General features: G+C 42.2%; 2 protein-coding genes across 5 annotated transcripts; both read right to left on the bottom strand.

Annotated features, from left to right (window-relative positions):
• Positions 1 to 13,459: 13,459 nt before the first annotated feature.
• Positions 13,460 to 30,431, bottom strand: PHYH (phytanoyl-CoA 2-hydroxylase). Its single transcript, XM_070428350.1, has 9 exons — positions 30,325 to 30,431; positions 27,915 to 27,970; positions 26,289 to 26,399; positions 25,498 to 25,666; positions 22,075 to 22,156; positions 20,300 to 20,481; positions 18,125 to 18,274; positions 15,658 to 15,792; positions 13,460 to 13,783 (listed from the first exon to the last, which is right to left on the bottom strand). The coding sequence occupies exons 1-9, from the start codon at positions 30,397 to 30,399 to the stop codon at positions 13,730 to 13,732; spliced, it is 1,014 nt and encodes a 337-aa protein (XP_070284451.1). The 5' UTR covers positions 30,400 to 30,431; the 3' UTR covers positions 13,460 to 13,729.
• A 7,681-nt stretch (positions 30,432 to 38,112) lies between these two features.
• Positions 38,113 to 68,038, bottom strand: SEPHS1 (selenophosphate synthetase 1). Of its 4 annotated transcripts, none has more exons than XM_070428338.1 (9): positions 67,788 to 68,038; positions 64,641 to 64,910; positions 57,560 to 57,663; positions 56,085 to 56,192; positions 54,975 to 55,129; positions 53,034 to 53,124; positions 50,669 to 50,768; positions 43,249 to 43,461; positions 38,113 to 40,046 (listed from the first exon to the last, which is right to left on the bottom strand). In XM_070428338.1, exons 2-9 carry the CDS (start codon positions 64,831 to 64,833, stop codon positions 39,832 to 39,834), a joined length of 1,179 nt encoding a protein of 392 aa, XP_070284439.1. In that variant the 5' UTR covers positions 64,834 to 64,910; positions 67,788 to 68,038; the 3' UTR covers positions 38,113 to 39,831. The 4 variants fall into 4 exon arrangements, with proteins under 4 accessions (XP_070284439.1, XP_070284442.1, XP_070284434.1 ...); XM_070428341.1 differs by lacking the exon at positions 67,788 to 68,038 and adding an exon at positions 66,992 to 67,256; XM_070428333.1 differs by lacking the exon at positions 67,788 to 68,038 and adding an exon at positions 66,996 to 67,256.
• Between the last annotated feature and the right edge of the window lie 4,051 nt (positions 68,039 to 72,089).

Raw genomic sequence — 72,089 nt, 5'->3', positions numbered from 1 at the left:
GTTCGCTGTAGGTTTGTCATATGAAGCACTAACATTTTTAAGTAGAGTTGCTACATTGCTCTTTTAGGTGTCTCCAATGGAATCCAAATATAGTAGTGATTTTATAGCCGCCTTTATTCATTAAAAAAAAAAAAACCCCACATGAACGGCCCTAGCTGGTGTAGCTCTGTAGTTAGAGTTTCAGCCTGGGCACTGAAGGGTGGCAGGTTTGATTTCCAGTCAAAGGAACATATCTAGGTTGAAGGTTTGATCCCTGGCCCCTGTCAAGCGTGTGCAGGAGGCAACCAATCTGTATATCTCTTTCACATCAATGTTTCTCTCCCCCTTTCTCTCTCTCTCTTTCTCTCTCTCTCTCTCTTCCTCCCCCTCCTTCCTCTCTTCCACTCTCTCTAAAAATCAATGGAAAAAATATCCTCAGGTGAGGATTAACAATAACAACAAAAACCCACACATGAACATGCTTTTTTTTAACAATTGGAAATGTGACATATTTTTTTCTCTTTGTCATTTAACTCTTATTTCCAGTCCACTGGGATGAAATGGAAAGTGCCAAGGCCCTAGGGTCTTTCCATTCCACTTTTTCACAAACTATTTTTCTAATGCAATATATCTTTAAGCTTGTAACTTTTTTTATCACCCTATCATGCTTTTTCTGCCAGTTTATATTGTTTCTGAAACCATAATCCCTAGTGTTAATTTTTTTCTTCAGGATTAAATTATTACAATTAATATTAGTGCATAACTGAGCAAACAACATGATTATCTAATAAATGATAAACAACAAATCATTATAGATGTTTAATAGCCATTAAACATCTCTTCATGAAATGAGTGTGGTTTTTTTGCAAATTAATTTATATATGTGGATAACTATTATTATTGTTAGACTGAGACAAGGTTCAGCAATAATATTCTTCCTATTTTTAATTTTTATGAATAGAAGAGCTGGTGAAGCTTTTTCTCATAAATAAATAGATAAAGCAAGAAGTTTTATTATAGCAGTGTCACTCAATTCTTTGAAAGTTTTCTGAATTACATGCCAAAAATCATATAGCAATCTGCCATCAAATATTGTTTGTTGCCTAGCCAGTGTGGCTCAGTAGTTAAGTGTAAACCCAGGAACCAAGAGAACTCTATTTGATTCCTGGTCAGGGCACATGCCCAGGTTGCAGGCTCGATCCCTGGAGAGGAGCATGCAGGAGGCAGCCGATCAATGATGTTTCTCTCTCATCGATATTTCTGTCTCTCTATCCTTCTCTCTCTCTAAAAATCAATAAAAAATATTTTTTAAAAATATTGTTTGTAAGGAGCTATCAACTGATAGGTCTATTAAATCTTTTTTCAATTCTGATGAAAGCTAAGAATTTGGAAACCACTAGAGTTAGAAAAGGATTTGTTATCTGCCATCAAAGTTGGTATTTTGTGGAAGAGCCGGTATTTTGTGGAAGAGCCACACTGAAGAGGCCAAAGAGCTGCATGTGGCTCACGAGCCATGGTTTGCCGAGCCGCAGTTTGCCAACCACTGGGTTAGAACATTCAAAAAGAAGATGAGTTGGTGGCAGAAGGAACCACATACACGTGACACTCATTATCAGTGGAATCTCTAAGGTTTTGAAAGCTCTTCTTTTAAAGAATCCCAATGCGGCTTTGCTGGGGTCTCTCAGGTGAATTTGGCAGAGGGAAACGGGAGTACCCCCAAGGAACCAGGGGTCACCTGAACTCCTCCTTCTCCCTCATCATTGTATCTAACTTCTATCATTTCCATGTCTTAAATACCATTCACTTTTGTATGAACGCATTTGCTTATAGGCTATCATTTCAAACCCTCTGTTGCTTGTTTTCCTGCCACTAGTCTCATTCTCCTCTATCCTGTGAACTATTGTCAGATTTCATCTTTCTACAGTGCAAGTTTGATCATACCACACCACCACCTAAAACCCTCCAGGGATGCACAGCACAGTGATGGCAGCTGCCACCCCATTCTCTACCAACAGAGCCAAGATTTGTCCAGTTCTCTGTCAGCTCTGGGTTTCAGAGAGCCCTGTACTCCATATGCAGGGTCTTGATTAGTCAACCAATCAAGTAAACCTCCTTGCTAAACATTGACTTAGGAAAGGGAGTGTGAACTTTAGGGGAGAGAGAAAGCTGGAGTGGGGGAGATCCTGGGAAAGGATCTTAGTTTTTTAAAAAGAGACACAAGGATAGGATTCTAATCCTCAAAAGGAGACATACACAAAAAGAGATAATTATTTTCTGCCTCTGGATGTTGCTGTGTGAGGATGCAGTTCCTGAGGTCACTGCTGCCGTTTTGTGATCATGAGAAGAGTGAACAAGATGAAGAGGATGGAATAGGAAATAGGTGAAAATGACACTGAGCATAGTATGCCTCTCCTGTGGGCTTCCAGTTATATGAGTTAATCCATTTTGTTTATTAGTTTAATCTCCAGAATTGACTTTTTCTGTGACTTGCCACCTGCGTTGACAAAAAAACAAACAAAAAGCATCCTGAGTGACTTTCCCCTGAATATTGAATAAATTCCAGATTATTTTGCGTGGCATAGAAAGATTTTCATGCCCTAACCAGTTTGGCTCAGTGGATAAAGCGTCAGCCTGCAGACTCAGGGGTCCCAGGTTCGATTCCGGTCAGGGGCATGTACCTTGGTTGCGGGCACATCCCCAGTGGGGGGTGTGCAGGAGGCAGCTGATCGATGTTTCTCTCTCATCGATGTTTCTAACTCTCTATCCCTCCCCCTTCCTCTCTGTAAAGAATCAATAAAATATATTTTTTAAAAAAGATTTTCATTACCTGTCCTCGTTTACCTCTCCACCCCCATCTCCTCTGTCTTCCCTCTGAGTTCTGGTATATCACACCCTTGTCATGCCATGTGGGCTCTCCCTTTCTTCACATTCTCTCTCTGGTGAACAACTTTGTCCTCATTGCTCACCTGGCAATGTCTTTCTAATTCTTCAAGATTACTCTCAAGCGCTTCCCTCTCTTCATTTGGTCCGTTTCCTAACCTCTCCGGGTAGGAGAGACCTCTTCCTTGTGTCCCCACTTCCCCGTCTCTCCCCTTTGCCCTCACTTTCCTTTTGCTCTCCTTCAATTTTAGGGCCTTCCTTACCCCATGCATTTAGATTTTTACACGATTTCCTTCCCTCCCCAACCCCTTTCTCAAGCAAACTCTGCTCCTTGAGAGCAAAAGACCAGTTCCTTACTTGGTTCTATTGCCCCCAGGGGTCACGACAGCACCTGGCCATGGTCCCTTCTGTGGAAGGGATTTATGTGGAGAGCTTGGATGAAAGCTGAGAGAAGCAGGAACAGCGGTCAGGTCAATCTGAGGGACTGAGACCTGGAATGTTGATATATGGTGTGAGTGTGTGTGTGTGTGTGTACATACACGCACATTGACTGGTGTCCGCGTTCCTCTGTTGAGGGAATTTATGAAAGAGTGTCTGTGTGAACAGGACAGGTGTTAACAAGTGGTGAATGTGGGCTTGTGTGAGTGAAGTCTTCTGTGAAGGGATGTATGAAAGGGAGTTTGTGTGACTGGGAGAGCCTGTGAGACCAGAGTGAAATTCTGAAATGTGAAAGAAAGATATATAAAATTTTCAGATTACTCAAAATTTTGGTCAGCCTAATATTTTTTCCTAAAGCTGTCTTTGCCATCTATTAAGTCCTAGTTTCCAACCCTCTAGCTATTTTCATTCCCACTCACCCTACCCAAGTTTTTCTACATCTCTTTCAAGTGACCTGAATTTAATGAGATAAGTGTCTTGATAATGAGCAGATCATCATCTATTATACAATATCTATAAAACCCTGGTGTTAATTAATTTATTTTTAATTATGACAAGTGAATGGAAACAATTTGAAAGCTTCCAGACCATTGTATGATGGAAGAAATGTGGGTGTTTTGTGTTGTTTTTTTGTGTGTGTTTTGTTTTGGAGGAAGATGCCTGATTCCTTGAGAGCAATGAGGGACCAACACGAAATTATGACCATGGGTCATCCTAACTGAAGCTGCTCTGAGGCACCTCTCTTCCTTGTAAGGTTCTAGTAACATCCTAGGCATAGTTGTTACTGGTCTGGGAGTGGTTTTCTTTGTTTTTATTGGTAACATAGACCTCATTTTTAAGATCCTCTTTACCAAGTGAAGTCTGAATAGGCTCTTTAATAAACAATAAGAACAGAAAAGAAATATACCCAAACTCTTTAAAAAAAATTTTTTTAATTGATTTCAGAGAGAAAAGGAGAGGGAGAGAGATAGAAAGAGCAATGATGAGAGAGAATCATTGATTGGCTGCCTCCTGCACGCCCCCTACTGGGGATAGAGCCTGCAACCCGAGCATGTGTGCTCGTGACTGGAATGGAAACCGGGACCCTTCAGTCTGAGAACAATGCTCTATCCATTGAGCCAAACCGGCTAGAGCCCCAACACTCTTATCTAATCTTTAAGGTCATCCCATGAAGGCCTGCCTTATAAATGAAGAAGCTGAGGTCTAAAGATATTAAGTGACTTGCACAAAAAGCAAACAATGGAGCTGGGATTTCATCTCTGGCCTCTATGAGGAGGATTCTTTTTTTTTTTTTTTAAATAAGTCTTTATTGTTCAGATTATTACAGTTGTTCCTCTTTTTTCTCCCCATAGGTCTCCTCCACCCGGTTCGCACCCCACCCCATGCCCTTACCCCTACCCCATTGTCCTTGTCTATAGGTGTTCGATTTTTGTCCAGTCTCTTCTGCCCCCCCCCACACCCTCTTCCCTCCAAGAATTGTCAGTCCACTCCCTTTCTATGCCCCTGATTCTTTTATATTCACCAGTTTATTCTGTTCAACACATTTTTTATTCACTTGATTTTTAGATTCACTTGTTGATAGATATGTATTTGTTGTCACTTTGTTGTTCATAATTTTTATCTTTACCTTTTTCTTCTTCTTCCTCTTCTTAAAGAATACCCTTTAGCCCTAACCGGTTTGGCTCAGTGGATAGAGCGTCGGCCTGTGGACTGAAGGGTCTCAGGTTCGATTCTGGTCAAGGGCATGTACCTTGGTTGCGGGCACATTCCCAATGGGGGGTGTGCAGGAGGCAGCTGATCAATGTTTCTCTCTCATCGATGTTTCTAACTCTCTATTCCTCTCCCTTCCTCTCTGTAAAAAATCAATAAAATATTTTTTTTAAAAAAAAGAATACCCTTCAACATTTCATATAATACTGGTTTGGCGGTGATGAACTCCTTTAGCTTGTTCTTATCTGTGAAGCTTTTTATTTGACCTTCAATTCTAAATGATAGCTTTGCTAGGTAGAGTAATCTTGGTTGTAGATTCTTGCTATTCATCACTTTGAATATTTCTTGCCATTCCCTTCTGGCCTGCAAAGTTTCTGTTGAGAAATCAGCTGACAGTCGTGTGGGTACTCCCTTGTAGGTAATTGACTTTCTTTCTCTTGCTGCTTTTAGGATTCTCTCTTTGTCTTTTGCCCTTGGCATTTTAATTATGATGTGTCTTGGTGTGGTCCTCTTTGGATTCCTTTTGTTTGGGGTTCTCTGTGCTTCCTGGACTTGTAAATCTATTTCTTTCACCAGGGAGGGGAAGTTTTCTGTCATTATTTCTTCAAATAGGTTTTCAATATCTTGCTGTCTCTCTTCTTCTGGCACCCCTATAATTCAGATGTTGGTACGCTTGAAGGTGTCCCAGAGGCTCCTTACACTATCTTCATATTTTTGGATTCTTTTTTCTTTTTGCTTTTCCAGTTGGGTGTTTTTTGCTTCTTCGTATTTCAAATCTTTGACTTGATTCTTGGGACCCTCTATCTGCTGTTGGATCTATATATATTATTCTTTATTTCAGTCAGTGTATGCTTAATTTCTAATTGGCCCTTTTTCATATTCTTGAGGGTCTCACTAAATTTCTCGGAGGTTTCTAGAAGATTCTTGAGTAACATTATAACCGTGGTTTTGAACTTTATATCCAGTAGTTTGCTTTTCTCTATTTCTTTCATTTGTGACCTGTTTCTTTGTCTCCGCAATTTGGCTGCTTCCCTGTGTTGATAGAGTGGCTTTGTGTGCTAGGTGTCCTATAGGGCCCAGTGGCTCAGCCTTCCCAGCCACCTGAGGTGGACGCCTTGGTGCACCCCTTTGTGGACTGTGTGCACAGTCTTGTTGTAGTTAAGCCTTGATTGCTGTTGGTATCACTGGGAGGAATTGACCTTCAGACCAATTGGCTGTGAGGACCAGTTGTGTCTACAATGGGAGAACTGCTGTGCTGGAAACACCCTTATGGGTCAGGACTTGCTTCAGTGGGGCTTTGGTGCTCACTTGGTCTGTCCCTTGAGTGTGTCTCTTATGGATCTGAAGAGTTGTAATCTGGTGTGGTCTCACTTTGGACACTGGGTACACTGGCTCTTGGATCTCCAAGGAGGTGCTATGTCAGACACCGCCTTAGGCCACCCAGCAGGAGCAACAGAGAGATCTGCAGATTCCTCCTCTTTGTTTGGGGTTTGGAGGTGCCCAGATAAGTTGCAGCTGTGAAGCAATGCAGGCTGCTGACAAGCCTTAGGCCTTCTTTTGGAAGCTTTGGCACTCTTTGACCCAGCTGCAGTTTGTTAGATTAGGTTAGGCCCGTGGTCAGCAAACTGCAGCTCACAAGCCACATGCGGCTCTTTGGCCCCTTCAGTGTGGCTCTTCCTAAGCCTTAGGAGTACCCTAATTTGTTAATAACAATGTACCTACCTATATAGTTTAGGTTTAAAAAATTAGGCTCTCAAAAGAAATTTCAATTGTTGTACTGTTGACATTTGGCTCTGTTGACTAATGAGTTTGCCGACCACTGGGTTAGGCAAAAGGCCAGGCCATTCATATGCAAAAGCTTCTGCTCACAGCTTGGATGGGGTTGTAAATTGGGTGGGGTGTCGTCTCAGAGAATCACAGGGTGGTGCAAACAGCTATGGTTGCAGGTCGGCCCTGCCCCAGATAGATCCCTGAGTCTCTGTGTCCCGCAGCCCCATGCAGGAACAATGAATGCTGCAAGCACCTCTAAGAGAAAGTCGCCCTCAAGTTCTGGCCCGATGCCAGACAGTCCAGTTTCTCCCTGTATGAGTGTGTGTTTCCAGAGTCTCGCCCGGAACTGGAGTTCAGAGGAGTCGGGAGCTTGTATCTCCCTCCCGATTGAAAAAGACCACAGCGTACCCAGTTGCCAGCCTGTTTTGCCTGCCTCCGTACCTCTGCTCTTCCGCACCTCTGCACCTCCTGCCAGTCTAGATGCACTTTTCTCTTTCCCTCTAGTTGTCAGACTTCCACACAGCCAGCCTTCCCGTGGTTCTAGATGATATCCATTTTGTCTTTTAGTTGTAGTTTTGATGTGGTTGTGGGAGGCAGCAAGTACAGGCATTTACCTATGCCTCCTCTGATGAGGAGGATTCTTAAGGGAGCACCATAGGAGAACTGGTCCTGTTTTGTTTTTGTTTCTTTGGCTCTCTCACTGGTCTTGGAAATGCCCACAGACCAGCATAGGCAAGTTTAGGACCAAGAGGAGATTGCTCAGGGATCTGGTGAGGAGAAAGATGTTTCCTCAGAGGCGAGCCGCCGTCTGCCGTGACCAGACCCCCAGGGCCGAGTCAGGAAGCCCAGAAGCCAGTGCTGACCTGTGTGCAGGAAGGACTGACCTAACTGTTGGAGCTGACCCAGTTAGTCAGGGGCCCAGACAAAGGTGGGCTGGACTCCTTCTGTGCCCCTTTCGAAGTGGGGAGCAGCCTTTTCCATCAGGTTGCCAAAGTTGAGTGTATACTTCTTCCAAACATCTTATGAAATTAAGATGTGTTTTCTTTATCAAAGATTAAATTATTTTTGTTTTATTTCTTTTAAATTTGGTAAAATACCCACGACATAAAAGTTACCATCTTAACTATTTTTTAAGTCTACGGTTCAATGGCATTAAGTACTTTCACCTTGTTGTGAACCATCCATCTCCAGAACTCTTTCTCATCTTCCCAAACTGAAACTCTGCGCCCATTAAACACTCATTTCCCATCCTCCTCCACCCAGCCTCTGGCAACCACCATTCTGCTTTCTATCCTATAAATTTGGTTACTCTGGGTACCTCAAACAGATAGAATCATACAATATCTGTCCTTTTCTGACTGGAGTATTAGCATAATGTCCTCACAGTTCATCCACACTGTAGCATGAGTTGGCATTTTCTTCCTTTTTAAGGCTGAATAATATTCCACTGTATGTATAGGCCACATTTACTGTATCCACTCATCCTTTGATGAACTCTGGGGTTGCTTTCACCTTTTCGCTACTGTAAGTAATGCTGCTATGAACCTACTGTACAAATATCTATTTGAGATCATTTTCAATTATTTTAGGTAACTACCCAGAAGAATTGCTGAGTGGATCATTGTATTTATTTTCCCATTTCCCTTTAACCCAAGGATATGTTCATTGATTAGAAATGAGAGAGAGAGAGAGAGAGAGAGAGAGAGAGAGATGAAAGAGAAACATCAATCAACTGCCTTCCATATGACCCCTGACCAGGGTGTAGGGCAGTGATGGCAAACCTTTTGAGCTTGGCGTGTCAGCATTTTGAAAAACCCTAACTTAACTTTTGGTGCCGTGTCACATATAGAAATTTTTTGATATTTGCAACCATAGTAAAACAAAGATTTATACTTTTGATATTTATTTTATATATTTAAATGCCATTTAACAAAGAAAAATCAACAAAAAAATGAGTTCGAGTGTCACTTCTGACACGCGTGTCATAGGTTCGCCATCACTGCTGTAGGGAGTGTGTGTGTGTGTGGGGGGGGGGGGGGTACCCAACCCGCAACCCAGGTATGTGCCCTGAGCAGGAATTGAACCTGCAGCCTTTTAATGCACAGAACGACACTCCAGCCAACCGAGCCACCAGGCCAGGGCTGTATCAGTGTATTTTTAATAGAGATGTGTTGCCTAATGAACAGACTGTCCTGTACTTTCTCTGATCAGCTCTCTTCCCTGCCCTTCCCTCACCTAACACACCTTCCCCGCCCCTCCCCCCCCCCCACCTTCATCTCCCACACACTTGATTGGGACTACTTGCTGTTGCTGGCATTATTTAAGGGAGAAGCTTACAATGTTAAAAAATAATCAGATCGGGGCAGGGCACCTGACCTGAAATGAGCCAGTGAGCCCCTTCCCTAAGAAACCGAATTGAAACTGAGAGGTTTCCACAGTCTGACTGCTCTGTGGGAAAGGGGAGATTCAAATTCAGAACTGTTGGCAGAAGCCAGTCTCCACCGTATCTGGGAGTCAGAAGAAGCTGATCTGAGAGAGAACAAAGCAGCTGCACAGAGAGGAGCAGAATTAGGAGCGGGAGAGGGGAGTCCTGGGTTCCCTAAAGCCCTTGTGTCCTGTTCAGCCGGCCTGCAGTCCAACTCTCTTAGAGTCATGGACTGGCCCGGTCTCCTTGTTGTGTAGGTCCATTGTGCTCAGGCTGGTTCCTACACCCAAGGTCCTAGCCAGTGCACAGGCGCACTCAACTCAAACAGGCATGCCCAACTTAAATAGGCTTTTCACTTAACGACTTGTTTCTGTAGTAGTATCTACTATTTTCATTAGGACAAAAACCAAAAAACAACTTTCAAAACCCTTTGCTTAGCCTAATGAACTACATTGTGTTTTTACTAATTAGGGTAATTTGCATGAACTTTTCAAAATTAATTTTTAAATACAGTAATACATATACAAATACTTTCTTTTTTTAAAATATATTTTTATTTTTAATGTTGTCAGAGAGGAAGGTAGAGGGAGAGAGAAATAGAAACATCAATGATGAAAAAGAATCATTGATTGGTTGCCTCCTGCATGCCTCCTACTGGGGATCAAGCCCGCAGCCTTGGGATGTGCCCTTGACCAGATTCAAACCTGGGACCGCTCTATCCACTGAGCAAAACCGGCTAGGGCTGAATACATTCTTTATAGAAATGAAAAGATCATAGACATTTTAAGGTATTGTTGGTTTTTTTTAAAATCCTACTTTCATGATTACCAATTGCTGATACATGTTTCAGTCCAGAGATTTCTTTGAGCTCAGGACTCTCAGAGCCTGGGGCTGAGCTCCTTGTGGTCAGAAAAGTTGCTCTAGCCATCTTGATGTGCTTCACACCCAGCATAGGCCTGCCACATGAAAAGTCCTCAAAGAGTGCTGATACTTGAATGAATGAATGAATGAATGAATGAACAAATAAATAAAATAAATTAGGGGGCTGGACTACATGATCCATAGGACCCTCTCCAGCTCTTATGTCCGGTATATTTTATGATTCTATATTCTGTCCATTTGCTGACAATTCTTTATCGGCAGATTCTGGACAGTCTGTACATAGAATAGAATCCCTTTATAACACTGGCTTCCATAAACACAACCAATGTCTCCATTAGAGATCACTCTTACTGTCTGTCTCTGTTACATTTCAAGAAATGTAAGTTGAATTTTAGTAGAGCTAAAATTTTGAAAAAAATGTAAATGTTTTAAACATTATATAAAAAGTCATTAGCTAAAATATATATAATGTTATATGTGATCTTTCAATGCATTATTCCAATGACAACGTGGCAAGGAGCCCTACTGCTGGGGTTCAAATCCTAGCTTCACCATTTGCTGTGTGACCTTAGGCAAGTTACTGAACCTCTCAGTGCCTGCCTGAGTTGTCTCATATATAAAATTGGGGGAATGATTGAATTTTCCCTGTAAAGTTATGAGATTAAAAGATTAGTACGAGTTAAGTGCTTGTAATAGTGCTTGCCACATAGTAAGGCATGATACAAGTGTTAGCAACCTGATCTTGTTTTGGGGCAATCCCAGTCTGTCTAGGGGGAGGTGATGACAACCCTGAGCACAGAAATGGAAGGGCCAATGTTATATACCTTAAATATATACAATTTCTATTTGTCCATTATACCTCACTAAAGCAGAGAAAAGTGAAATGATTCAGGGATTTTTTGAAAAAATATTTTTTTATTGCTTCAGAGAAAGGAAGGGAGAGTAAGAGAGGATAGAAACATCAATGATGAGAGAGAATCATTGGTTGGCTGCCTCCTGCATGCGCCTATTGGGGTTCAAACCCACAACCTGGGCATGTGCCCTGACCGGGAATCAAACAGTGACCTTCTGGTTCATGGGTTGATGCTCAGCCTTGGCTGTTCATCACAATCACCTCAAATGTTTGTAAAAAAGGAAACGGATGCCCAGACCTCAGAATAATTGAATAAGAACTTAGAAGTGGGGTGATGGGTATGTTAACTAGCTTGATTGTGACTATTTCACAATGTATATGAACATAAAAACATTAAATTGTACATCTTAAGTATATATAATTTCTATTTGTTCATGATGCCTTAATAAAGCTGGAAAAATTAAATGATTCAGGGACTTTTTAATCAGCACTTGCTGATAAAAAAGACATGAATTTTTTGAATTACAGAGAGAGAGAGAGAGAGAGAGAGAGAATTGTAGGGGTTGAGACCCAGGCACTGGTTTTGTTAAAGCACCAGGGAGATTGGAATGTGTAGTCAGGTCTGAGAAGCACATCCCTAGACCCTCTAGAGCAGTGGTTCTCAACCTTCCTAATGCCGAGACCCTTTAATACAGTTCCTCATGTTGTGGTGACCCCCAATTTCATTGTTACAAATTGAACGTAATTAAAGCACAGTGATTAATCACAAAAACAATATGCAATTATATATGTGTTTTCCGATGGTCTTAGGCGACCCCTGTGAAAGGGTCATTCGACCCCCAAAGGGATCACGACCCACAGGTTGAGAACCCCTGCCCTAGAGTAAAGCTAAGGCATCTCCAGCCATCCTGAAAGGGAGAGCATTCGGGCCTCCCCATCTGAAGGCAACAGCAGAATCCAGAAGCTTAGCCTCTTCCGCTGTACGCCAGGGATCCTGTGGGCAGCCATACAACCCGCCTCAGCTGCATCTTGGGAGGTTGACCTTGGGACAATGGTCTGATGCGATTGGGGTTTGTGCTGGACCTGGCCTCGGTGATCTGTGTCCCAGTCAGCACCTGGGTCAAGTCTTTAGTTCCTAAACAGGCTGTAACTGCGAAGCTGTCATCCTCTTCTAGAGCAGTGACGCCTTGAGTGCGGGCCTCTCACCCTCAAGTGTCATCCTCAGGAGAGGGGCTCAGAGCCACCCTGACCGGGATGCTCTTCAGATCCCTGACAGGTCAGCTTCCAAGCGATGGAGGTTAAGGCTGGTGCACCAACAACCCCAGCCCCCAGGTGCCACTCCCAAAGCTGGGGCGCTCAGGAGATGGGCTGTGGTTCAGTCTCTTAGGTCAAAAGGCAGGAGACTGCAGAGGAAGCAAGAGGGTCGTGGTCATCTCAGACTCCTGGAGAGGGACCCAGGCCCGTGCTGGCACAGCGCCCCCAGGGGTGGAGGCTGGATGGTGGGGACCAAGTGCTTTGCTCTAGCTGCTGCCCAGGTAGCAAAAGGCCTTCCCTTCATTTCTCTGGGGAGAGATGAGCCCCAGGAGACTCAGTCTGGGGTCTCAAACCCAAGGTCTGATGAATCTCAGCAATCTTCAAGATCAGCTCTTTCTGTTCCACAGACAAAATGCCCAAGGAATGCTGGACTGTGCTCCATATTTGCTGTTCACACTGGCATTCCTTATGTACATTTTATTTTTAATTATTCCATAATCCAATTTCCTTAGTCCCTGTCAGTGATACTCTTTGTTTCCCCAGTTTGCAGGTGGAACTGAGCTTAAACTGCATGTCCTTACAAGGGAAACCGACAAAAAAACCCACATACAATGAAACTAGATTTAGGAAAACTGTGTTCAGCTGAATGGCAAGAAAAGGACTCTATTTCTTTCTTACTAAATTGAAAAAAAGAAAAACAACAACCCACAGAAGAGACTGTGTCTCCTTGCTGCCCTCAGCTGGTGTAGAAAGACGATGCTCTGATAGGATAAATTCCTCCAGTTCTTGCTCATTCAATTGCCACACCAAAAGTGTCTAAAACTTTCCCTGTACCTTGAAAGAGGTTAGGTTTCATTCATAAATCCTGGAGGGTTTCAGCTGCCCTACCCAATAAGAAATAGCAGAAGTTACCCTTGTCTTCTTCCTTTAGAAAGACTTGGACAGTCCATTTTCCTAGGGAGGGTGGCTGGGGGGAGAAGGCATGGAGGGAATCCTGCGTCAGAGCATAAGCATCCACCACCACGATGCCCTTCCCGTGCCCTCCAGGCCGTGTGCCTCGCTGTACAGTGTCCTGTTTTTGAAAAGAAGTATCTCATGACATGAAGTAAGTAGGTGGTGTGTTTCCCAGGAGAGGGATATAAAACTCAACCTGAGTTTCAAAGCATTTATTTCTGCTGGGTAAAGAGCTAATTGGCCCCAATCAATTTAATAAATAATTTTTTTTAAAGCGAATTGAATGAAAAAATAAACAAACGGATTTAACACACTTAAGTTATACAGAATTACCTTTATTTTGGCTGCAACCCTAACTTCATTTTCCTTAAAACGAATACCATTTCACTTTTACTGTTTTTACATTCATGAAAGCAACACCACTGCACTGCAAAATTACCCACATGCGATTAGGTACCTGGTATACGCATTTTGATTTGTTAACAAGCGATAGAAAAGATTGTGTCATCTCATTAAGAAAATATTTTCCTTAGATGCCTTATTTCATTTTGATTTCTTTGAAAGAGTTATAGCAAAGAGCTGTTTCAAAGGTTGACTCTTTGTCCTTTCACAAGCCGTCCTCGAAATCTCCAAACATCCTGGAAATAATGCCAAACAAAAGGAGTTTATGGAACACTTCAGTTTGTCTCTTCACCATAAAAGAAAGTAAATTTCTAGCATCTACAAATGGTTAAATGGGGGGCGGGGGGAAGGGGGGACGGACACGTGGAAGCCTTTACAATAGTCCCATCAGAAGACAAATCATATTCTGAGACTCCGATTTACTTATTTGCCAACATCTAATATCATGTTAAACAATCTAAGGCAGGGAGTCCCCAAGCTGTCAGCCCTGTTGTACTGGGTCCTCTTGTTGGTCACAGGTCCGCAGCCGGCTGATTATTATGCTCGGTCACAGTACAGACAGTTCCCTACCCATCTTCCTGCCTTCCGCCGGGTGATTTGCCTGGCTCATTTTGAGTCATCTACTCCTGATTAGGTCATAACCATGCCAATGATGCTATAGGTTACTGGTTTATTTGCTTTTCCTTTGTTCTTCATAAAGCAATTCAGACTTTTAAATTTATTTCTTATTTCTTGTTTATTTTTGAGCAACCAGCAAGGTATAGAGAGAAGAACGATTTTGGAATTTGACCTGACTCTGAAGTCTAGCTTGTGTCACGTAACAGGCCCACCTCTTGGACTATTTTCTCATTAGGAGCATGCAGCTCTAATGACTGCAGCATTGGATTTTGGTGAAAAAAAAATAAGAAAAAGAGTGTGAAAATGCTTTTGTTGTTACCTTAAAAGAACTATAGAGCAAAAGTTTGTATTGTTGTTGTACATAAAATTGATAAACTGTAACTTAGAAGGTAACTAAAATAAATATAGGAGGTAACTCATTTAGTGCAATAATGACAAACCTCAAACTGAATGTATACTTTTTTCCTGCCTTAAAATTCAGGATGTTGGACGGAAACCACAACTATGTTGACAAACTACGCTGCCTTTGTAAGTCATTTTACATACTGGACAAAGGGAGAGGGACGATACTTTCTAGAATCTGCAAATGTGAGATCAGAGCATTTTCAGAGGTGGGTACATTCATAGATTCTAAAGGGAGATAGAAGTAAAGGGCGAAGTAAGATTCTTGAGCTGGGAAGGTGTTCGGAAAATGATTTCCGACAGACTGGTGTGCGGTGCTCTTCACAGGAAGGGAAGCCTCGGCCTGTGGGAGGGTCATGCCACCCCAGAGGAAGTGCATGCACTTTTGACTACCTACTGTACATTTAAAAACAGATCAGCTTCTTGGTTCCCAGGCTAAAATGTACATAGTCTACAAAGCAAATATGTCTATTTGCCTTGACTGAGAATTTTTCTATTGATCCTCATCAGCACTGAATGTTCACTAATTAAGAACAAATAATTTACAAGTGACGTGTATGAATTAGGAAAGCATATGAAGTATCTCACACCTCTTACTGATAAGCATTAGCGATCTCTCTCTGTACATGCAAACAAACACTTGCCTAAGAATTGCTTTCTGGGAGTCTTATTGGATTTCCAAATGTATAAATATCTATTCTGTACAAATAAAGGAGGACTGTGATAGCTAGTCCAAACCTTTAACTTTCCTTGTGTGCATTCAGGAGGTAGCCTGTTGTCCTTCATTTCCTGTCCTCTAAGTATGTTTTCTATTTTCTATCCTATCTGACTGTCCTGGAACAAGGTAGCCTGCACACGCCAGGACAGTCCAAAGACACAAAGAAGCCGGCAGGCCATCAGCTCCCCACACTGGGAAGCAAGTGCAAACTGAAATTCCATGGGCATTCTTTGTGGGTCTCAGCCACGTTTCTGCAAAGAGCTCTCACCACAAGCAGTTTATACCCTCAAATTAAATCAACAAGGAGGATTAGTAAGCATCTGAAGAAAAGACAAAAACCGAGATCTTTATCTTGCCATTTCATACACATACCTTCAGGGAGACACCTTCTTTCACTCCATACAATTTTTCTGCTAACGACACAATTTCATTCTCAATGTTTTCTTGACTGGTGCCCTTCACATCGATGTAGTGGCAGTTGGCACTGGCAAAATGGCAGGAAATTGCCTGGGCAAAGTGAACCAATTAATATTAAGGGGTAAAATCCCATCAACACCAGCAACCAAGCAAGGTTCCTTTTAGAAAGTCAGTTATTTCCCTCAGCATTTGATTTCTAGATTGAAATCTGTTCCATGGTGCCTTAAATCAGTCTTTTTGTGGCTCAGTAGTTTTTTCTCCTCCCAGCTAAAGGCTACTTGAGAAGTTACAAGAGGTTTTTAACTAGCTGTGATATTTATTTTCAAAAGGCATTTATAGGGCAGGGAACATAATTCCGTTAAGTCAGAGGTCTTTAACTTTTTAACATTTGATTTTTCTAAGGAGTAGATATCCCCAAATGCTTAAAGGGAATGTATTCCAGGGTTTTTCATCATCTTAGTCACAAAAGTTACTCAATGAAGTTTGTGACGGCTTGTTATTTCAATGGCCACAGATTATGTGTTTGTGTGTGGGGAAGACACCTTGCAAAGGAAAATAATATACCCCCCTATTGAATCAAAAGGACATTTGAAGTCTGACAGCATAAGATACCTGTCTTGTTCCTTTATGAAGGCAAGACAGAAGTTACTTGGCCCTTCCCATTCTTGAAAAAGTTATAAACAGATCTGCTGCAAGGCACTACCTCAAACTCACCTTCCCAGGCACAGGTTAGTTATCTAAAGGGACCACACCTGTCAGAACTTCCTACTTTGCCCCAAACATCACATTTCTAGGCAGAGTGGTCACAAGCTCCGTGTCCCATGTGAGCCCCAGTGAAAGGGGAAATGTGCATCCTTTATACATGTTTTTATGTATTTTTTAAAGGTTAGTGTTTTTCCAAACATTAAAGTAGTTGAAAAAATATCGAAAAATTGCAGTCAGTATACGAAACTCCTCATTTTTTGTACCGTGGTGCCTATGCCGCCCGCCCTTGACAGTGCTGAGGTCTGTGCTAGCGAAGAGCCTGATCTCGTGAAGAACCTCCCACTGCCGCCACTCAGATTCAAAATGTTGGCATTGTGCTCATCATGGATTTTCTTGCAGTGATTTTGATTTTTTAAAATATTAGCCCCTGAAGAGAGTGCCTTCTCACCTCACCCTCATCCTGGCCCTGCTGAGCCCAGTGCAAATATGAATGAATGAAAGATGAAACCTGGCAACTAACCCTTTGCCTCAGGGAGACAACAGGGGTTGGTGTAACAAACGAACAGCCTCACTCAGCCCAAAGAAGCCCCCAATATTTAGTATTTTCAGTCATGTAATCAAGGGGGAAATGTGAGTCCACACCACTGTACTGCCAGGTGTGCTGCTGAATTTTAGAGAAATGAGAAATTGAGAATTTATGAGAAATTTGTCACGTTTTAATGTAAGCAATGAGATCATTAAGTTTAAAATCTCTAAGCCCTGGCTGGTTTGGCTCACTGGATAGAGCGTTGGCCTGCGGACTGAAGGGTCCCAGGTTCGATTCCTGTCAAGGGCACATGTCTGGGTTGCAGGCTTGATCCCCAGCCAATCAATGATTCTCTCTCTCATTGATGTTCCTATCTCTCTCTCCCTCTCCCTTCCTCTCTGAAATCAATAAAAATATATATATTTTAAAAATGCTCTAACACTGAGGGGTGAAAACAATGGCTGCCTGCTAAATCTGATTTCTGGATAGCCAATTCAGAACCTTTCTTTTGGATCAATAATATTTTTTTCAACAACAATGATAATATAAACTTTTCTGTTATTTGGTTACTATGAGCTATATACATTCAAAACTTCATTATTTCAGTTTGTCAGCAATGGTTTTTGCCTCCAAAGCACAGGCCGTCAGCTCCCAAGTAAGCTCTGGCTCTGAAGCAAATCATGAATGGGATCCTGAGGTCGCCTGGCTTCTTACTGATCTGAGCAAAAAAAGCATGAAATATATTTCCTGGCAATCAAATTGGACTAAAGGCTAGTTTAGTTAAAAGTCACAATCTTTTAACGAGGATATTTTTTCCAGTGATTTTTTTTTTTTTTTTGAGAGAGAGAGTGAAGGGGAAGGAGAGGTGAGAGAGAGAGAGAGAGAGAGAGAGAAAGAGAGATGGAGACACACACACACACACACACACACACACACACGGTTGTTGAGAGAGACACATGGATTGGTTGCCTCCCACACATGTCCCAAACAGGGCCAGGGATCAAACTTGCAACCCAGGTACCTGCCCTTGACTGGGAATGGAACCCGTGACCCTTTGGTGAACAGGCCAATGCTCTAACCATTGCGCTACCAGCCACGGCAAAAGTGTCAAATCTTTTAAATTTCAATATATCTTGGCATTTTTGTGTTTGACCATTCATCATTGAAAAGTGCTGTTATGTTAATGCATACCTTCCGGAATCCTTGAGTTCTGTTCTGACCAGATCCATGGATGAGCAAAGGATGAAAGAAAACGGTGTCTCCCTTCTCCATCACAAGGTGAACCCGGGCATTCTTTTCATCATAGTCCTGGATCCCGTGGAACATTATGTTAACTCCCCCCTAGAACACAAATGAGAGCCAAGTCTGTATTTGAGGAAGCCAGTAATTACAGACTTTATAGATCATCAGGAAAAGCAAAGGTACTCTAAGTTCTTCCAAGAGGAGATAAGTTAAATTCTTTAAAAAAACGTAAATATACAAAAGCTTCTCAGATGTCACCTGTTGATATTAAAATCACAGATTTTTTTTTTTTTTGGACCAAATAAAAACTTTGGAATTTCCTCCTCCCCTTTGTTACTGAATAATAAATGAAGCTCTAGGTCAGCTTTGCATTTTTCAGTTAATGCAGGAGAACTTTACAGCCTGAACCCATGATCATTCTTTCTCAGCATGATAGTCTCCTCATCTGGAACTCTGCATAAATCATTCTCCTATTATTCAGGAGTATCTCTGAGAAACTATTCTCCAAAACTAGGGGGGAAAAATGTTCAATTTTTCTGAGCTCATGTCTCGTCCAGAGTAAAGAAAGAAGAATCGCAAATTATAACATTGTGTTTGTTTATAACTGTTTCCAAAGTTAGTTATTGCTTTAAGGAAAGGTTATGTCTTTATTAAAAACTACAGTGAGACGTGATTTAAAGCTTACAAGCCTTTATGAGGGGGTGGGGCTGCTGTTCTAGGGTAGAGGCAGCGTCCCATCCCCCCTCCTAAGACTGAACTCTGTTAGGACTTGGATCCAGGGCACTTCTCTCCTGGCCAGGGTGGATATGCGGCCAAACTGACCTCCCATTTCGGCCACTCAGATTCAAATCTGAGCAGAGGATGGAAGAGACCGGACATAGTCAGGGTTCAATTGCCCACACCAGGTGCCCCAACCTACTCTTCCCACCGAGCTACAATGCCCACTTTCCAGCCCAGCAGGCCTAGCCAGCCTTCCAGGGACTCAGCAAGACCCTGCAGCTCTCCAAAACACTCCCCTTTGCTTGCACCAAACCTTCCCTAAATCTCACCTTAATTGACAAATCTCACAATTTCAGATTTTATATAAAAATCCAGACTCTTTTTTTTTTTTTTACTTAGCACTAATCATCAGCACACCAAGTCTCACTAAGACAGAAGTCTTTAAAGCTATATTCTCTTTACTTCCTACAGGACCACATTCATTCTTCCTGCCTTAGTAACAGGTGCTCTTCCCATTCTGACCATCATTCTGGGGTTGCAAGATGTATTGCCTTACACCTAAAGCACTGAAGTCTCCTTTGTGGTTCCCCTGCCTCTGGACTCCTACATCTTCAGTACATCCCGTGCCACACCCCAAGATTAGTGGTCTTGAAGAATCAGATCGGTCACTTCTGAGCTCAAAAGCATTTAACAGTCCTTCAGCATCAACAGTTGAATCAGTAAACCGTGGGACAGCCATGCAATGGAATACTGCTCCATCCTCCCCAGAGCTTCTGCTGGTCTCTCCAGCTGGAAGATGAGCCCTCCCTCTTTTTCACTCCAAGAGCCATCAATCACTGTGTAAGAATCACTTGGCACTTGGCACGTGCATCTGGTCTTGCAATGTGTATGTCTTACCTTTGCAAATTAGGCTCTATAATCTCGAATCCTACACCTGCCAAAGTTCCCCATGTTAATTGGCTTTCGAACCCTTGTTGAAAGTGCAAAAATGAGTACTTTATCTAACATCCTTGAATTTTCCCTGATTGGGATTCCAAATCCTAGACCAGTGATGGCGAACCTATGACACATGTGTCAGAGGTGACATGTGAACTCATTTTTTGGTTGATTTTTCTTTGTTAAATGGCATTTAAATATATAAAAGAAATATCAAAAGTATAAGTTTTTGTTTTACTATGGTTGCAAATATCAAAAAATTTATATATGTGACACGGCACCAGAGTTAAGTTAGGGTTTTTCAAAATGCTGACATGCCGAGCTCCAAAGGTTCGCCATCACTGTCCTAGACCAATGTTTGGCTGTGAAAGGAAATGCCATCTCATTGGTAAAGCTCTTTATGCAGACTGATGGGAAATCAAAACAACGAAAGATTCTGATCAAGACTCAGCTGCTAGGCAGACCTACCTCCCACTTGGGATAATCGTGCGGCTTCAGGGTGCCTTTGTGTGTGCCCGGGAGCACCACCAGACAGCCGTTGTTCCGGTCAATGTGCTCCATGGCGGTCCAAGCGCAAACAATGCTATCGCTGGGCCTGAAGGGGAAGTAGTGCAGATCCTGGTGCAGGGGATGGCGGGATGTCTTCTTGCCTGAAATGGAACCTGCTGTTAAAAGACGCTCAGAATTCTTCTCTTCTGCCTGAAAAACCAGAATAATGACCAATCCCTGCAAAAACCAAACAAATGAAACAATGTTCTAGATTCTAGAAAATCTGCCTCAGGTGACAAGCACCAAACTGGAATATCGAATCAACACAGAGACTCCAGATCCTCTACTTTTTTCTGGGTTTCTGGTAGCTGAGTACTCACATACACGATTTTCTAGCAAGTCATACATATATCATCATCTCTATTGTGCTTTATTCCTTTCTAACTGGTTTGGGCACAGGGCCTAGTGTTAAAAAACAAAGTTTAATTAATTACATTGAAGAGAGTGGTCAACTTTGAGGTCTCCTGATAGTCTGAAAAATTTTTTTAACTAGCTAACTAAATAAAAAAGCCCTAAGAGGTTTCCTCACCAAACTAGAAGCATTTGGTATATAATCACTGTGCAGAATCAGAGATGCCACGACCACACTTACATTTCTCCCTGGTTTTGCTCTTTGAATCTAATTCCCCAGGCTCCCTGATCTCTCCAGGCAAGACATCCGGAGCGGAGAGACCTGGTGATGTTAAGCTACAGGCCTATCACAGAAGCCTCTCCTGGCCCTCGAGGAAGAACAAGTAGAAAAGATGAAAAGATCTCTGATGGCCAATTTACTACTGCTGGTATAGCAACATTCCTCAGCATGGCCCAACAGCCATCTGCATAAGAATATCAGGGGATGGTAAATAACATGCAGATTCCTGAGTACTACCATCCAAATCAGTTTCTAAGGAAGGTTTTAGAAGCTATATTTTAGAAAGCACAATAAATTTTAATAACAACTATAGTATGTGATTTACAAAAATAGTTTAATTTTGTTAATAATAATAATAATAAAGGCAGAATTCACACTATCACAGGTGAGGATGGTTAATAAAGCTTAGAGATGTTGAATAATAGGTCCTTATGTGATATAAAGAGTTGTTTATTGACCTGAATTTTTAAGAATCCTATCATCTGAAAATCCAGCAGTAATAACCCTACAATTAATATATGAAATCACTATTATACTAAATGTTGTTATGATATAAGCTATTTTGAATTGAAGTACTGTAAAAAACAAAATTCAAGTGGGTAAATTTAAAAATCTAATTGGCTGTATTGAATGACTTACGAATTGAGCAGCATTCAATGTAGCAGATAGAGGAGTTCGGAGGAGCTTACCAAATGGAAGGCTTTGGTAGGCAGATGGTGGAGGGATACGGAAGTTACTAGAGAAGAGGACTGTTCAGGCAGTCCCTTTAGGGGAGGGGCAGGGGGACTACTGGGCAGATGACCTCACTAGTGCTGACACTGACTGGTTAAGACTTTATTCCTGGGAGGAACTGAAACTGCAATTTGGTTAGGTATTAAGGCTCAGCTTGCTGCTGTGGGCTAGCACAAGGGATTCCATTTTAGGCCTGTTGTCTCTCTTTTAACAGGACACATACTCATTTATGCAAGTTTAGCACTTATACACATGGCTATAGTTAGAACATCAACCTTATGTATTTTAACAAAACGTTTTTCCTTCCCCTGAACAAATAGGAGTCCTTTACCAGAGTCGGGAGGTTTGTTTATCAGCATGGTATGCATGGCCATAATGTTGGGTCCAGTGAAGCACTCCACATATTTCAGAATCTAAAGGAAAGCGGGGGGGGGGAGTTCATGAGAAATCAGATGCACAAGCAAGTGGCACAAAGTACAACTATCTTTATGGGAATCAAGATGACAGTAGTTTAAAAAAGCCAATCTCACAACATTGCAAACAAAGCCTGGAAAAGTGAGCACTTGGAAATCATTGGAAATTTCTAACACTCTGAATTAACAGGCTTTTTGGAGCCTATTGGAAATATAACCACTTTTTCTACAAGAGAAATGGAAGTTTCTATGAGAGATCAACTGGGAAGGACAGATGGTTCATGCCTCCCCACCTCCTTTCAATCAAAGCTGACGACAGTTGCCCAGAGAGAAGCCAGCTTCCTCCTCCTTCATGGAGACTGTTCACAGGAAGGGACCATGACAGGACCCAACCCACATGCAGCTGCCATGAGGAGCCCAGAGGAAAGGAGAACAGCAGCTCAGAGGACCCTCACAGTCAGCGTGACCATTCACTCAGCTCTTTACTGAGGTCTGTGAACCAGGCAGAGTGACAGGAAATGGGACACAACAGTGAGCTGCCCCATAGAGTTTATATTATAGTCTGGTGGGAAGATAAACAAATGATGACATGGGCAGTTGTGGTTGAGACACATGCTATGAAGAACAAGCCGCAATGAGAGCACGTGACAGGGAGGGCTGAATTAGTCACAGGCTCCAGCAGCTGCGGTGTTGCCTCCAGTACCTAACCCTCCTGGGGAGGGGTGAAGGACAGAAAGGACTCAACATTGAATGCCTACTACTTGCCAGGGGCTTTATGAAATCAGTCCAATTAAGCCTCACAGTAATCCCTGAAAATTAATGTTCCCATTAAATAATCCATTAAAACAAATATCCCACATGAATAAGCCTGAGGCTGATAAATTGCCCAAGTTGGCGGAGTCAGCTACATGAAAAGTTGATATTCAAACTCCAATTCTAACTCCAAAAAATGAAGCACATTTTACTGCTTTCTCACTATTTGGTATCTTGTGTATAAGGAATCTCTATATATAAAAGCCTAAGCAACCATTACGACAGAACAACCGGTTGCTATGATGCGTGCTGACCACCAGAGGGCAGACGCTCAATGCAGGAGCTGCCCCCAGCCGGCAGGCCCCAATCGCCAATGGGGCTTGCTGGCCAACCTAGTCCCTCCCCCCAGATGGCAGGCCCCAATCACCCAATCGGGGCTGGGATGGGGAACTGGGGGTGGGTAGTGGTGGACTCGGCCCCTTTCCCAGGGGGGCTGAGGGCCGGCTCCCTCCTTGGGGCCAGCGGCCAACCTCCCAGGTCCCTTCTCCTGTCCCTTCCCCCGACCCCCAACCCAGCTGGCAAGCCCTGATAGACCCGCCCACCATAGTGGTGGTTGGGCCCTCTCCCTGCTGGCCAGCCTCCCGGTCCCTCCCCCTGGCTGGCAGGTCCTGATCACGCCTAATAGGGGCTGGGCCCCGGGCTGGGATGGGGAACTGGGGGTGGGTGGTGGAGGACGCTGGCAGCAAGGGAAGGAGAAGGCGGGGAGGTGGGGAACCTGATCGGCCCTGATTGCCAGCCAGGCCTAAGGACCCCACCTGTGCACGAATTTCGTACTCATTTGGAATAATTTTGAGTATGAGGAATAAGCCTGAGGAGTCAGGCCTGATACTTGTTTTTTATAAAGCCTGTCATTTTTCTGTTTGTTTTTCACTTAGGTCAATATTTTCTAAACCTCATTCAAAAGCCATCCTCACCACTTTTGCCATACTTTGCAGAATTTCCCAATATAGTTAGCTAATAATTCTTTAACTCCTTTTAACTTAGTCTTATCTTGATTAATAATATCCTCAAAATCATGGGTTAGATGTGCTGGTTACTTTTCAATATACATTAAACTAGGTAGCTATTAAAATATTGCATACCCGCCCTGACCGGTTTGGCTCAGTGGATGGAGCGTCAGCCTGCTGACTGAAGGGTCCCAGGTTCAATTCTGGTCAAGGGCATGTACCTTGGTTGCAGGCACATGCCCAGTAGGGGGTATGCAGGAGGCAGCTGATGTTTCTCTCTCATTGATGTTTCTAACTCTCTATCCCTCTCCCTTCCTCTCTGTAAAAAAAATCAATAAAATATATTAAAAAAAAACACATTGCATACCTTCTAAAAATTATTGCATGAACCAGAGACATGGGTCATACTTTAGAAATGTAGGAAACCTGAAAATCCCAATAATGCTTCATTTACCACAAGTGGCCTCCAATCTCCAGCTTTTCCTCCTTGACCCACCCACACTGCTTCCATGTCCATCACATAACATGAGGTTCAGATGAATGGATGGTCCAGAAGGGCCACTTCCCCTCCGGCCACCAATGCATGGGGCTGGACATCACAGACCTGTACAGTCTTTCTTCATGAGTCAAATTCTCTAACAGCCTTTGGGTTATAATTTCTAATAAGTACTATATGTAATGTCGCCTTTAAAGCCATTCTAAATGGATGGTTCATGAACTGGGGTACATGTGTGCAGTGGAATAATGCACAATAGTTTTAAAAATATAAGTAGATCCAGAGATACTAATGGAGAAATGTCTAAGATCTACCAGAAATGGAAAAAACAAGGTGACAACCAGTATGTTCCCATGTTACAAGGTGGGGGCATACAAATATGCTTGCATATACACAAAATAATTTCAGATGAGTACATAAGAAAGCTGAGCAGTGAAGAAGGCTATGGGTGGGAAACTTTACTTTTCATTTTATGCCCCTCTGGACTACTTGGATATTTTTGTAAGTATGAATTGCTCTTAAAGAATAATAATTATTTTAAAAACTAGTTTAAATTTAAAATCAAACTCACAGTTCTGCTGACCAGATTCATAAAACAAAACAAAACAAACAAACAAAAAAAGCAATGGATTTACACTGCATAGCTTCAGCAATTTCACCCTTTGATACGCCTGTATCAAGTGTAAGAAAGACTCCCTCTTTAACACAGAATTCCTTCCCTTCTCAACCAGAGGTAATTAGCAAACTCTACAGTGGGATTTCTCAATCAGGGCATTACTGACAGTTGGGGCTGAATAATCATTTGTCTCGGGGAGGGGGTTATTCTGTGCATTATAGGGTCCTAGAGCCCCATTAGCAGCATCCCGGCTTCTACAACTTAGAAGCCAGTAGCACACTATCCCTCCTTGTCCATGTGTGACGACCAACCATGTCTCCAGACATTGCAAATACCATCATCTCCCATGGAGAACCACTGCTCTAGGACCACAGCAGAAAGGTGCTAGGTAAAGTAAAAAGACAGATTTCGGAGGCAAGCATGCAAATGGGCTATTAGCTTAGAGGAAAATATATTCAAGGTCTTGAACCTCAGGGAGAGTGCAGTATCTGAAGAGTTCCTCATCTTCTTGGAAATCTTGGGCCTTGGTAATCACTTTTTCACTTGGAGCATATTTTGATTTCGCAATGGTCACATCTTTCATTAACATTAATCCAGCCGGTTTTACCTCCTGTCTGCAGAGTCTTTCAAACTCATTCCTAGAAAATTAAGTTGGCAAATGATGTCCTTACTGCTGGCTCCAAGCACCTGCCTGACCCTGTTCTGGGAAAAATTCATAGATTGGGGTGGCGGGTATTCCCTCTGCACTAAGTTGGCCTCCAGCCCAGGTTGAATAATTCTGATTAGGAAAGGAGGAGAAAGCAGCCAACTCAGAAGTCCCTGCTTCCTAACTGCGAGGCTGGAATTCACTACCAGAACTCAAATATTCCTTAGCTTAGAAGGCCATTTGGAGAAATACATGTGATTTGGTTACACCTGAAGAATAGCAAACACTTGTGTAGCACTCGCAGCACTTCAGGCCCTGTTCCAAGTCTCCTCTCAATATGTTTACCTTATTTAGTCCTAACAACGACTCTAGGTCGTAAGTACTATTCTTACCCCCATTTCACAGATGTGGGACAGAGACATGGGAAGGGTAAGTAAACTGCCCCAGGACACACAATGTTAAGTGGTGGGGCTAACAGTAAAGCCAGCCAGTCTGGCTCCAGAGCCCAGTTTCCTAAGGAGCCAAATCACTAAAAGTGCACAAGCTAATCTTACTATATTCCCATCACATGCATAAAACATATACTTCTGTAAAATAACAAATAGTTACCATACCTAAAGCGTTCAATATCAGCATCAGATACCAAATTTTTAATAACAAGGAACCCATTTTCTTCATAAAATTTTCTCTGTTCTAGGCTTAGAACATTATTATCCCGAGTATACCTAAAGGAGGAAAATACATCTCAAATAATCACAGATCACAGCCTAACAATACCCAGCATTTCTATTTCAAAGACTTTAAGGAAGTAACATGAAAAAAAATGTAAAGTTTTAAATCCAAAGCATTAACTACTGTCACAAAGAAATTAAAGAATTAACAAATTATATCATCTCCATTCAATGGGATATGACTTAGGCATTAAAAATAAGCGGCATATAATAGCAGGGACAATGCTTATTATAATAAAATATGATTATAATTTATAAAACTAAGATACTATTTATTTTTAAAAAGTGCAAAAATACAAAGATTTTTTTAACAGTGATTACCTTTATGTAATGAAATTATATATGATTTTAAAAGATTTTATTTCTCTGATTTTAAATTTTGTTTTGTAATGAATAGGTATAGTTTTTCAGATTGGCAACAAATTCAGTAGAATATATATATATATATACAGAATGGAGAAAAAATATCAGAAAGGGCGCAATCTGGTTATATATATTTAATCTTCACCCAAGGAGTGAGGATATTTTTCCCATTGATTTTTAGAAAGAATGAAAGGGAGGAGGAAGGGCAGGAGAGAGAAACATCGATATGACAGAGACACATGGATTGGTTGCCTCCCACATGAGTCCTGACCTGGGGACCTGGGGCGGGATGGGACCTGCAACTCAGGTACTTGCCCTGGACCGGGAATCGAACCTGAGACCCTCCAGTGTGCAGGCCTATGCTCTGACCACTGAGCAACTGCGGCCAGGGCAGATTTTATATTTTTAATTGTCTGGTTCATGCATTCTCCAAAGAAATCAAAATAACAAAATCCAGATATGTGTACAGCATACACACACACTCAAATCACCCAGTCCATTCCTCTCTAGCTGGAATTGTGGCTTTGTGAGAATAGTCCTGGAGATCAGATGTCTTTTTCTTTAAAGGTAAAGAGATAAACTAAACATGTTAGCTGATACATCCTATGACCATATGACAGGTGAACTTAAATAAGATATAGCATGCCTGAATTTTATTTTATTTTATTTTTTTAAATATATTTTATTGATTTTTTACAGAGAGGAAGGGGGAGGGATAGAGAGTCAGAAACATCCATGTGAGAGAAACATCAATTAGCTGCCTCCTGCACAGTCCCTACTGGGGATGTGCCCGCAACTAAGGTATATGCCCTTGACCGGAATTGAACCTGGGACCCTTGAGTCCGCAGGCTGCTGCTCTATCCACTGAGCCAAACCGGTCAGGGCCATGCCTGAATTTTAAACATCAGATTGTGCCCTTTCTGATATTTTTTTCCTTTCTGAATTTTAAAATACAAATAGAAAATTAAAGTCAGGATCTTCAAAAATTTCCACAATTGTTCTAATTAGAATAAGTCCTAGAAATGGAGGCTTTGCAGAATGAATTGTTACCAGGCAACAGAATATATTGTGTTTTATATCCTAGTTACCACTAGAAGAGCCTTTATATACACTGTATGGTTAAAAATTAAAATTAGATCTACTTACTGGAATTGAGGATGGAAACTGGCAGAAGGAACAGCCCCTGAAGTAGGGTGAGCTATCTAGGATGTGAATTAAGGCAAATACAAATTTAGGAGTCAAACTTTTCTAGAAACAACAGTTTCTAGAAAACTGGATTGGCTTTCACATGGGAAGACGGGTCCCAAACAAATATCAAGCAAACTGCTTATATACGTAACTCTGACAGTTACATACTGCTGCTTCCCTCACTTCGTTTCATTCCCACAGCCGCCTGAGGAGAGGGCTGGAAGCTCTGATATTAGTCCTGCCACTCAGAGCAGGGAACCTCGGCCTGGAGGGCTCAGTAGCTGGTCCAAGGTCACCCAACAGAAAATGGCTGAGCCAAGACTTGACCCACAACCTTTACTTCATAGCTTCCATCTATTTTATTCCACATGACTATTCCTTCCACTAAACTGAATGAGTAAAAATTGAAAGGGCCAATTCTAGAAGTAAGGAGAAAGATGTGCTAGTTAAAAGAGGTATTTAATTTATTTGGAGTCCAGGCCAAAATATTAGAAACAATTTGGCTGGTCATTTAAAAAACCTATAAAATAAGCAACGATTCCAAGAAAAGTATGATCCACACAGTCAAATATAATTTTAAATACTTAAAGAACTAGTCATTTGTTCTAATTTTTTTCTCCAGTACCATAGATTGTTGACTTAGCATCTATAATTTCTTTTCTTCATTTTTTAAAATCATATATTTAGTTTAAAGAGTTATTTTCAGAATGTCCCTTCTCGTAAACATGTTATTTTTTTATATTTTATTGATTTTTTTTTACAGAGAGGAAGGGAGAGGGATAGAGAGTTAGAAACATCGATGAGAGAGAAACATCGATCAGCTGCCTCCTGCACACCCCCTGCTGGGGATGTGCCCACAACCAAGGTACATGTCCTTGACCGGAATCGAACCTGGGACCGTTCAGTCTGAAGGCTGACGCTCTATCCACTGAGGCAAACCGGCTAGGGCAAACATGTTATTTTTAAATGACATCTTATATAACTGGAACAATGTTATAGTCCAAAAGAAAGGCAGGCCAGCAGTCAGAATCACTAGCTACTGTCTGTGTTTCACGTAGCAGAGAAGTTGATGACCTTTGTCAACTATTCTCAGAAAAAATGTGATTGAGAGGACAGTTCAAAAGTCAACATTCCAGTGCAAAAAAAAAAAAAAAAAGGAAATACATGTGAAAACACTGAGTTCTGACTTTGACACCATTATAGCAAGAAACAGCAAGATCAGAATATCAAATTTCAAAGTAGTAACAGCCTGGAGAGGAACCTCAATTGATTATATATATCTAGTCTCAATATAGTAGTGGTTCTCTCAACTGAGCATGTGTCAGAAACAGCAAGTGGACCCATCCTCAGGGATTTGATTCCCGAGGTCTGAGATGAGCCTGAAAATCTACATTTCTAACTAGCTTCCATGTGGTGTTGACGTCCCAGGACCACACTCTGACCACCACTGCTTCAGTTAAATGACCTTGGTCCAGAGTTTTGATCTCGCCTAGCTTCCAATCTCTCACCTGTAACATGAGATTATGTAATACCCTGGTTCCCCACATCAGTCTATGGACGCGATTTTAAATGTACAGCGGTTCTGATACATCGCTGCTTGGAACTCAGCTGGAGAGCAATAGTGAAAGTAAAAGAAACTGCTACTATGGTCATGAGACTTCAGGATCCTACAGACAGCCGGACAGAGGCGAATCAGCTCGCATTAAGGAGCCATCCCCGGCAGTTTATGGGGCGCTTCCAAAAGTGCGCCCCGGAAGAGAACACGTAATCTGAGCGGCAAGTACACTCTATACAGGGAGTTGATTGACGCGTCCTATGCCGTAGTGACCTCTTTCGGGACCCAACACCGCTGCGCACCCATTCCCTCCCGGGTTAATTCAGATGCCGAATCCGCAGGCGGACCCAGTGCGAGCGCCGAGGGGTCGCAGCCCGAGCTCAGCGCGCAGAGCTGAGGGCGCGACAAACGGGCGAGCTCCCTTCCCAGCCCGGCGGGTGCCCCGCGAAGGCCCGGCCGCCGGCCCGGCCCCTCCAGGCCGCTCTGCGCCCGGCCCTCGGGCGACCGCGCGGGGACGCTGCTAGGTGTCCGGGCAGCCGCGGAGGCCACGCGCGGCGCAGGTCAGAAGATGACCCCCTTGGTGACAAGCAGGGCGACAGCGGCCCGAGAGGCCCGGAGGCTGGAGGGACGCCGCGTCGCCCCCCGCAGCCGGCGCTGGGCCTGGGATGCGCCCTCCTCCGGGCCCCTCGCGCTCGGCGCCCGGAAGGGCTGTGCCCACCTCGGGGACCCGGGCGCGGAGGAAGGGGAAGGACCTACGATCGCCCTGGAGGCCACCACCCTTCCAGCCCGAGCCCCGCGTAGCCCAAAGGATACGACGGCCCCGGCCGAGGGGCAGCCGAGGTGGCCCAGGACGACGCGCAGGCGGGAGGCAGCGCGCGCCCCGTCCATGGCAGCAGCTGGAAGGACGGCGGCCGGGCCTCGCCTCTATTTGGCTCCTGCGAGCGGCCCCGCCCCCGGCCCGGCCCCGCCCCCGGCCCCGAGCGGGCGCCCCTCCTCCTCAGCTTGAAGGGCTCAGGAACTGGGCTAAGGTCACCCAATAAGAAACTGAACCGCAACGTGACCCACAGTCTTAACTGCGTAGTTTCGGATATTTTGTTCCCCATGACTGTTCCTTCCACTAAGCTGCTGAAAGAATAAAAATGAGTATGTTCTGCTCTACAAGTAACATGCTGTTAAGAGGCATTTAATTTCGGGGGAGTCCAGTCCCAAATATTAGAAGCTGGTCCTTAAAAAGGAAGAGCATGAAATCCATGACACACTGAAATGTCTGATCCACACAGTCTCTAGAATAATTTTAAATTTCCTAAAGAACTAGAATTTTTTTTTTCAATTCTATGATTTGGGGATAAGTATGTATACGCCCGTGAAACTCATCACTACCATCAAGGCCATGAACATCCATGTGAGAGGAGACCTCTGAAGTTTTCCTCTCACATGCTTTATCATTGTTTTTGTGTTTATGGTAATAGATAAAATCTACTCTCTTAGCAAATTTTCAGTATCCAACACAGCACGGTTAGCTGTAAGCACTAGGCTGCATCGTAGGTCTCCAGAACGATTCATCTGGCATAACTGAAACTTTGTACTCTCCGACTAACACCTCTCCATTTCCCCCTCCCCACAGCCCCTGGCAAACACTATTTCACTCTTTGCTTCAATGAGTTTGACTCTTAGATTCCACATATAAGTAGTATTTGTCCTTTTGTGACTAGCTTTTCTCACTTGGCATAAAGTCCTCAAGGTCCATCCATGTTGTGGCAATTGCAGGATTTCCCTCTTTATTCTTATTAAGAAATTCTTTATTGTTTAAAGTATTACATGTGTCTCCTTTTCCTCCCATTGATTTCTCCCAGCTGTTCCCACCCCCCAGGACATGTCCTCACCCCCCTACTGTCTGTGTCCATGGGTTATGCTTATATGCATGCTTACAAGTCCTTTGGCTGCTTTCTTATCCCCTTCCCTATTATTATTATTATCACTATTATTATTATTGATTTTAGAGAGAAAGGGAGGGAGAAAAACATTGATTTGCTGTTTCTAACTTATGCATTCATTAGTTGATTCCTGTTTGTGTCCTGACCAGGGATCAAACCTGGGGTATCAGGATGACCCTTTAACCAACTGAGCTGACCTGCCATGCCAGGGCCCTTCCTCTTTACTAAAGCTGAATAATATTCCATTTTGTGTATATACCACATTTTCTTACCCATTCACCTGTCAATAGACATGTAGGTTATTTGCATAGCTTGGCTATTATAATAATGCTATAATGAACATGGGAGTGCAGCTATGTCTTTGAGATCCTGATTTCACTGTTTTTGGATAAACACCCAGAAGTGGGATTGCTGGATCATATGGTAGTTCTATATTTAAAATTTTTGAGGGACCTTCATACTGTTTTCCATAGTAGCTATAAGAACTATAAGTTCTTTCTATGAGGTCCCTTTTCCTCCAGTATCTACAGACGATGCACGCAGTATCTCACTGTTTCTTTTTTCTCTCATTTTTTTCATTGTTTCTTTAGCTTAAAGAGTTACTTCCAGAATGTTCCTCCTCATAAACATGTCATCATTTAAGTGATGAGTTTATCCAATATGATGAAACTGCCATAGTCAAGGAGAGAAGCAGTCCAGAACTCTGAATTATTAGCTGCTGCCTGTTTTCTAAGGCAGAAGGGAGAAAGTCAGCATCTGAGCAAGGCCTGTCCTTTGGCCTTTACCTCTGGGTTCTTGATTCCTTTTCCATGATTCCTCCCTACCAGACTCCCAGATTCCTTTAGATCAGCGGTTCTCAACCTGTGGGTCACAACCCCTTTGGGGGTCGAACGACCCTTTCATAGGGGTTGCCTAAGACCATCGGAAAACACATACATAATTACATATTGTTTTTGTGATTAATCACTATGCTTTAATTATGTTCAATTTGTAACAATGAAATTGGGGGTCACCACAACAAGGAACTGTATTAAAGGGTCGCCGCATTAGGAAGGTTGAGAACCACTGCTTTAGATTAACAGAAATGCCTGGGGCCTTCTCTTATTAGCCTTTAACTTCATGTCCCCAGACTGATCATCCCATGGCTGAACCTGACCCTGAACTTGTCAACTGGATAAGGAAAAGCACTTAGATTTATCATAGTTTAAAATGAAGTATCTGGCCTTGAGCAGGTACAGGAAATACTCTGCTTCTGAGGAAAACCTTAAAGGTACTGGGAACAGACCATTAGGTGTCTCCTTACTGCCCCCGCCTGGTGAAAGTGGGGACTGCTGGGAGGAGAAAAATAAAGCTAAAAATGTAAATTCAATTCACACCTACTTGAATTATTTAAAGATCTGTACTTTTACCCTCACAGGCCCTAAAAGTTATAGCCTTCCTTTCCAATGAGAAATACAAGTGAGATGAAGCTATCTACACCTGTAATTTTTTTAAAAAAATTATTTTTACTGATTTCATAGAGGAAGGGAAAGGGAGAGATGAAAACATCAATGCTAAAAGAGAATCATTGATTGGTTGCCATCTGCACGCCCCACACTGGGGATTGAGCCAGCAACCTGGGCATATGTCCCGACCAGGAATTGAACAGTGACCTCCTGGTTCATAGGTCGACACTCAACCACTGAGCTGCGCTGGCGGGGCTACACCTGTAATTTTAATGTTCCCTTAAAATACCCTCATTTTACAAGTGTGTGAAAATCCCTGCCCTCCCTACCAGAAGGCATTTATACAAAGGATGTGTTTAAGTTTATGATTATTAAAAGAGATGAAGGAAATCCTTGAATACTTCCAATTGTTATCTGCCTTTTTAAAATTAGAGGGGTGTTGAAGATTTTTTATTTAAGATCCCATGGGGAATTAAAATAGTAATTTCTCCTTAGGTAAAGAGGTAATTTGATGGATTTTGCTAGTTTTTTTAAATAACAATTAGGACTATTTGGAACTGCCTTAAGTAGTTATATTTAGTAATTGTGTGGATATAAAATATTTTTAGAACTATTGAAACAGAACATTAGTGGAACGTACATTATCACAAGAATGATCATTTCTTTCTCCTTCAGAGTTTGGTATTTACTCATTTCTTATTAAGTTGGAATTTTGAATATCATTTCAAATTTACCTCTATCTTCAAGAAATGTGCTTAGTTTATCTAAATATTGAAAGTGACCTTGAAGACAAATGTTGAAACAGAATTTTCAAAAGTTTCCCCCAAATGTATAAGTTAAAGAAAATGATTTTCCCCCCATAAAATATATTTTTATTGATTTCAGAGGAAGGGAGAGGGAGAGAAAGATAGGAACATCAATGATGAAAGAGAATCATTGATCAGCTGCCTCCTGCTTGCCCCACGTGGGGGAATCAAGCCCAAACCTGTGACCTCCTGTTTCATAGGTCGATGCTCCACTGGGTCATGCCGGCCAGGCAGAAAATGATTTTTTAAAATAGTCATATTTGAGCAGCTAAGAAAAAGGAGCATGACCTAAGAAAACCTTGGATGAAATTGTTCAGGTGTTGTTCACACTTAAGAAAATGTCATCATATGAATGAGAAATTGTAATCAATTCCAGATTGAAAAGTGCCCCCTCACTCCCCCAGCCCCAAATGCCATTCATTCCCTCCTAAGAGGAGTAGGTATGACTGTAGGTCAGGTAATTTGGTAGCAGGTTTTAAAGTTCACTTAATCCATTCATGCACCAAAAGGAAGCAAACATACTTGCCATTTTCCTGCAACTCTGCCCATTCTCAGCGTTCTCTGCAACTACAGGACTACTCATTGCTCCTAGGAAAGCCAGCCCTCCCCTTGTGCATTACTTCCCATCCTGCCTGGACTGTTGTAGAACCTTGTTTCAGCAATTCTTCTCCGTCTTTGTTGGTTATCCCCTACCCCCAATCAACATACAAGCATCCTGTTATTTCCTCTGTCTTATAAAAGCCTCCTACTGATCCTATTCTAATTATCACTCACACATTTCTCCATCCTTTTTGCAGCAAAACTTGAAAAAAAAATTGCATACATTCACTGTCTCCATTTTTTCTCCTCTAATTTTGTCAGTCAATATTTTACACTCATCATTTCACTGAAATGGCTCTCATCAAATTCACCAGTGACCACTATGTTCAGCATCCGATGGCTGATTCTCATTTCAAAACTTATGGGACTCAGTGAAACAAAGAAGCAACTCCCTCCCTGCTTCTTCTCAGCCTCATTTGCTCGATCTTCCTTATTCACTGGGCTCCTAATTCAGTCCTTTGATACTCTTTCTATAAACACTACTTTCTTCAGGAATCTCCTCCAGTCTCATGACTTTAAGTTCCTTCTGTAAACTGTATCCCAAATCTGTGTCTGCCCTGTACTATCCAATAAACTCCAGACTGTGTGCATCCAGCTGCCTACTTCACATCGTCACTAGGATTTCCGGATTTCTAACAGACATCTCAAAACAAAATTCCTGATCTTTCCCCCTAAAGATCATGTCCTCCCATAAAAATAAAGGTCTGTCCATTTCCTAACCCTTGGAAAGGGTGAGTGTGACCTTGTTTTGAAAAAGGGTCTTGATAGATATGATTAAGAATCTCTAGATGAGCTCATCCTAGATTACCTAGGTGAGACCTAACCCCAATGAAGTCTTTCCAGGTGACTTTGATATATCACTAACTCTACTCTCATCCTCTGAGAACCCCCATTTCTGGTATTTTGTGGTAATGGAAACAAGAAAAGCCACACACACACACACACACACACACACGCTCCACTATCATTTCTTTAGATTTGAATTAGAATTCAGAATATGTCCCATAAAGATCACGATCTCTTATGAAAATAATTTAGGAAAAGCAGGATATAAGGTCACAATTATGAACTGTATGTTGTAGCTATAAGATAGACTTTATATAAATTATTTCCAGACAAAGAGATGTAAGACTATTTTCTCTAAGCCCATATCTGGTGTCAGCCATAATTAAAACAAGTGTGAAAATCTGAGATAATGTATGGTACAAAAAGATTTTTAATCTTTCAGCCTGAACTAGGAACTAAAAGAGATTATGTATGAAGCCGAGAGAAGATGAAAGGATAAAATGAATTGTCTGGATTGAGAAACATCAAGAGGACTCAGGTAAATTACCTAGCACTACATGAAGTCAACCAACAAACCTTAGATCAGTGGTTCTCAACCTTGGCTGCCCATTAGAATCACCTGGGAATCTTTTTAAAATCCTGATTTCTGGGCCTCATCCTCTGGAAATTCTTTCTTTGTTACTAATGTTGTGGCCCCACCCCATAACAAAGAAACAGAATTTCTGGAGGATGAGGCCCAGAAATCAGGGTTTTAAAAAGATCCCCAAGTGATTCTAATGTGCAGCCAAGGTTGAGAACCACGGCCTTAGATTCTTCTTAAGGACCTAATTTGTGCAAGGCTGTCTACAAAATACAGGGGAAATAGAGGGGGTGTGGGCAAGCATTCATGGTAGCAGAAGGTTCTCAGCTAGTTGGAAGAAAGGCAGTAAGTAGCTGGTGAGGGCTTAACAATCTGCACAAGGAATTTCTCCACAGGCAGTGTGTGCACAGAGGGGAGAGAGTGGAACCAGGGACTCTGCTGGGGAAAGAAGGGTTTGTTCTAAAGCTAAACTGCCCAAGAATGAAGGGACCTATCCATCTCCCAAGAAAATTTTGTGCTTCCATGGCCCTTCATGTATATTTCATTTTTCCATTAATTATATTAACATATTTAAAAATATAACAAATATTTAAATGGTTCAGTGTTTTGTGATCAAATACATATGCAGTGGAAAAAATTGAAAATATAGAATTTTAACAAATTCACTCATGCTCCTAGTCTCTAGAAGAAAGTCATTTAGATTTTTGTGCATTTTTCTCCATTCATATATACTTGGAATACACGCATATATATATTTTATAAAATTGGTATTTTTTTGCCTTGTATTACAGCATAAGAATTTTACCATCAATATTCTTTAAAAACACAATTTCCTGGGTTGTAGATTATTTTTTTTCTCCCTAGCTTTACTGAGATGTAATTGACAAAATTATATATAAAGTGTACAAGGGGATAATTTATGTATACGTTGTAAAATGATGACAAATTAACATATCATCTGTTATCTGTGTGTGGTGAGAACTCTTACGATCCACTCCCTTAGCAAATTTCAAGTATATGTTGTTATTAATTAGTTGCCCTGCTGTACAGAATTTACTCATCTTTTACATGAAAGTTTACAGGCTTTGACCAACATTTGCTTATTTTCCCCTCCCCCAGCCCATGGCAACCATCTCTACTCTCCATTTACAGATACAGTAATTTAAAATTAATTGTTTTTCAACCATTTGACAGTAATCATGAGCATTGATAAGAAAACTCTGGGTTTGATCTATTTTAAAGCCTTAGCCAATTACGTAGGAAAGGAAACAAACAGTCCTGCCCTGGCTAGTGTGGCTCTGTTGGTTGGAGCGTATTACCATACACTCAGAGGTGGCAGGTTCAATTCCTGACTAGGTCACATACCCAGGTTGTGGGTTCGGGGGACATACTAGAGACAACTAATTGATGTTTCTCTCTCTGTTCCTCTCTCCCTAAAAACAAACAAAATAATAAACATATCCTCTCCTGAGGATTAAAAAAAAAAAGAAAAAATACATATTGCTGGCACAGTATTTGTTTCTCTTCCTGGATTGAATCACAATAAATGCTTCAACACAGCAAATAAGCTTAACTTTGATGTTCCTTGGGAAATACCTCCTGTTGCCTGAAGGAACTGACCTCACCAGGGCACAGCCTCCTCAGGCTGTATTCACTAATTCTCTGCATTCTAACAAACTGCATTTTTGAATGCAACTATCATAGGGCTTACAGAAAATAAATCACTATACCAAGATAAACACACCTCAATGTGAAGTTTTAAAGTGCTTCCAGGAAGCCAGATAATGGTCTATTTATTAATAGCTCACTTAAAGATATTCTACATGGATTTTATCAAATACTATGATCACAAATACTCAATGACAATCACCTGATTCTTCAAGGATCTTTCAAGGCACTTGGGCTTTTTTGTTTTGCTGGGCCCAGATGTCAGTAAACAGAATGGTCAATATGTAAAAGAAAAACTCCTGGAAAAGTTTATTTTAAGAACAAGTTCACTTTTCTTCCTTCCCTTGCCTTTCCCAGCCCGCTGCACCGTTCCTTTAGTCCTGTGGTTCTGACTTTAGTGGATAGCCACTTAGGGTGCTTAAGGGAGTCCCTAGTCCCATGCTCCCCATATTGACTGCAGATCTGGGGTGGAGCCCAAGATTTTGCCTTTGACAAGAATCCCTAAGTGATTCTAACACAGGTGAGCTGGACCTGGTTGCTGAGAAACACTCCTTTAAGAACAGCTCTTCCTCCTGGATCACGTGAACGACACCAACCTCTAATTACCCAACATTTTATCATATATATAAATCTTCTTAAAGATAATTTCCTCAAGCACATCTTGATTTCAGTAGGCCTGCCACCAAGGAAATCATCAGTCTTCAAGATTTGATCTACATCGGAAGTTGTTCAGATTTAGGTATCACTAGTGTATTAAAAAAAAAAAAAAGTTCGACAGCATGTTCATCTCAGAGGTTTCCAACACATTTTATTTTGCAGACCACTGGATTGTAGTTTTTGAGGACCAACATCTGTATAAATCCCTATAAAATGTCCAATTAACTTCAGTTCTGTAGCAGCCTCTCAGGTACTGCACACCATTCTATGGCTTGAGCTCGTGACACATGCCAGACAGGCTGCTCTTGGGCTTCCAAAAGGGGGAGTGTCCACGGTAAAGCCTCTTCCAGGGCTTTCTCTCCCCAGTGGCTGTTTCCTTTGGCAAGAAGTTGATGGGTTCACATGACTCGGGGGCCTGTATGTAGGAAGCATTTGGAAACTTGCAGCGATGTGGTGCTTGTTCTCTTATGCAGACACTTGAGGGGTCAGTGCACTTGTGCTTAATGACAGGAATCCCTCCAGATCGCTTAGTAGGTTACAATATAAGGAAGCCTATGCTTCTAAGTAACACAGATAAACACCTTTTTAGATCGCCTATTTTTTCTAGAACTACAAAATTTAATTCAAGAAAATATAGGTCCCATGAAAGACTTAAAAGTTTTATAAAACTAAAATCTAGTTTTCCCCAATAAATTGTACTTTAGCCAAAACCCTCCCAATGCTTCTAAAATAATACTAAAAGGGGAATCTGTTATACAAGAGCAATAAAAAAAAATTAAATATTTACTTGAATAACAAGTTTAAGTTCGAGCTGCAATGTTGGCAATGCAGACTTTTAACACATCACAAAAAGCGTGCACAAAATAGTTCTGGCGCAAAGGACAAAGTAATGCTCAGAATCAGGTTAAATAGCTGCTGATTTTAAGAAAACAAAAGGCCTGAAATCACTATACAAAATATAAAATGTATTATGCACTACCATCCACAGAACAGTCTTTATTATTGATTCTATTTAAAAATTATTTGTGTAATTATATATTGAATTGTAAATGAATATTATACATGAACCCTCCCCCCCTTTTAGAAGGCAATTTCTTGTTGCACTATAGAACATCTAAATACATTGCAAAAATTATCCTGTTTTTGCTATTGATAAAGAATGCAGTTAATGATATTACTGTAAATATTAGGAAGGCTACAAAAAAGAAAAAAGAAAGACAATTTCCTTTTTATCTTCTAAGTGCTTTCCATGCAGAGTTAAGCACCTGCCTTGTTTAACTGAATGCATATTGGGAAACATCCTGGGTCAAAGAGATGCTCTTGAATTAGAAGACGAGGCTTTACAAATCAAAACTCAAAGGAATCATGCAACCTTCTATCTACTGGGATACCACTGTGTCACCAATTCCATCTTTCCAGAATACCTTTCAAGACACTTAAAAAAGATCAAACTGATGATAAATATACATGAAATGAAAGACACAAACTGCAATTTGACACTACGACTGGTAATGTCTGTGCTATGTGAAAGCACCTTTAAAAAGAGCCTATGCGGCAAGAGATAAGTGTCTAAAGATTCAAAATGAATCAACAGTATTGGATAACAATATAATTCTCAACTCAGAAGCTGCCTCAAGATTAGGTGCATCTTCAGTTAATGTAACAGGAAAAAAAGGCAATGGATTTTATCTTATTAATTGCATCCATTCACAAATAGACCTCAGGTCACCAGATGTGTAGACACAATGAGATTTTGTTGTTGTTGTTTATAGTCTTTAATTGAAATGCTGATAAAGGAAATAGATCTATTTAAAAACAAAACCAAATAGCTATTTCGGTCTAGATTAAGAGGTGGCACCAGGTGTGGGATTCACATTTTGAGTGGCCACCTGTGGTGCGACTTCGATGATCCGGGGTTTGTCTATGATTCTGGCTGTACGGTTGCCCTTCTCTACGATCCCAATAATCCATGCTTGGTGACCTTCACCATATTTGGGAGACTTTATCTCTGCACAGAACCGAGCTGCTTGCTCACGTGGTAAACAGATTAGAAGGCCTCCTGGCAAAGAAAAAATGATTATCATTAGTTGTGTTGCCCTGTGAGCAGTTTCTCCGTCACTATCTTTCCAAAAAAATCTTGCAGATCTATGCTCAACCAAGAACTTCTATCTTCAAGCTGCCCCTTCCAATGAAGCCTGTGCTGTTCTGCCTTCATCTATTCCAGATTAAACTGTAATTAAACTGTTTCTTGGAAAACTTCTACTATAATAAAAAACATATATACAATAACGAACTTTAAACTGTGAAGATGACTTACTTGTGAACCACTGCTGTGTAGTAGGTGTTTGAGGTCTCAATCACATATGTGGTAGCTATTTTTTCCTACCACAGGGAAAGAAATACTTAAAAACATAAGCTTCCACCTGGCCGGTGGAACCAAGTGGTCACGGTTCAATTCCAGGTCAGGGCACATGCCCAGGTTGCAGGCTTGATCCTCAGCAGGGGGTGTGCAGGAGGTAGCTGAGCCATGATTCTGTCATCATTGATGTTTCTATTTCTCTCTCCTCCTCCCTTCTTCTCAGAAATCAGTAAAAATGTATTAAAAACAAGTTTCCTTTTTAAAAAATCCTCACCTGAGGATATGTTTTACTGTCTTTTAGAGAGGGAGGGAGAGAGAGAGAAACATCAATGTTACCTCCTGTATGCACTCGGATTGGGAATGGAACCCACAACCTAGGTATGTGCCCTCACCAGAGTTGAACCCACCTTTTGGTGTACAGAACTCTGATCCAACCAACTTAGCCACCCAGCCAGGGCCTGGCCCCTAAGTTTTTGTTTCTTCAGTTTATTCTGGGATATCTTTTTCTCCTGTGCAACCTCCTCTTCTGGTTTAGGAACAATCTGCTCTATAAGTTCTGCACCCCATCTTGGGAGCTTTGTTCACCTGGATGTGCACAATTACCAGAGAATCCACATCTAAACCCTTAAGTTCAGCATTACTCTCTGCACTTTCAAGTATGTGTGGCAAAAATTCAGCACTCTTTATAGAAAGTGAACACGAAGATTTGAACCTCTTGATTTGCATCGTTTTGTGGGGTTTTCTGGGAGAAGTGAATAGTGAACCATTTTTACAGGTCACCTTAGGCCACTTTTGAGAAGAGGAAGCAGACTTTGCTTCTTTCTTAAAGACAGGATTTTCTATTAAACTGAGAGATTTACCAGAGAACCACAACCCTTCTGCAAATAGGTCATACAAGACTGACATGTGAGCAGGGCTTTGTGGTCATTGCCTCTGGCTGCACTCCAGAATCTTTTGAGAAGCTGTTATAATTATTGATGACCAGGCCCACCCGTCTGACTGAACTGGGTTTCCTAGGGAACAGGTCTAGGTGTGTGTGTGTGTGTGTGTGTGTGTGTGTGTGTATTTTTAATTGATTTTAGAGAGAAGGAGGGTGGGGGGAGAGGGAGAGAGCCAACCAAGTAAGAAATACTAATGGGCTGCCTCCTGCACCTGCTCCAACTGGGGATGGAACCCACAACCTGGGTATGTGCCCTGATCTGGAATATGGGATGATGCTCCAACCAACTGAGCCACACCAGCCATGGCTAGGCATGCATAATCCCTAGATAATTCAACTCTTTTGCCAGGATAGGGAAATTACTGAGGTACAATAAACCCTCCATTTTGTGGACCTTGATTTAACAGACTGGATTTAAGGGACAAAATTTCTGGTCCGTATGTCATATGTGAAAATTAACACTCTGTTAATTTTAAAGTGCTTTAACTAAGATTTGCTTATAATTACATTAACGGGGTTTTTTGTTGTTATTAATTCACTATTACTTTATTTCATTTTTAAAAATATTTTTTTATTGATTTCAGAGAGGAAGGGAGAGAGAGAGAGAGAGAGAAATAGAAACATCAATGATGAGAATCACTGATGGGCTGCCTCCTGCACGTGCCCTACTGGGGATCGAGCTCGCAGCCCGGGCATGCGCCCTTGACCAGAATGGAACCCAGGATCCTTCAGTCCTCAGGCCGATGCTCTAACCACTGAGCTAAGCCATCTAGGGGAATTCACTATTATTTAAAACAAATTTTTGCAAATAGGTCATATGTTGGAAAAAACACTGACATAAATAAATATTACATGTCTACAACTATAGTCTACATATTGAAATCCAAGAGTCATAGCTCATAAACACTTGGTGAATGATTAGCATGTGATCAACACTGCATAGCACATAGCATGACTTTATACAGCAGTTTTTAAAAAATAGTTTTATTGATTTTTAGAGAGAAAAAGAGGGATAGAAACATCAATGTTCAGAGATAATCATCAATTGGCTGCCTCCTGCACGCCCCCTACTGGAGATCGAGCCTACAACCTAGATATGTGCCCTGACCTGGAAGCAAACTGTGATCTCCTGACTCATGGATTGACGCTGGGCATATGCAGCCCAGCAGTGTTAACATGTTGGGGCCGATGTTCCCACGTGTGCTAAGATGCCCCAGCTGTGAGCATTTGTTTACTCACAGTGACTGGTGAATGTACACATTCACTAGACCTATTCAGTTAAATTAAAAATTACTGTAATACATATAGAAAACTTTTCTGTTAAGCTTTTCATACATACTTAATTTTAATTAAAAAAATCTATAAAAACAGGTAAACTGATTTTGTCAATTTTTTCACATATGGTTTGGAAAACCTACTTTACTATTATCAAGGAAAGAAAATAAAAATAAGAGACTGAAAAAAAAAAGAGGATGACTTAAAGGATAAAATACAAGAGTGAAGGGGGAAGGGAGAAAAATGGGTCAAAAGAAAAAATGGCACGTTGGAAACATACTATACTATTTCATTGTTAAAGCAATTTTAGACTTTTTTACCCCCAAGGAAAAAACAGCCTGTTCAGTGTAAACTATGATTATTAATTATTTTAAATGGCAGGTTTCCAATGAAAACTGAGTAGTGACTTATTTTTCCCCATAATCTTCCTTCTTCCCATTCTGTCACCAAACACAGGGAACAATGGACTTAAACAAGACTGCTCCATCGCACACAGGATGGCGGGAGATTGGTAACCTACAGCACAAAGGGGCTGAGAACATCTGTTGCTAAGACCACCAAGGTTATCAGCACTGACCTCACACAAAATGGGGTCATGCTCATGTGTTTGGCTTCTTCTTTCTCATGAAACTTTCCATTAGCCTCACTAGTTTTTAATCCTCAGATTTGGGCCCAGGATCCTTGTACCTGATGTCTCCGGGCAGGTCCCATGCATGAGGCCAAACATGTTTCCACAGGCCTTGCTCACAGCAGCCATCTTGGCCAGGACAGGGAGGTTGTGAATCACAAAGGACACCTCGTTCCTCTGCTGCTTAGCCAGGTTCTGTGCGTGGCCCAGAATTCCAAAGCCAGTGATGTCAGTGGCAGCGTGGGCATTGAATGTGTGCATGAGTCCAGCAGCTAAGAGACCAGAAAAGAAATTTATTATCTGGTGTAATAAATGGAGACTTTCTGAGAAAAACAAACAAAATCACCCCATTTTCCTCAAGTCAAAATCTTAAATACACTTTGATCTCAAAATTCCTAATTGTCAGGGAGATTGGCATATCAAAATGAAAATGTAATTTTGAAAAATCAACAAAATCCATAGTGAAATTTTAAAAGTTTATTTCAATTTCAACCACTTAGAACTATCAGCTGCTTCAATTAACAGTAACTTCTTAGTAAGCTAAAAAATCTGTATGGAAAAATTACAATCACAACAAAAGGTAAGCCTGTCTAAACCATCCTAAAATCAAAGAGGAGGACTTTTTTTTAAAGCACAATTTACTGATTTTTAAAGAGAGGGAGAGGAAGAAACATTGGTGCAAGAGTACATCAATCAACTACCTCCTGCACGCCCCCTACTGGGGGATTGACACAGCAACCCAGGCATATGGGCCCTGATCAGGAATCAAACTGGCAACCTTTTGGTGCAAAGGACAATGCCCAACCAACCGAGCCATACCATCCAGGGCAAACAGGACTTTTAAAGACTGACCTAAATTCCAGGCAATCTCGCTGTAAGTGGAAAGTTAATTTCTTACTTAAAAAAAAAAAATTATTGATCTGAGAGAGGAAGGGAAAGGGAGAGAAACACCAAAGATGAGCATCACTGATCAGCTGCCTCCTGCAAAACCCCTATTGGGGATTGAGCTTGCAACCCGGGCAAGTGTTGACCAGGAATTGAACTTCAACCTCCTGGTTCATAGGTTGATGTTCAATCACTGAGCCACACCAGCCAGGCTAATTTCTTATTTTTTAATTTTAAAAAATTCTCTTTGTTTTTGGAGTTTTAAGTTTATAGAAAATTGAGTGGAAAGTGCAGAAGTTTCCATATACCCCCTTTCTCCTATTAATATTTACCATTAGTGTGGTACATTTGCTATGTGATGAGCCAATATTGATACATTAACTGAATTTCATAGTTCACATTGGGGTTCACTCTTGATGTCTACACTAGTAGGTGTTGATAAAGGCATATGTAACATGTATCCATCATTACATTATCATACAGATAAGTTTCACTGCCCTAAAAATCCTGTGTTCTACCTATCCCTCTCTCTTACTCTTGCTAACCACTGATCTTGTTACTGTCTGTAGTTTTACCTTTTCCAGAATGTCATATAGTTGGAATTATGGTGCTTGGTCTTTTCAGATTGGCTTCTATGACTTAGTAATATGTGTAGGGTTCCTCCAAATCTTTTTGTCGTAACAGCTCATTTCTTTTTAGCTATCAATAATATTCCATTGTTTGGATGCACCAGTTTATCAATTCACTTACTGAAGGATCTCCTTTCAAGTTTTAATAATTATAAATAAAGCTGTGACAAACAACTTGTGCAGATTTCTGAGTGGACAGAAATTTTCCATTCATTTGGGTAAATACTAAGGAGCACAACTGCTGGATAATAGTATATTTAGTTTTGTAACCAACCACCAAACTGGCTTCCAAAGTGGTTGCTCCATTTTGCATTCCCATCAGCAAGGAATGAGAGTTCCTATTGCTCCATATCGCTGTCAGCATTTGGTATTGTCAGTGTTAGGCTTTTAAGTAGGCATGTAGTAGTATCTTGTTTTAAATTGCCATTCCCTAATTACATAGACTACCAGTCCTTTTCAGAACTGTGTTTTGCAAAGATCTTCTTCAAGTCTGTGCCTTGCCTTTTTATTCTCTTAGTGTCATTCACAGAAGTTCTTTGTATGAATGAAATCCAACTTCAATTTTTTTCTTTTATGGATAGTACTTTTGGTGTTGTATCTAAAAGGCATCACCAAACCCCACGTCACCTAAATTTTCTTGTTATCTTCTAGGAGTTCACCAGTTTTGCCTTTTACATTTAGGTCTATAATCCATTTTGAGTTAATTTTTATGAAAGGTATAAGGCTTTTATCTATAATCATTTTTTGCCTGTAAATGTCCAGTTGTTTCAGCACTATTTGTTGAAAAGACTATACTTTCTCCACTGAATTACCTTTGCTCTTTTGTCAAGGATTAGTTAACTATACTTATGGGAGTCTATTTCTGGACTCTCTAGTAGCCTCACCTGAGGATATTTTCCCATTTTTAGAGAGTGTGGAAGAGAGAGGAAAGACAAAAATACTGATGTGGGAGAAACATATTGATTGGTTGCCTCCTGAACGCACCCTGACCAGGGCCCCAGCTGGGGAGAAGCCTGCAACTGAGGTACGTGCCCTTGACCAGAATTGAACCCAAGACTGGTCCACAGGCCGTCGCTCTATCCACTGAGCCAAACCAACTACGGCTAGATATGTTTTTCTATTCTTTCACCAATATCACACCGTCTTGATGACTGTAGTTTTAGCTGCCACTGATGTTTACTACATCAAAGGGATAGCAAAAAAATAGCAAATATGTAATTCAATCATTCTTCCTGCATTTATTAGATGTGACTCTTCTATAAAGAATTTTTTAAAAATGTATTTGCTTTTCTCCAAAGCACAGCATATACAGGAACAGTAAAATGTGTGGTTGATTCCTTTTATTTATTTTCAAACAAGTTGGTGCCCAGCAACTTCCAAATGTGACCAAAAACATTTTCATCTCTATGATGTCATTGATTTTTAGATCCTTGATCTACTTAACTGACTGTGTCACTCTTCTGAATACTCAGGTTGCCCAGCCTTCCAATTTGACTGGTGGGCGCCTCTGAGTTATGGGAAGTGACGTAACAACAGCTGTTGGTAACACCATTACTTTCAGGCATAGGATGTCCTAGGCTTATCTTTTGTATTTCTAGACCCAGTTAGAATCAGCCATTTCCCCAAGGAATCCTAGCATTTTTTGTGGAAAATGATAATTTTCAGATCAGAATGATGGCAGTAGGTGTTCATTACTAATGGGTTATCATTGCTTCAGACCTTTTCGATAGACTTGGAAGTAAGTTTTTGTTGTTTTTTTGTTAATCCTCACTCAAGGATATTTTTCCATTGATTTTGAAAGAGTGGAAGGGAGGGGGAGAGACAGAGAAACAATGATGTGAGAGAGACACATCGATTGGTTGCCTCCAGCACGAGTTCTGACCAGGCCTGGGGATTGAGCCTGTAATCGAGGTACGTGCCCTTGATTGGAATCAAACCCAGGACCCTTCAGTCCCCAGGTTGACACTCTATTCACTAAGCCAAACCAGCTAGGGCAATAGCATTTTAGAGGGGAAAATAATGCTGAGTTTTTATTGATAATTCCAAATTAAAGATTACAATTTTTACTTAGATTCTTTCATATAATTCTTCCCCACGTGGTTTTGTCATTAAGTTGATATATATTAGGCAACTTAAAAAAAAAGTGGTTTGGATTTGTAAAATGTGCTCTTTTTTTATTTAAAAAAAATTTTTTTTATTTGGAAGATTCTCAGCCTAACCAGATAGTTACTTTATTTTTTTTAATTAAAAATTTTAACCTATAGAAAATGACATAAAAAATTCCAAAGTCAAACTTATAAAGCAATGCATGTTCAGAGTCTGCTTCCTCCCTAATTCCTCTTATATGTAACAATTTTTACTAATGATTTGTTTCCATTGCTTCTTTTTGAAAGTATAAAACACTCATTACTTCATATTCATATGAATACACAAAATATAGCATACTGTATACATCATTCTGCCCTTGCTTTTTTCAGTTACTCATATCCAAGATAGCTCCCTAGTAATAAAGACCTCTCATCCCTTTTCAAGCTACATGTGTAAATACAGACTAGATAATTCAGCTACCTATCCATGGACATGTGGATTGTTTGAGCAATTCTAGATAGTGCTTCAATGAATGGCCTCATTTTATATTTTGGCCATTGTAACTTTGTGACATTCACAGAAGTGGGACTGATAGGTTAAATAAATGTATGCTTAATTTTTGCTAGGTATTACCAAATATTCCTCCACAAGCATTTTGCCATGTTTATCCCTACCAACAACGTATAAAAAATAAGGATGGGGAAACATAAATACAGGTAAAAATAAATCCACTACCAATCACTTTCCCACTGTCAAATTACTCAATTTGAAGGACAAAAAAGGAAAAACACTCCTTAAATAGTTTAAGTGACACAGGAAGAAATGAAAAGCCTTGGTTGCAAGTGCTGAGGCACCTGAGGACAAAGAATTAAATAATTACTATTCAACTTTGGAATATAGCCAAAAAACTATTCCTGGAATAAAGGAAAAACAATTTATGGGAAAAATCTTACCCCCAAATCAATTGCTCAAAAGTAGGCAAAAGATAAATTAACTATGATATATTTCTCTGATAGAACATTTAGCCATTAAAAACTATGTGTACTATGCCGAAACCGGTTTGGCTCAGTGGATAGAGCGTCGGCCTGCGGACTGAAAGGTCCCAGGTTCGATTCCGGTCAAGGGCATGTACCTGGGTTGCGGGCACATCTCCAGTGGGAGATGTGCAGGAGGCAGCTGGTCGATGTTTCTCTCTCATCGATGTTTCTAACTCTCTATCTCTCTCCCTTCCTCTCTGTAAAAAATCAATAAAATATATTTAAAAAAAAAAAAACTATGTGTACTAGAATTATAATGTAGAAAAAAAGAGTTAGTAATATCCTATCTAATAAAGAGGTAATATGCAAATTGACCATCACTCCAAACACATAAGATGGCTGCCCCCATGTGGTCAAAGATGGCTGGCAGGGGAGGGCAGTTGGGGGGGACCAGGCCTGCAGGGGTGAGCAGTTAGGGGTGACCAGGCCGGCAGGGGTGGGCAGTTGGGGGGTGACCAGGCCTGCAGGGGAGGGCAGTTGGGGGGTGACCAGGCTTGCAGGGGAGGGCAGTTGGGGGGGACCAGGCCTGCAGGGGAGGACAGTTGGGGGGGACCAGGCCAGCAGGGGTGAGCAGTTAGGGGTGACCAGGCCGGCAGGGGTGAGCAGTTAGGGGTGACCAGGCCTGCAGGGGAGGGTAGTTGGGGGGGGGGGGGGGGGACCCAGGCTGGCAGGAGAGGGCAGTTAGGGGCAATTGGGCCAGTGGGGGAGCAGTTAGGCATCGATCAGGCTGGCAGGGGAGTGCTTGGGGGGTGATCAGGCTGGCAGGCAGGTGAGCGGTTGGAAGCCAGTAGTCCTGGATTGTGAGAGGGATCCTAGATTGGAGAGGGTGCAGGCTGGGCTGAGGGACACACCCTGGCCCCCTGCACGAATTTCGTGCACTGGGCCTCTAGTTAAATAAATAAAAGCAGATTCCAAACACATATAAAATGTTCAACCACAAGTTTAAAATATTAACAATAAAACAAAAGTAAACCACTAAGCAACCAAACAGAAAAAAATCCCAGAAGAATACATAAAAATATTAACAGAAGCCGTTTTGGGGGCAGGGACTACGGACAATGTTTTTTTCTCTTCTTTTTTTCATTTTCTAAAAACTTTTCCATAATGAACTTTTTTTTTTTTTTACAGTAGAAAAAATGTATACAATAAACAGGAAGAGAAAACATATTAAAGCATTTTTTTAAATGTAGCACACTATTGACCAAGAAAAGTTCTCAGCAGCAACCCAAATGCCCAAAAGCAGGTGGCCAGATAAGTAAGTCACAGAGTGAAAAAATACACAGTGGAGAAGATGAAGGAAATACAGGTACACACACCAGGGATAATGCTCAGGAACATTAAACAGTAAACAGCAAGAAAAACAGATACAGATATGATTCAATGAAACAAAAAATGCAAAACTAATTTATTGCTTAAGAATACAAGTCTATGTGATAAAAACTTTAAAAGCATGAGAATAAACATTAGATTCAGAACAACGGTTACCCCTAAGCAGGAACCTACAAACTGAATGTGAGGGGCACCTACGGGCTTCCAAAGCCACACTGTGTTTCTCATATGAGATGGTAGGCACGTGGATGTTACATTGCTGTTCCTTGAGCCCTGCACATATTTTATTATTAGAGAAACACCTGTGTGGGTTGCTCTGTACAGATAATCAGGAAACAAACCAGCTTTAAAAAAATTTTTTTAAATGTTTTACTGAGCCCAGACAGTGTGGCTCAATGGCTGAGCATCAACCCATGCACCAGGAGGTCACTGGTTTGATTCCCGATCAGGGCACATGCCAGGGTTGCAGGCTCAACCCCCAGGAGTGGGCGTGCAGAAGGCAGCCAATCAGTTTCTCTCTCATCAATGTTTCTATCCGCTCTCTCCCCCTCTCTTTTCCTCTCTCTCCAAAATTAATAAAAACATTTTAAAAATAAATTAAAAAATAAAATGTTTTATTGCTTTTTTTAGGGAGAGAGGAAGACAGGAACATTGATGAGAGAGAAACCCAGGCATGTACCCTGACTGGGAATCAAACTGGCACCTTTCTTTGGTTAGTCCTCACCTGAGGGTTTTTTTTCCCATTGCTTTGTAGAGATAGATAGTGATGGGAGTGAGGGAAGGGGGAAGAGAGAAAGAGAGAGAGAGAGAGAGACACACACACAGAGACATTGATGTAAGAGACACATGGATTGGTTGTCTCTGCAGGTAGCAGTGATGGAACCCACAACCCAGATACATGCCATTGACCAGGAATCAAACCTGCGACCCTTCAGTGTGGAGGTCGATGCTCTAAGCACTGAGCCACATTGGCCAGGGCAAACTAGCGACCTCTTGGTGCATGGGACAACATTCAACTAACTGAGCCACACCAGCCAGGCTCAAACCAGCCTTTAGAATGTAAGCTCTAAGAGAGCAGGGACTTTTGTCTGTTTGTTCATTGCAGTCTCCCTAGCACTTGGAAGAGTGAAAACACACTACAGGTGCTCATTAAATAGAAACTGAGTGAAGTGAACTTTGTACACCACATGCTAGTCACTCTTTTTGGTACTTCATTGACATTTTTTCTTTTTAATAATCCTATGAATAGGATCCTGTCTTCCCCCTTTGGCTGAAAGGAAACATATAACAAATACATGTATATCCTGCTCTCAAACCCAAAGGTGTCCAAAACCAGGGACCAATACAGGAGGATTTGCAGTCACTGGCCCAATCTGGACCATGATATGTTCCTCCAGCTAAGAATGGTCTTCTGAGACTGTATGTGGCCTGTAAAGCCTAAATATTTCCCATCTTGACCCTGTTCTGAAAACTTGCCGACCCCTGCAACAGACAACCTTCCGTCCCAATACCTGTTCTGTTGAGCCTTGCCATATTCATCATCGCCTCCTGGTATGCCAACTCCACATCTTCTTGAGTGACCACTAGTTTAATTTTATTCCACTTTTCAGGCTAATATAGGAACATAGGTGAGGGAGAAAAGAGGGGGGCGGAAGAATGTGATTAACCTTTACTTCTAAGGACTGAAAGAAAAAGCCCATTTTTCTCTAGTCAACCTATAGGGAATTTTACTTTTCTAATTTTGTATGCAAAATTAAATTTTCTAACCCCCCCCCCCCACCTGTAACTATTATTTTAGGTGTCCATTAAACATATCACTGAGGTATCTTTTGTGTTCTTGACCCACATTTCTGCAGTCAAATATTATACTGCAATTTATTGGCTAGTAAAAGCAGCAGGACATACGGCTGCAGTGCGCATGCCATAAAAGGTATTGCATGGGCAGCTTCTCTGTGGTAGGGTGTAGATCTCACATAAATAGCTTTGAATGTCCTTTGGTTTGCCTCTCCATCTCTCCTATAAATCTGATGGCTTTATTTTTCATATAATTATACTGTTATTGACTTTACCTAATTCTGGATCAAAGCATCTTATAGACAAATGAATGGGGAAAGCAACTTTGATTGCATTAGCACTAAGGACAGTCGTAGTGACCACAAAGGATGTATCATAAAAGGAAGGAGAAAAAGGTGTTTCCCTTTTTCCTCAGTTGATTTTCAAAGAAGCCAGCATCATGATTATGGGTTCTTTTTTTTTTTTTTTTTTTTTAATCCTCACCAGAGGATATTTTTTCCCATTGATTTTTCAGAGAGGAAAGGAGGGAGGAGGGGGAGAGAAGGAGAAAGAGAAACATCAACGTAAGAGAGACACATCGATTGGTTGCCTCCTGCACACGTCCCTACCAGGGTTGGAGAACCTGCAACCCAGGTACGTGCCCTTGACCAGGAATTGAACCCTCGATCCTTCGGCCCGTGGGCCGATACTCCAACCTCTGATCCAAACTGGCCAGGGCATGATTACGGGTTCTTGATAGATTGTCATCATGGTCCATTAATGGCCATAATTCATGCATGCATTCATTTATCTTTTAATGATACCCAACAATCTACCACTAAATACAATAACAAGTCTATGTGTTTCTCCCTAATCCCACTGCTCCCCAATTCTTCCTCAGAGGTAACAACTGCTCTAAATTTTATACTCGTCATTCCCTTTTCTTTCAAAAAATAGTATTCTCATACATATAGAAGCCTACAATATGCTCTTTGGTTGCTTCTGACTTTTATAAAAAGGGTATTGTGCTACATAGTCTTTGGAACTTTTTTTTTTAATGCTCAAAATTGAAAAAACAAGGTATAAAAGCAAAGGAGGTGTCAGTCTGGGGGTGAGGTGGGGAGGAGAGATCCCAAACCCCTCATTTTTTATGCCCCTCTGCCACATCTGTTTCCGATTGCCTTGCTGAATTACTCAGATCTGAGTGGTTGAATTGCAAAGCAACTCTGTGGATCACTACCCTGTAATGGCCTTCCAATTAGATTTACAGATGATCGTACGTGATGAGAAATCTCCCCATCATCACTGGATGAGAAGGGAAAAATGACTAGACTGTGGCAGCCTTAGAGATATTCTCTACTCTTCATATCAATCCAACATACACTTGGTTATAAATAACATAAAATTGTTTTTCTTTTTTAACTGTTTATCAGGACTGGTAGTTTCAGATGATAGTTGTAGAAATTAAAAGCACCAAGATATGTGAGATATACCACAAATCATATTAATTTTTGAGTTGTAATCACAATGGGAAAAATATTAAATGAATTATGGTTCTAGCTCAGTGGAAAAGTGACTCAAGATAAATATCTGTGTATTCTAGATGTTCTCTCTACAAGGTAATTATTTATTAAAATGTTCTGTGTTACTATTTCAGCACCAAATAAACTAAACTCACTGCCTCACAAATTCTCTTTATGAAGCTTCGTTAAAGCCCCAAGCTGGGGCTTACCTCCGTTAAGTATTCAGTACATGATATCCTGATTTAATAAAAAAAAACAACCATGGACAATTCCTAGTATTTCTATAGGGAATGACTGATACTAAACTCCCTGGTAAAGGAGCTCCTTTTTAGAAGACAAGCTGGTGACATTTAGAAGAGCTAGACCTGAAACATGTTAAAACATGTTCAAGGGCTTCCTGTATGGATAAAAAGTGGCACTTACTCCAGGAGCAGATACATCTTAGATTAAAGAGATACGTGATCTGAATGCAATGAAAACCCTTTTCTCCAAATCCCACAAGGAAACTACCACAATCCTGAAAACTTCTATTCAGCACCCGCCCCCCCCCCCCCCGCCGGCCGCAGGCATGGCTACTCACAATATCCAACCACTGGTGCACAGCCACGGCCACTTGCGTCCCCAGGGGCTTGGTCAGAACCAGCACATCCCCAGGCACTGCGTTATCTGGCCTGAAAAAAAAGAACAAAGGCATGGTCTGGTCAAATGAACCAAGAAGGTGAACTCATCATCAGTTAAACAGGAGAAAGAAAAGGCTGGTAAAAAAACAGTGCATTTGCAAGCACTTACATTTAAGCCACAACTACCAAGTGTTGCAGCTTTGCAACTTGCTACTGAAGCTACTACTACTGAACAAAAAAACATTGAAAGAGAATAGAAGAGGCCGAAACCGGTTTGGCTCAGTGGATAGAGCGTCGGCCTGCGGACTGAAAGGTCCGGGGTTCGATTCCGGTCAAGGGCATGTACCTGGGTTGCGGGCACATCCCCAGTGGGAGATGTGCAGGAGGCAGCTGATCGATGTTTCTCTCTCATCGATGTTTCTAACTCTCTATCTCTCTCCCTTCCTCTCTGTGAAAAATCAATAAAATATATTAAAAAAAAAAAAAAAAAAGAGAATAGAAGAGTCTGCCAATTACCTATTAGATCCAGCCCTCCAATAAAATGTATAAAAAAGTAAATCACTTAGCCTTCAAAGGCAAAAGGCCTGATCAGGCCCTGATTCAGCCATGCTGGTGTGTAATTTTCAATACAGACCCACCATGCTTCTGAGGCAATAAGACTTCTGAAACAGATTGTTTCTCAGGCTGTGGGATTTGGCTCAAATTGTGGTTGTCTAATGTTTTGGTGATTTCAGCATCAAAGTTTCAAACTCAGACTGACCAGTAATAAGTTTCATATTTGGCACTCAGATTACTGAAGACTGGTACAAATGGTTGTCTCCAGATAAGGAAATGGCTAAAAAACACATTAAGAGGTACTCAATATCATTAACCACCAGGGAGATGCAAATCAAACCACTGTGGGTATCACCTCAACCCACTAGGATAACTATTATAGAAAAAATAAAATAAAAACAATAACAAATACTGGAGAGAATGTGGAGCCATTGGAATCCTCCTACATTGCTGCTAGGAACCAGTTTGACAGTTGCTCAAGTTAAACAGTTGCCACGTGACCCAGTAACTCTGAGGTATATATACCGAAGAGAATCAAAACATATGTTCATAGCAGCATCATTCATAAATAGGTGGAAATAACCCAAAGATCTATCACCTATGAATAAACTGTGGTATGTCCATGCAATGGAACATTATTGAGCCATAAAAATGAATGAAGTACTGATACATACTACAACATGGGTGAAACTTGAAAGCATTATGCCTAGTTAAAGAAGCCAGACACAAAACACCACATATTATATGATTCTATCTAATGAAATGCCTAGAATAGGCAAATCCAGAGACAGGAAGTAGATTAGTGGTTTCCAGAGAATGGAGGGAGGAGGGAATTGGGAGTGACTACTTATGGATATAGGACTTCTTTGGGGGGTGGGGTGGGGGTGGGGGAACTGATTGGTATATTCTGGAATTGGATAGTGATAACAGTTACATAATCTTGTGAACACACACAAAAACAATTAATTCTATACTTTAAAATTTTATATAATATAAAATTTCACTGTATGTATTATACTACAATTAAAAATATTAATAACTTTAAAAAACAGAAGTAAAATACTGATACATGCTACAAAATGGATGAACCTTAAAAATATTATGCTAATATTATGTAAAGTAAAAGAAGCCAGGACAGCTAAGGGCAATGGGGTTTCTTGTTGGAGTGATGAAAATGCTCTCAAATCGACTCTGGTATTGGCTGCAAAACTGTGAATATTACCAAAGGCCATTGAACTATATACTTTAAATGGGTGAATTCTATAGTATGCAAATTATATCTCAATGAATCTATCTTAAGAAAAGAAAGAGAACCAGGCCAGGTGACATGAACAAAACCAACTTACATGATGAATTCATTGGGCTGGCAGACAGTTGTAGCCACTCCTCCCAAAACAATCCAGGGGTTTAACACTGTTTGTCCACCCGTTACAGATGTTCCTGCCTCCTCTGCTGCATCTTTAAAACCCTGTATAATTAGGGGCATCACTTTATCCCTTTCCTAGGGTTTAAAAAGACACAAAGTAAAAGTCACATAATTCAGTTCAAAACCAAGAAAAGAGTCTACACTTGTAGTTATAAAGAGGATCATAAAACCCTAATGGATGTCCTTAAAGTTCACAGACTGTACAGGGAATAAGAAAGGCAGATGGAATAGTTTACACTAGCCATTTTATCAAGAGCTGGAAGATAGTCCAGGTTACAATGTGAATGAAGCCCGGACAACAGAGAAATAAAAACTGGAATGTGATTGGGTGCACAGGGCTACCCGAAATCTAAGCCAACTCTTTAAATGGTCCTTAGGAACTCCAAGACTCATTTAATGTGCACCCACCACTCTCCCCCAGAGGGCTGTGTGCAAACAATGGCTCAAATGCACATTTGTGCTGGCAGAAAAGGGCCTACTGAAAACTCTCTTTTCTAAGAGGCAGGACAAACTTCTTTTGGGGACGAAAACAAGTACCCTTCAAAAATAATCTAAGAGAGAATTCATCTCTGGGTCAGAGAATAGGTACAGGTAGCAAGGCTATAGATACTGCCAGGTAAGCACGGGAATACACGTGACACATCAGCCCCATCACTGTCTTACATCAATGCCCAACCAGCAACCAAAAGGCCTGGCCCCTGGGGGGCCGCATGCCCTGGGTCTGTAAAGCTAGTCCAGTCCACAGGCCTGGCATGAAGGTGCTATTACTGTGGCCTAGATTTTAAAACAAACCTAAATGTCTTGGCTTTAGTCTACCCAGAAGAAAGGGAAGCAGGTGGTGGAAATGAAAATATGAATAGGCCAGACTACTTTAATTCACTAATAACTGCCAAAAAGTGGAGAAAAGGATGAAATATGAAAGCCATGCAGCCTGGGCTCCTCACTTTACAGATGGGAAAAGAAGGGCTGACCAGCCAAGTGAAGTGACCAAGACAACAGACAGTAAGCAGCTGGCCCATCTCCTACTTACCCTATCGGTCATTTTATTACTGATTCCAAGGAGCATCAGCATATTGTCACATTCTGTGACCCCCATTGCGTAGAGGTCACTGAGTACATTGGCACATGCTATCCTGCCCTGGAAGAAAGCAGAAACATGAAAAAGGGCAAGAGGAGGACAGGGACTTCCCATGTGTTGAAACAAAGGGAGCCTAAGCCTACGGAATACCTCCCAAGAGAACCCAGGTACTTTCCAGGAATAGCAGCTACTGGGATGGGGTCCTGTTTCTGTGATTTGCAGACTGGGTACCTATCCTTAATCACAGAACCACTAAGCCATTCACTTTTTCCAAGTTATTCCCGTCCCCACCTTTCTTTCTCAGGCAATTCCCATTCTAAACACTGGGAGAAGCCTACAGTTTATTTAGATGGAAAACGGGGAGGGGGAAGATGTCAGGGGGAGCAAGGTTGGAGGGATAGTCTGGGAGGAAGAGCTGTTGAGTGAAAACACGTGTCTGAAAGCAAACTTGGAAACAGTCACTTACTCTAAACAGATTCTGAAAAAAAAAAAAAAAAAAGTGAACTTTACTGATTATAGAAGATGATTTCTATACACTTGGACGGAGAAATTTTTGTACCTTCTTTTAACCGAGGCAACAAGTGGTTTACAACTTGGGTGCCAAGTGCTAGTTAGGGCTACAGTGGGTTCTCTCGGATGCTTTTAGGAGATGCTGGAAAAGGGATGAATTCTGGTTCTAGCTACTTTTGCCACCTGGTCAGGTGGGATACCTGGGGTGTGGCATACCTCAGCCTCTCAGGAATACTGCTTTAGAGGAGAGAACAGATGGATGTGTGGAGGGAAAACAGGTTTCTATTAACCTGTGTGCCTGTCACTGGCACCCCGCCCCCACTCCCATTTAGCTGCCTCATGGCCCAAGTCTCTCTGTGTGCAGTTTGATCCCAGTGCCCTTGGCACACAGGAACTTGGATCCAGCAGTTCAGACAAATCTTCTACACAGTGAGTATATAACACAATTGGGGTGAGAATGCCTAGAATCAGAATAAATGGTCAAGAAGTTAAATTGTGATGAGCTCTATTCTGGACGGAAACATCTAGGATTAGACCTATACAGGGTATGGCAACATCTCTGGCCTGAAACACAGGAATGAGGGGTTTACAATATCAAAGAAAGAAAAAAAATTACAAACATGCCAGTCAACAGACCGTTAGTAGACAGCAGGTGCTCTTGCACAAAAGAAGCAGAGGGATTTCTGCCTAATTGCTCATGTGCAATACCAAAGGTGAGCAGGAAATAGATCAAATGGTTGCAGTTGCAGGAGTCAGATCAGTGGTGGGATGAGAACAATTTGAATATAAAAAAATAAGCAAGCGCGCGCGCACGCGCGCGCACACACACACACACACACACACACACACATCCAGCCACAACCCAAAACCAATTGAACAGCAGTTCGAGATGTAAAAACATATTAAGTCAAACTTACCATCATGTAAGGGTCATCGACGATAGGATAAATGTAATCTGTGGTTTGCACCAAGGAAAGACCACCATGCCTCAAAGGAATGACACAAGTATCCATCCCAATGCCTGCAAAGATGGAAGTCATCATAATCCACAAGTCAACAGGAAACGCCATTTCATCTTATGCCATCAGTGTTCTGAATAGGAGCGTTTTGTATGAGATACTTACGGAACACTGCATGCTGCCAATACAGCAATGTGTTTCCTATCAAGAAGGATAACTGAAATAAATGTGAAACGTAACTAGCTAAAGATAGAAGAGTAAAATTTGTTAGTCATGAAGACTCACATTCAATATGCTATAATTTTAGCCCTTAATGGTGCCTTGAACAGAATCTTTCCTTTGTATTACTATATCATGTGACTGGCACCATATAGAATTTCTTTAAAGATGAGAATAGCAGAAATGGAACTTGGGTTGTTTTATCTATAGTTGATTTGAGTTTATCTTTAGGCATTATTGTTTTCCCAACAGACAATCTGTAAAATATTTTACACACATAAAACGGTATTATTACTTCCACATTTTAGTCAAACATGAAAACAATTAGAAAAAAAGAAGACAAAGCCAGAACAGGAATTCATCATTTCCAACCAAGCAAGTACATAAACACTGCGGTACCTAAAAGCATTTTTAAAGAGGAATCCTTACATATGTCATTTCTACTAATTTATAATATGAAGGGGGGAAATGTGCTAAAAAGCCTGTCAGAAGTATTTCAATTTATTAAAATTGTTGCTAAACTTTTAGAATAAAATATAGACAACGGATAGGCTGAGATATAATTCTCTTATCCTGAAATTTGTTTAAAAACCATCTCCTGTAACTTCTATTTCTTTGTAATCCAGGCATTTTACAAATTCAATTTGGCCTTCCCACCAAGTAGGTTGAATGGAGTACTTTCCTACACCTCTCAAAAGGATACCGCCTGCTCTGACTTCACCTGTGCATCAACCAAAGGCAGAGAAAAAGGCACGATGAAGTACAAAAGGAAGCAAGAGGATGACACCCTCTCAACTCAGAATTCCAAAGGAAACAAGAATAAATCACACAGAATCTAATGAAACCAGGACTTGTGTACCATTCATATTTTGCATAAGTAAAATGCTGAAGCACAACTAGTTTAGCACCACCACAGCAATATACCTAACAGAACCCAGGATAGAGGGGCACCTTTTTCCCCCCAGGTCTTAGTCCATTATTACTAATGCAAAAATAAAATCAAGTTCATTAAAAAGTCACGAACACTGTGAAGACAGGCTGATTTTCCCCCTACTACACCAGATAGCAAACTCTTGGTGGAAGATTGTTAGGAAATAGTTTAGTTTTAGAATGGTAAGTCTCACAAATATAAGACAATAGAACCCAATTTACCAGTAATTGGTTTTCATGTGTATTAGACAAGGATGTGTGCAATGACTCATTTAAACCGTGTATATGTGCAGACTCTCAGAAATTTCATTTAACAACTGTTCTTTAGCATTTAAGTGAAATAGAGCAAGAACCACATTTAACATACTGATTCTCCCTAAACTGATCATTCTAACTGGTTATTCCAAGTGTATTACTATTTATTTTGGAAATTAGTATAGTTTTTTTAAGTTCTTATATAAACTATAGGACTACAGAGAGAGACACTAAAAAACAGTTGCTGAGCCCTAGCCTGTTTGGCTCAGTGGATAGAGTGTCGGCCTGGACTGAAGGGTCCCAGGTTTGATTCCGCTCAAGGGCATGTGCTCAGGTTGGGGGCTCGATCCCCAGTAGGGGATGTGCAGGAGGCAGCTGATCAATGATTCTCTCTTATCATTGATGTTTCAATCTCTCTCTCCCTCTCCCTTCCTCTCTGAACTCAATAAAAATATATTAAAAAAACAAAAAAACCCCACAGAAAAAATATAATCTATTCAAAGCATTACATAATTTACATTATTTAAAAAAAGTCACTGAATGTTAGCTTTGTTTTTAATTTCAGTTATCTTACATTTGTATTACATGTATTTGATTTCTAAGGTTTTAAATTTCTACTTAAAACTAGCATCAGAGCATTTTAACTGATGACTCTTGAGCATTTTCCGAGGGCTGAATAGAAGCTCACATTATCTGCATTTCTTCTTTCATAAGCTACTAACTACATGTGGTCATGGTGCATGTGAAATGTGTTTATTCCAAATAGAGATGCATAGTAAGTGTAAAATACTTATCAGATTTTACACACTTAGTACCAAATACCCCAAATCTCATGTTTTATATTAATTGTTGAAGTATTTTATATGATTAAATGAAATATATCAAAATGAATTTCACTTAATTCTGTTTTTTTTAAATGTGACTACTAGGAAATTTAAAATTACACATATAGTTTACATGTTTCTTTTGGACAGTATTGGCCCATAGTAACTGGTTTACAAATCACCTATCAAATTTCAAGGAAGAAAGAAAGTGTGAGCCTGAGATGGGCCATGGGCCTGAAAGAACTAGATAGAATATCAAGGTGAAAGAGAGAGAGACAACTCAGGTTGAGGGCAAGTGGGAACAAAGGGAAATTCTCAAATACCAATCTGAGCAGTGTATGTTCAATTATCAGTGGGGAACGGGGAATTCTAGTTTTTCAGCAAGACTGAAAACATCCATCAAGAAAACCCAAATCATCATATCATCACCAGGAATGAATACTTGACAGCTCTTAAGTACCAGACAATAGATGTTCCAGGTTCTCAGATACACTTATTTTAACATTTCTTTAGTTAGAATACATCCAATATGCATACATTTAACAACAGTTATGGTTTGTCCTTCAATTAATAGCATCTTAGAATTTAGGAAATATGACCGCTTTTAGGAAAAAATTTAAAAACAGATAAGCACATTTGTGTGGATGAATTTATAGACAAACATTCATACATGAATTTATAAACAAAAATACATATATATATATATATATATATATCTACACTAATAAAAGACAAAAATGCTAATTGACCATACCTTTGCTATGCCCACCAGCCAATCAGAGCAACTATATGCAAATTAACCCAACAAAGATGGAGGTTAATTTGCATATACCGGCTGGGAGCAAAGACTGAAGACAACGTGGAAGTGAAGCGCTGCAGAAGGGAGCAAAGTAGAGGTGGTGGAGACAGGAACAGAGCCAAGGCGGCAGAGGTGGGAGGGAAACCAGCCGGGCGGCGGGGCGGGAGGGAAGCCTGCCTCAGCGGGTTTCGCTCCCTTCTCTGCTTCGCTCCAGCCGCAGGAAGTTCTATTCTTGCAGGAATCTTCCTGCAATGGGCCTCTAGTGTGTGTATATATGTGTGTGTGTGTGTGTGTATGTGTGTGTATATATATATATATATATATATATATATATATATATAAAATACTTGGTGCATGAACATACAAGTTCTGGTACAGTAATTTATTATCCCATTGTATAAATCAGAAAACTGAGGCATCAGGAGGATTAAAAACGTGCACAGTAACATTAGTGACTAGTAAGTGACTGTGTCAGGATATAAATCTAGATCTGATTCCAAAGGAAAGTTATGCCATCAAGATATACCACTCTGTACTCAATTTTAATACTATGCTTCCTTTAGCATCTATTTGCTTGTAACCTGGGGTCCATAGCTACACCTACCAAATGCCATAAGGGCAAATTTTGTGGATGTGCATTTTTCTGGGAAAGGGACAGCTTTCATTTACTTCTCAAAATCCCTATGTGACCAAAGCCCATTGCTTTTGTGTTCTTTTCCCTGCCTCTTTCCTTGCTGGTGACATCTGTCCCCTTTTGCCACTGCTGAGGATTATAGGTGGTGCAGCTCCTCTGCCCACTTTGAACACGTTGTTTGGACTTAGAAACCAGATGACAGAGAGTAGAGGAATGGGAAGATGTGGATTCCAGATCTGGACCCTGGCCAAGCATCATGAGGCTGCTGAAAGGAGCAAATGATCCTACCCCTACCCATTATCTAAACACTTAACGGTGCACGGCATGTCCAAGTGCTCAATAAGGTCAACAGGGGGAAGTTATAAAAAGAAACTATTACTTTATCCACAGGTTTTTAATTGCATTGTTTTTGCCCCATTCAGCAACTTATTTTTCTTGACAAAGTTATTTAAGAGTTTTTTCAGTATACAGATGTTACTCAACTTATGATGGTGCTACATCCCAATAAACCTATTAAAACTTGAAAATATCCTGTCAAAAATGCCGAACATCATAGCTTAGCCTAGCCTACCTTAAACATGCTTAGAACATACACAATAAATACACTGTAGAGTATCAGTTGTGTCCCCGTGTGATATCCTGGCTGACCGTGACTGTGGCTCACTGCCTAGCATCAAGAGAGAGCATCATACTGCATATCGCTAGGCTGGTTTTGAAAAGATTGGAATTCAAAATTCCAAGTACAGTTTCTACTTGAATGTGTACTGCTTTTGTACTATCATAAAGTAAAAAAGTCATGAAATGAACCATCATAAATCAGGAACTATTTTTTTTTTTTAAATATATTTTATTGATTTTTTACAGAGAGGAAGGGAGAGGGATAGAGAGTTAGAAACATCGATGAGAGAGAAACATCGACCAGCTGCCTCCTGCACATCTCCCACTGGGGATGTGCCCGCAACCCAGGTACATGCCCTTGACCGGAATCGAACCTGGGACCTTTCAGTCCGCAGGCCGACGCTCTATCCACTGAGCCAAACCGGTTTTGGCAATCAGGAACTATTTGTATTCTTATTTCTTGTCAAGTAAGCTATTATCCAATCCAATTCATTCATGTGGTATTTCTACCCACTCAGACATCAGCTAGATGAGGATGTTTCAAATTGAGCTCCTGGGAGTCCTGAGGTCCCTAGAGTTTGGGCTGTGAGCTTTCCTCTCTCCTAATCAAAGTAACTCTGCTTTTATCTACTTTGTATATTAGGGAAGAAAGGAGTACCCTCCGTTGAAACCAATGTTGTACTCACAATATGATAATGGGTGAAAATAGTGAAATAAAAACCTTATGTAAGGCCCTGGCTGGTTCTGCTCAATGGAACCCGGACTGGAAGGTTCCGGGTGCGGTTTCAGTCAAGGACACATGCCCTGGTTATGGGCTCAAACCCCGGGGGAGGGGGACGGGGGCGTGCACAGGGCAGCCAAATGATGGTTCTCTCTTGTTATTGATGTTTCTATCTCTCTCCCTCTCCCTTCCTCTCTGAAATCAATAAAAATATATCTAACACACACACACACACACACACACACACACACACACAAAAGACCTTATGTAAGAAAGCTGATCAGCCCTGGCCGTTGTGGCTCAGTTGATTGGATGGCCACAGTTTGATTCCGGGTGAGGGCACCTGCCTGGGTTGCATGCTTGATCCTCAGTAGAGGGCGTGCAAGAGACAGCTGGTTGATGGGCTGCTCTCATATCAATATTTCTCTCTCCTCCCTCTCAAAATCAATAAAAATATTTAAAATGCAGGAAGAACACTGTGCAAATATCTCTCCTCAAGACTTCATTTTACTTGGCCTCTCAGCAGCTTTAAAAAATAAAATAAAAAAGAAAGCTGACCAAGCCCTAGCCCAGCCGTGGGCAAACTACGGCCCGCAGGCCGGATCCAGCCCGTTTGAAATGAATAAAACTAAAAAAAAAAAAAAAAAAAGACCATACCCTTTTATGTAATGATGTTTACTTTGAATTTATATTAGTTCACACAAACACTCCATCCATGCTTTTGTTCCGGCCCTCTGGTCCAGTTTAAGAACCCATTGTGGCCCTCGAGTCAAAAAGTTCGCCCACCCCTGCCCTAGCCGGTGTTTGTCAGTGGTTAGAGCAGCAGACTTCGGAGGGAAGGGTCTCAGGTTTGATTCCAGTCAAGGGCAAGTACCTGGATTGTGATTGCCCCAGGGCAAGTGCCGGAGGCAACCCACCGATATGCCTCTTTCTCACATCATGCTTCTCTTTCACTCTCTGAAAACCAATGGAAAAAATATCCTCAGGGGAGGATTAACCAAAAAATAAAATAAATAAAAGAAAGCTGATCGAGTCACACACTCGAATTACAAAACATCCAGATTCCTAGAATATATGCCAAACATTTAAAGGGCAAAGTGATCACAGTCTTGCATCATGTACTGACAAACCACACAACAAAAGCTAACAAACAATATCCCATAACTCAGAATTTCTTTCTGAGACCTGTTTGGGAAAAGGCAAACCACTGATGACATTGGGAATTCAGTAAGGAAAACAACATAGCTCTCAATTCCAGATGACATCTGGGGTCAAGTACAGATTCGGGCCTGTCTTCTCCCCTTCTGTGTCTGGGACAGCTCTCTTCTCCCTCCTGCCTGCAGGAACTTTTCAAGCAATGCATATTGAGGGGAAATACCCCAATTCCCCACCCCACCCCGACCCCAACCCAGTCAAAACTCTCAATTTACAATGACACTTAAGCACCTCCTTTCCTAAGGCAATGAAGAAAATGCAAGCATTTTAAGGGAAAGTGGGAAATTTTAGGATAAAGGCATAAAGGAGTTCTGCTTAGTCCTCAGCTAACCAGAAAAATCAATTTAATAAAAAATGCTTTTACTGTAATATGTCTCAATCATGCACTTAATAGTTTATAAATGGTTAAGGCACATTTCTTGATGATTTTCGAGTACTTCCTCCTCCAAATAAATTATAATAATGTAAGTTACCATTGCTTCATCCTTTGAATCTTTTTTTTCTGTTTTAAATATATTTTTATTTTTCAGGGAGGAAGAGAGAAAGATAGAAACATCGATAAGAGAGAATCATTGATTGGCTGCCTCCTGCATGTCCTACTAGGGATCAAACCCGCAACCTGGGCATGTGCCCATGTACGGAGTCAAACCCGGGACCCTTCAGTCTGCAGGCTGATGCTCTAGCCACTGAGCCAAACCAGCTTTCTTAGAATTTTTTTTTTAAAGGCAACATGGAAGGAGAGCCGTCTGGTTTTTTTACTCTGACTATACTGCAGCCAAGATGCTTTACTCAGAGAAATATCAGAGAAACAATGGTTCACATACCAAGCCTTGGCATAACTGCTCCCAGAAACTGCTCATCTTCTTGGAAGTGGTTTTCTTGTAAGGATTCCAGCAATTTCTGCAGGACATCTTGGGGCACTTTGCAGCCAGTGCCCTTCAGTTCAGTAAATCTTGTTAATCGGAAGCTCTTGTCCAATTCATAACTTTCCGGGTTAAAAGACTCCCGTGTAGACATGGTTCTTGGGCGTACACACCTCACAGCTGGGCTCCTCTCTTCCCTCTCTTAGTCCACTGGTTTCTTCACAGATACACCTGAGTATCATCAAAACACAAAGACACCATTAAAAGGTTTCTCACTAGTATCTGCCAAGAATCAAGTGAATACATGAAAGTGAAAAGTAAATGTGAAAAGGACTGAAATCAGTAAGACCACTGGGAAATGATGATCAGAGGCTATAACAGTTCAGTCACAGTGAGGCATAAACCAATTTTTTTTAAAGTGACTATACCATCACAAGCATCTAGATATATATAAAAGCCTAATATGCAAAGTGTCCCCTCGGGAGTTCGATCGCTTGCTATGATGTGCGCTGACCACCAGGGGGTGGCGTGGAATGAACAGAGGTCCTGGCTGGCTGACGGCAGCTGCTAGGGACCTACCTGTGCAAATTTCATGCACTAGGCCTCTAGTCTTCTACATAAGATCTAAGGTTTGTGGCTCTGAGGGGCAGCAAGACCCCCTCTGAAGAAGGAACTACGGGCCAGCTGGTTAACATGACACAGTGCCATCTTGAAAAGTCACAAATGCTTCTAGTGGGAAGCATTATGAGAAAACATCTAGTCACTTCATCTGTCAACCCAGAAGCACTGTGATTTAGAAATTAGATGTTCTGCTAAAGTGACTTTTCTGGAAAACTTTTCTGATATCTTTGCTATATCACATAGGAAAATAAAGCACCTACTAAGTACTTTGCAGGAAAAGGACACTGATGAAAAGGCAGTTGATGAAATTCTTCATGATGCTAAATTCAACTTTAGAAAACTGAGCCAGAAGAATACAACACAATGCAAAACTAATAGGTAGTCTCACTAAAGAACACAACTTGAAAACTGGAATGGCTGTTTAACACAGCAAGGTTAAAGAGTGGCGTAAAGTTTCAATGCAGTGCTAGTTCCTAGAAAGCAAACATCTGCTCAACACACTTGTACACACACATCATTGACAAAATATGCTACTGCATACTGTCACTGCAGAACTAAAATGATAACTTATGCTGTACTAAATCACTAGTACCTGGTACCACTGCAAGTTTCTGGAACAAGCACTTCCGAGTTTGAAACCTTTGGGGCTACACCAAGAGCTCACATGTGTTCTCAGAGTTTACAAACCTCCAGACTGATATTTTATTGGGCATAGAATTACAGACACCCAAAGTTACAGGGTCAGTTTCCCTTATAAAATGTATGATCAAGAACATAATTCCCATTTATAGAGTTTTCAACCCCCTGGGAAGGACATCACATTTAAATAAATCTCACAAAGCCCGAGTTTGGGCAGTAATCCAAACCGTCTTTACAAAAACATATTTGGGGTGAGCAAGAATTGTGGTCTGAAAGCTACAACCGTGCAAATTTCCAAGAAAACAACCTGTCCAAAAGGAGGAGGGCAGGAGAGCAAAAAGCAAGTGGCCAAGATGGAATTTTGAAGCCATTTGAGAGTTAGAAAAGTCCATCAGCACGTTGACTTGAAAGAGTCTGGAACAAAAACAAGTCCTTTCCTCTAAAAATGCTTCGCATTTAACACAGCCACACGCCTACCAAGAACAACAAAAAAAAAAACAACTCACGAGGCATCCAGTTATTTTCCTACTCTAATCCCTATTCAAAGAAAAAAAAAACAGGCGGGGAGAGGAATTTGGAATTTTGGGGACTAAAGTTCCTTTAAAACATAATTTATACCTTGCAAGATTTTTAAAGTGAAAAAAGTCTAAGACATCAGAAGTCCCTAAGGCACTCAGGAGTTTTAAAGTTCCAAATGGCACTAGAGACACCAATCACAGTCAATCAGAACCTTAAAGAGACACATTCTTGTATTTTGGGGAAGGGCATGGGGAAGGCGGGCTGCTTGGGAAAATAAGCAATAAGTGGAGGCTAGGGGGAGAGGGAATGTGCATATGTGCAAAATAAGAGTCAACTCCAACCCCAGAGCCGCCTGTTTACACCTTTAAAACAATAACATGAAAAAAAAAATAACATGAATATTTAAAGTGAGGTTAACTCTTTCCTTCCCGGGCCACGTTTACATTTCTTTGAACCAGATGGCGAGGCGGGCAGCACGGCTGAGGGACCACAGCCAGTGCGGGGAGAGGGTGCAGCCCCTGCTCGATACCCACCTACCTCCGAGCCCCTAAGCCCAGGACACCAACAATGGAGGGGACGCGGCGACGTGGGCGCACCGACCAGGCGCTCGCCGTGAAACACACATGGAAGCCGCCGGGGCACGGAACCCCGGGACACCTGGACTCTCAGGCTGTTGCTTTGAAAGGCCAACCGGGCCCGGGCTCTTTGTGCGGCGCGGCGGGCTGGCCGCGGCCGGGGGAGGCAGCGCGGTGTCGCTGGCGGGGCCATGCCCGCACGCCCGTCCTCCGACCGCGGCGACGGCGGGAAGCGCGCGCGGCCCACTGGCCACGGCGGGGCGAGCGCGGTGGGACCCCTGCCAGCTGGCCGGCCCGCGCCCGGCCGGGGCGCCCAGGTTCAGTCGGCGGCCGCAGGCCGGAGGGCGCACGCGGGGGGGCGGGGAGGCGCCGCGCCAGGGGACCGGCCTAGGTTCTCCCGCCGCGCGCGCGGGCCGCCGCCGCCGCACAAAAATGTCGGCGGGCGAAAAAATTAACCCCTGCGTCGCCGCCGCCGCCCTCCCCCTCCACTCCTCCCCCGCCCTCTTTCCCTCCCTCCTTCCCCGGCCCCGCGCGGCGGCTGCGGCGGCGGCGCGGGCGGTGCTTCATTTTTAAAGCGGCCCCACCAAGCCCTGGCTCGGCCCCTCTGCAGGCAGCGCTCGCGCGCGCCGCCGTGCACGGCTCCCGACAGCCCGGGCGGCCCGGAGGGGGATCCGCACGGCCGCCCGGGGCCTGCGGACCAATATTCCCCTTTAAGCCTGGTGTCGCGCCCCCCCTCCCCGAGCCGGGCACTTACCGGTTCGCTTTGCGCCCTCCGCCTCCTCCCGAAAACGGGCCGCCGCCGCTCCCACAATGCACCGGGCGCGCCGAGCTCCCTTAAGCGTCGCCTGAATAAAAATGCCGCTCCCGGCGGCGGCGCGGAGGGCGGGAGAGTCCGGGCCGCCCTGGGCGCCGCGAAGGCTCGGCCCGGCTCCGCGGGCCCCTTCGGGGAACGGGGCCGCCGCGCTCGGCCGTGCGCCGCCCCAAGGGGCCTTTAAGGGCCGTCTACCTCCCTTTAAGAGGCGGCGGGCCGCGGCCGGAGCGGCTCCGTGGCTGCGTGCGGCCCGGGAAGGGGGCGGGGGCGCGGTGCAGGCCGGAGCGCGGCAATGATTGGTCTCGGGGGAGGGGTGGGGGGTTGCAGAGGCGAGGAGCGGTGGCATCCGTTGCATGATGCAAAGAGGATGGGTTTAAAAAGTTGCGAGTTGCATTGGCAGCAGCCTTTGGCGCCCAGGCCACCGGCTTTCCTCGACCCGCAGAAAGGGCTCGGAATGTTTTCCAAATCCTGGCGGGGCTCCGCCGCGCCGCGCGGCGCGGGACGCTGGGTCTGCTCCCCGCGCGCGCGCGGCGCGTGGCGCCGGCAGACAATGACCGTGGCGACCATTTGAAAAAGAGTGGGAGCAGAGGAAAAGGCGCCTCTGCCAGGGCGAAGGGCTTACAATCACCAACGGCGTGTGGATGACCAGCGACTTCGTCGGCTCTCCTATTGTTCAGCCTGGCTCGGGCGTTAGTATGAGCCGTAGTGAATATGTAAGCGTCCTGCAAAGTTTCTTGAACTTTTCAGGCGGTGGGCGGAAATCCGAGCGTAAGGTTCCCCAGTCATATTGTTTACTCGGCACGCATCCGAGTAGACATGGCAGGCTAATACTGTATGTGTTTGAATTGACAGCGATAGGAGAGCTGCAGCCTGTGAAGTTAACTTGTCCAGGTTTTCGACTTTCTACCGCATTGCTGACAAAAACCAAGCACAGTGGTTTCAGACTATATAGTGTAGGGCTTCCCTTAAAACCAAGGAGTGTGGAGGACCAGACTTCCAGAGTAGTTGCTTCAGCATTTTCCGAATGTATTTTGGGGCAGGAATGTTTAGGGTAACAGGAAGATGCTGATAGGTGCTTAGGTTGCCAGTCAGGTTTGTAGGCTATGCAGATGCCCTTTTCATTCTTTATTTTTATTTTTTTTTCTTTATTGATTAAGGTATTACAGATGGATGCCCTTTTCATTCTTAAAATTGCTTTGACAATTACCCAGGATTCCCATCGAGGTGAGGATGCAGAAGTGATGCGGGTGTCAACATAAGAAACAGGCTCCTCTTTTTTGTGTCCTTTCTCTGGGTTCTTTGATGTGATTTGTAGGACTTGTGTATGAACGGCATAACCCTGTGGTTGACAAACCTGGATCACCCGTGAAGTCTCAGATATACACAATCCCCAGGCACCGCTCCAGAATCAGGGCAGGAGAATACAGGTATCTTTCTTTCCTGGTCCCCTCCCTTTTAAAATTGATTGTGTGAGGTATTGTGGGGTTTTAGTTTGGTTTGGTTTTTAGCAAAAAAATAAATAAATAAAATGCACAACCAAAAAATAAATGTCACACTAGAAAAACGGGAATCTGGGATTAGGGAAGGTGATGGCGACAGAGGTGATTAGGGCTCTGTGTGAAGATGCATGTGTCATGCTGAGGAGTTCGGTTTTTAGGCCGCAGTCAGCAGATTTTGTCAGATTTGTATTTTACAAGTTTAGTTTATAAAAAGCCTGTGTCACATCTGGGAGGATGCCCTCTCCCGGAGGGAAAAATGGGGCCACATCCCTAATCAGGAGGTAATGGTACTTAAGTCAAGCATGGAGTCCCGGGTATTTGAACTGAAGCAGCAGGAATGCAGAAAAGGGTGGGGATTTGAAGGGATTTCATGTGTAGTTGGAGGATGGAGCATAAGATGACCCTTAGATTTCTATTTTTCGAAGACTGGGTGGTTATTGATGCTACTAATTGAAACAGGAACTGTTGGAAGGCAAACAAGTATTGGGGTGAGTTCAGCTTTGGAAATGTTGTTTCAGGTGTCTGCCAGATAGTCTACCAGTGGTCGGCAAACTGCGGCTCTTTGGCCCCTTGAATGTGGCTCTTCCACAAAATACCAACTTCTGCGCATGGGCCACGAAGTTTCAATCGCACTGTACATGCGCGCCCACACGTGGTATTTTGTGGAAGAGCCACACTCAAGGGGCCAAAGAGCCGCATGTGGCTCGCGAGCCGCAGTTTGCCGACCACTGGTCTAGGCAGAAGGCAATTGGTAAAATAAGGTTTGACTCTCGGGGTAGGGGGTGTGCTCTGTATTTGAGATGCAAATGTAGGTACCATCAGCATGTAAATGTATTTGATGCCTGGAAAAAGGTGAGATTAACCAGTGGAGAGTTGGGGGAGGGGAGACAGTGAGAGACCTTGGATGGAACCCAGCGGACATTTCACAAATGGAATAGCTGGACGAGCAGGAAGCTGGTCCCTGCTGAGTCAGAGGCTAGCATCCTCAGAACATGCTCATTCCTGCGAGCTTCTCTCCGTCCTTGCCCCAGTCAGCCTTAGGCCAACTGGACTTTTCTGGAAGCTCAGAAATCTTTAGGTACGTATTTCTAATGTTCATTATGCTCCCAAAGTCTATATCACACTTTACTGCCCTCAGTAGCAGATGCACCTCGAGAAGAAAATGGATGGTCTCAGAGGAAACCCTCCAGTTTTCCCACCCTGGTCCCAGCCCAGCCCTCTCTGGTCATCAGGGCCAGTGTCATGGGGGGAAGACCACCTCTGTCTGTTTAAGTCTGGTGCCTGCTGTGCTCCAGCAGCCACCCCTCCAACAATAGCTAACTTCTTGTGGACTTGTGATGCACCCCACAGTGTCTTATGAAGGTCAACTCAGAATCCTCCCAAAAGTCTCAGGATAAGATAAAATACTATTATATATTTTACTTTCATGGTGGAGGGAACTAAGGCTTAGACCGACTGAGTAACTTACCCAATGTTACTGTCTTACTTTGGGTCCCTCCAAGGCACATCTTGAGATGAGGTTTTGGGGGAAGGGAGTGTATTTGGGAGGTGATCTCAGGAAGCACAAGTCAAGAAGTGGACAAAATGAGATAGGGAGGGAGAAAGCCAGAAAGAATGTAAATGAGTGGGTTTCTTCTGTGGGCAGCAGGGTTCAGTTGGCACCTCTGAAAAACTGTATGGAACCTCCTTTGATGGGCAGAATAACGCCACCATACTCCAGCCCCCCTCACCCCCCGCCCCGCCCCGAAGATGTCTATGTCCCAATTTCTGGAACCTGTGAACATGTTATGTTACAAAGTAAAGAGGAATTCAGGTTGCACGTGCAATTAAGTTTGCTAAATATTTAATTAAAAGAGATTATCCTAGAATATCTGGGAGGACCCAATGTAATCACAAGGGTCCTTCTTAGTGAAAGATGGAGTCGAAAAAGAACCAGAGAGATGGTGGTGTAAGAAGGATTCAGCCCAATGTTGCTGGCTATGAAGATGGAATAAGGGCCACAAATCAGGGTAAACAGGAGCCTTCTGGAAGCTGGAAAAGGTAAGGAAACAAGATTTTCCTCTAGAGCAGTGGTTCTCAACCTTCCTAATGCCGCGACCCTTTAATACAGTTCCTCATGTTGTGGTGACCCCCAATTTCATTGTTACAAATTGAACATAATTAAAGCATAGTGATTAATCACAAAAGCAATATGTAATTATATATGTGTTTTCCGATGGTCTTAGGCGACCCCTGTGAAAGGGTCGTTTGACCCCCAAAGGGGTCACGACCCGCAGGTTGAGAACCACTGCTCTAGAGCTTCCAGAAAGGAATGCACCCTGCTGGCACCTTGAGCTTAGCTGAGTGAGATCCATGTTAGTCTTTGGATTCACAAAACTGTCAGATCATAAATGTGTGTTGTTTCAAACCACAGAGTTTGTGGTAATTTTTCACAGCAGCAATAGAAAACATACGCACTCCCTTAAAATCGTGCCACTGGCAGACAAGGAGGTGGAGGTGCTTATCCATTGACCTATCCTGTGGCTAAGGATTGTTCCTGTCTTTCATGGGACTAGGGGAGACAGACTTCCTGGCCAGTGGAGCAGCCCTGAATACCTGAAAGGTGGTTGATTGAAGTGGGATGCTGTCAGTGGGCTGGAAACGGTTCCCAACCTTCCGGTGAACTCAGAGGTGGACCAGGCATCCATAGTGTCAACAGCCGCTGCCACAGCACCCAGCTGTAAGCAGCCAAGCCAGGATTTAAACT

Source organism: Myotis yumanensis, unplaced genomic scaffold, assembly GCF_028538775.1.
Source record: "Myotis yumanensis isolate MYYU_CA2020_CCGP unplaced genomic scaffold, mMyoYum1.0.hap1 SCAF_1, whole genome shotgun sequence".
Classification (NCBI taxonomy): domain Eukaryota; kingdom Metazoa; phylum Chordata; class Mammalia; order Chiroptera; family Vespertilionidae; genus Myotis; species Myotis yumanensis.
This window is presented reverse-complemented; position numbering and strand designations above follow the sequence as displayed.

Excerpts from the sequence above, each read along its gene's own strand:
- PHYH (XM_070428350.1), bottom strand. The coding sequence starts at position 30,399 with ATGGACGGGGCGCGCGCTGCCTCCCGCCTGCGCGTCGTCCTGGGCCAC. Across the intron at positions 20,482-22,074 it reads AAACAAACCTCCCGACTCTG|GCAAGAAGACATCCCGCCAT; the intron begins GTAAAGGACTCC and ends GTTCCATTTCAG. Across the intron at positions 13,784-15,657 it reads AAGAAGGTGTCTCCCTGAAG|GATGTTTGGAGATTTCGAGG; the intron begins GTATGTGTATGA and ends CATTATTTCCAG.
- SEPHS1 (XM_070428338.1), bottom strand. The coding sequence starts at position 64,833 with ATGTCTACACGGGAGTCTTTTAACCCGGAAAGTTATGAATTGGACAAG. Across the intron at positions 43,462-50,668 it reads GGCAAGGCTCAACAGAACAG|CTGCTGGACTCATGCACACA; the intron begins GTATTGGGACGG and ends CTGGTCTCTTAG. Across the intron at positions 40,047-43,248 it reads GACCTGCCCGGAGACATCAG|GAGGCCTTCTAATCTGTTTA; the intron begins GTACAAGGATCC and ends TTTCTTTGCCAG.